Raw genomic sequence first — 72089 nt, 5'->3', positions numbered from 1 at the left:
TAAAATGTGAGAACTCTACTTGGATCAGAAATGGGAGGACCTCTAATCCACCTGTACGTAGGACTGCTTTAGGGGAGAAAACTCCTTGCTAAACAATGAAAGTACTTAAACCCATACTTATAATGAGGAAAAAAGTTCTTTAAGCCATGCCTATTTTTAGAATTTATACAATAGAATGCTAAGTACCTATAAAGGTCAGGCAACTTGTGAATTTACAATGAGCAAAGAGGTGAAAACTTATTCAGAAGTTTTTTCTGGTTCAAACTTACTAAAGGGATTAGTCGACTCAGCTGTGAATTCAGAATGGGCTGTGCTTTGGAAAATGTCTACTGTGATTGGTAGATGGAAGAACGTAGGGGAGGTGACATAGGAGAAAACCCCCTATATAAGAAAAAGGAATCTGTTAAGGAAGAAGGGCTCTTGAGAAAAGGTTCTTGAGAGACAGGCTCTAAGAAGGGTCTCTGGCTGGAATTCCCTTGAGGAGGACTCTGGCTGGGACAGTCTCTGGCTGAAGCTCCCTTGAGGAGGACTCTGGCTGAATCAGTTCTCTAAGGAGTCTCTTGGGAGAGGCTCTTGAGGACAGTCAGAAGAATCCCTCTCTGAAGAAAGATTGCTGACTGAACTGGTGTCTATATTCGTGCTTGGACAAACCTTGTGGTGAGTGATTAAGGACTGACTGATCTTTCTCTTAAGGGCTTAGGCCTGGGTTGGCCAGGGGTGCCCTGGCTGGCCTATCCTTTTCTCATTATTTCCCTTTTCTCTCTTTCTCTTTTTCTTTAATTCCTCATTGTATTATTAATTAAATTCTCCATAAAACCCAGTTGACTTGGGTATATTCATAATTGGGAATATTTCCCTGGTGACCACCTTATATTTGATTTTTTTAAATATATTTTATTTGATCATTTCCAAGCATTATTCGTTAAAGACATAGATCATTTTCTTTTCCTCCCCCCCCACCCCCCATAGCCGACGCGTAAGTCCACTGGGCATTAGATGTTTTCTTGATTTGAACCCATTGCTTTGTTGATAGTATTTGCATTAGAGTGTTCATTTAGAGTCTCTCCTCTGTCATGTCCCCTCAACCTCTGTATTCAGGCAGTTGCTTTTCCTCGGTGTTTCCAATCCAATAGTTTATCCTTTGCTTATGAATGGTGTTTTTTTTCTCCTGGATCCCTGCAAGTTGTTCAGGGACATTACACCGCCACTAATGGAGAAGTCCATTACGTTCGATTATACCACAGTGTATTAGTCTCTGTGTACAATGTTCTTCTGGTTCTGCTCCTCTCGCTCTGCATCACTTCCTGGAGGTTGTTCCAGTCTCCATGGAACTCCTCCACTTTATTATTCCTTTTAGCACAATAGTATTCCATCACCAACATATACCACAGTTTGTTCAGCCATTCCCCAATTGATGGCCATCCCCTCGTTTTCCAGTTTTTGGCCACCACAAAGAGCGCAGCTATGAATATTTTTGTACAAGTCTTTTTGTCCATTATCTCTTTGGGGTACAGACCCAGCAGTGCTATAGCTGGATCAAAGGGCAGACAATCTTTTATCACCCTTTGGGCATAGTTCCAAATTGCCCTCCAGAATGGTTGGATCAGTTCACAACTCCACCAGCAATGAATTAATGTACCTACTTTGCCACATCCCCTCCAGCATTCATTACTTTACTTTGCTGTTATGTTAGCCAATCTGCTAGGTGTGAGGTGATACCTCAGAGTTGTTTTGATTTGCATCTCTCTGATTATAAGAGATTTAGAACACTTCTTCATGTGCTTGTTAATAGTTTTGATTTCTTTATCTGAGAACTGCCTATCCATGTCCCTTGCCCATTTATCAATTGGAGAATGGTTTGATTTTTTGTACAATTGATTTAGCTCATTATAAATATGAGTAATTAAACCTTTGTCAGAGGTTTCTATGAAGATTTTTTCCCAATTTGTTGTTTCCCTTCTGATTTTAGTTACATTGGTTTTGTTTGTACAAAATCTTTTTAGTTTGATGTAGTCAAAATTATTTATTTTACATTTTGTGATTCTTTCTATATCTTGCTTGGTTTTAAAGCCTTTCCCCTTCCAAAGGTCTGACATGTATACTATTCTGTTTACCCAATTTACTTATGGTTTCCTTCTTTATGTTTAAGTCACTCACCCATTTTGAATTTATCTTGGTGTAGGGTGTGAGGTGTTGATCTATTCCTAGTCTCTCCCACACTGTCTTCCAATTTTCCCAACAGTTTTTATCGAATAGTGGATTTTTGTCCCAAAAGCTGGGATCTTTGGGTTTATCATATACTGTCTTGCTGAGGTCGCTTTCCCCCAGTCTATTCCACTGATCTTCCTTTCTGTTTCTTAGCCAGTACCAAATTGTTTTGATGACTGCTGCTTTGTAATATAGTTTTAGGTCAGGGACTGCAAGGCCCCCATTATATGTGTTTTTTTTTTTCATTATTTCCCTGGATATCCTTGATCTTTTGTTCTTCCAAATGAACTTTGTTATGGTTTTTTCTAAATCAGTGAAGAAGTATTTTGGTAGTTCAATGGGTATGGCACTAAATAGATAAATAAGTTTGGGTAGGATGGTCATTTTTATTATATTGGCTCGTCCTATCCATGAGCAGTTAATGTTTTTCTATTTGCTCAAGTCTAGTTTTAGTTGTGTGGCGAGTGTTTTGTAGTTGTGTTCATATAGTTCCTGTGTTTGTCTCGGGAGGTAGATTCCTAGGTATTTTATTTTGTCTAAGGTGATTTTGAATGGGATTTCTCTTTCTAGTTCTTGCTGCTGAGCTGTGTTGGAGATATATAGAAAAGCTGATGATTTATGTGGGTTTATTTTGTATCCTGCAACTTTGCTAAAGTTGTTGATTATTTCAATTAGCTTTTTGGTTGAATCTCTAGGATTCTTTAAGTAGACTATCATGTCATCCACAAAGAGTGATAACTTGGTCTCCGCCTTGCCTATTTTGATGCCTTCAATTCCTTTATCTTCTCTAATTGCTACTGCTAGTGTTTCTAGTACAATGTCAAATAGTAGAGGTGATAATTGGCATCCTTGTTTCACTCCTGATCTTATTGGGAATGCATCTAGTTTATCCCCATTGCAGATGATATTAGCTGTTGGTTTTAGATATATACTGTTTATTATTTTTAGGAATGACCCTTCTATTCCTATACTTTCTAGTGTTTTTAATAGGAATGGGTGTTGTATTTTATCAAAGGCTTTTTCTGCATCTATTGAGATAATCATGTGGTTCTTGCTATTTGCTTGTTGATGTGGTCAATTATGTGGATGGTTTTCCTAATGTTGAACCAGCCCTGCATCCCTGGTATGAATCCTACTTGATCATGGTGGATGATCCTTCTGATCACTTGCTGGAGTCTTTTTGCTAGTATCCTATTTAAGATTTTTGCATCTATATTCATTAGTGAGATTGGCCTATAGTTTTCTTTCTCTGTTTTTGACCTGCGTGGTTTTGGAATCAGTACCATGTTTGTGTCGTAAAAGGAGTTTGGTAGAACTCCCTCTTTGCTTATTATGTCAAATACTTTGTATAGTATTGGGATTAACTGTTCTCTGAATGTTTGATAGAATTCACAGGTGAATCCATCAGGCCCTGGGGATTTTTTCTTAGGAAGTTCTTTGATGGCTTGTTGGATTTCAATTTCTGATATGGGATTATTTATGAATTCTATTTCCTCTTCTGTTAGTCTAGGCAGTTTGTATTTTTTATATATTCATCCATTTCTCCTAAATTGGTGTATTTATTGCCATATAATTGGGCAAAGTAATTTCTAATTATTGCCTTAATTTCATCTTCATCGGAGGTGCTGTCCCCCTTTTCATCTTTAATGCTGTGAATTTGCTTTTCTTCCTTCCTTTTTTTAATTAGATTGACCAGTACTTTGTCTATTTTGTTTGTTTTTTCAAAGTACCAGCTTCTTGTCTTATTTATTAAATCAATAGTTCTATCACTTTCGATTTTATTAATTTCTCCCTTAATTTTTAGGATTTCTAGTTTGGTTTTCTGCTGGGGGGTTTTAATTTGATCGCTTTCGAATTTTTTCATTTGCATTTCCAATTGATTGATCTCTGCTCTCCCTTGTTTGTTAATATAAGCATTCAGGGATATGAATTTACCTCTGATTACCGCTTTGGCTGCATCCCAAAAGGTTTGAAAGGATGTTTCGCCATTGTCATTTTCCTCGAGGAAATTATTAATTGTTTCTATGATTTCTTCTTTAACTAAATGGTTTTGGAGTATCATATTGTTTAATTTCCAATTGGTTTTAGATTTGGTTTTCCATGTACCATTACTAATCATTATTTTTATTGCCTTGTGATCTGAGACGGCTGCATTCATTATTTCTGCTTTTCTGCATTTGTGTGCTATGTTTCTGTGACCTAATGTATGGTCAATTTTTGTGAATGTGCCATGTGGTGCTGAGAAGAAGGTGTATTCCTTTTTATCCCTATTTATTTTTCTCCATATGTCTATTAATTCTAATTTTTCTAAGATTTCATTCACTTCTTTTACCTCTTTCTTATTTATTTTTTGATTTGATTTATCTAAATTTGATAATGGTTGGTTTAAGTCTCCCACTAGTATGGTTTTATTGTCTATTTCTTCCTTCAATTCTCCTAGTTTCTCCATTAGAAATTTGGGTGCTATATTATTTGGTGCATACATGTTGATTAATGATATTTCCTCATTGTCTAGAGTCCCTTTTAACAAAATATAATTACCTTCCCTATCCCTGTTGATCAGGTCTATTTTTGCATTGGCTTTATCAGATATCATGATTACCACTCCTGCCTTCTTTCTATCAGTTGAGGCCCAGAAGGTCTTACTCCATCCTTTAATTCTGACCTTGTGGGTGTCAACCCGCCTCATGTGTGTTTCTTGAAGACAACATATGGTAGGGTTTTGGATTCTAATCCATTCTGCTATTCGTCTACGTTTATGGGTGAGTTCATCCCATTCACGTTCAAAGTTATGATTGTCATTTGTGGACTCCCTGGCATTTTGATAGCCTTCCCTAATTCTAAGCTTTTCTTCTTCGGCTCTACCTTTTAGTCCAGTGATTTACTTTGAATCAGTCCCTTTGTCCCCTCCCTTGATGTTTCCCTTTTTAGTCCCTCCCTTTTTGTTCCCTCCCCCTCCCCCCTCTCTTTCCCTCCCTTTTTGTTCTGCCTCTCCCCCTCCCCCCCTTGGTTTTCCCTTCTCCCTACCCTTGTTGGGTAAGATATAATTCAAGATCCCAATGGATCTGGATGTTTTTCCCTCTCAGAGTTGATTTCCCTGAGATTGAGGTTTAAGTAAAAAAAAAAACCCTCTCTTCCTCTCCTTCTTATAGGAGTTTTCTTCCCCTCCCCTTCCCATGTGAAACTTTGTGTGAGAGCAATTATTCTATTTGGTCTTTCTTTATCCCCTATTTATACATTACATTTCCCCCACATATTAGTATACATAGATTGATATAAATGTAGTCCTTATAGAAGAGAGTTTGAGTAAAAGAAGAAGATAACATTTTCCCCTTTCCTTAATATTTACCTTTTCAGGTATTCCTTGCTCTTTGATTTTCGGTATCAAACTTTCCACAGAGCTCTGGTCTTTTCTTTGCAAAAAGTTGGAAGTCTTCTATTTTGTTGAATGCCCATACTTTCCCATGGAAGTATATAGTCAGTTTTGCTGGGTAGCTGATTCTTGGTTGGAGACCCAGCTCTCTTGCCTTTCTGAAGATCATGTTCCATGCCTTACGATCATTCAGAGTAGAACTTGCAAGGTCTTGTGTGACCCTGATTGGCATTCCTTTATATCTAAATTGTCTTTTTCTGGCTTCCTGTAGGATTTTTTCTTTTGTTTGATAGCTTTGGAATTTGGCAATTACATTCCTGGGAGTTGTATTTTGGGGGTTTAGTGTAGAAGGTGTTCTGTGAGCTCTGCCAGTGGCTGTATTGCCCCCTTTTTCTAGAATCTCTGGGCAATTTTCTTTGATTATATCTTGTATCACCATGTCCAGTTTGGTGTTTATTTCTGGCTTTTCTGGGAGTCCAATTATTCTTAAATTATCTCTTCTCCCTCTATTTTCCAGATCTGTCATCTTGTCGGTGAGATATTTTATATTCTCTTCTAATTTCTTGGTATTTTGGCTTTGCTTTATTAATTCTTGCTCTTTTACACGATCGTTGTCTTCCAGCTGCCTGATTCTGGTCTTTAAAGCCTGGTTTTTCTTTTCAGTTTCATCATACTGGTTTTGTAGATGCGTGAATTTCTTTTGCATTATTTCCAACTTTTCCTCCCAGAAGGCTTCCATCTTTTTGGTCATTTCTGATTCAAACTCTTCATAGGTTTGTGTAGTTTCCATTTCATTTGGAAGGTTTTGGAGCATTTTCTTGTATATCATCTTCTATCTGCTCTGTATTTTGTATTTTGGCTCCATCGAATGTGTCCAAAGTCGCCTCTTTCTTCTTATTTTTCTTGGTATTTTGGGGCTTCTGTGCTTCTGTGGAGTTTGCCATCTCTGAATGTGGAGGATTAGCTTTTCTTATCTCTGTCTGGTGTTCAGAGGCTTTAGTCCTGGGCAGATTGTCGGTTCTATGAGCTTTCCCTGGGTTAAACTGAATATGCCTCACTGGAATTGGAATGGAAGGGTCGGACCACGAGGCCACACTCTCCCCTGGCTCTCTGGGTCGGGTTGCTTTCCGGAAGTTGCCTTTAGAATAGCTGGCCGTGAGGCTATTTTGTCGGCCTGTGGGGGGATGGGCTGCGGCTTCCTGGAGCTCTGAGGGCAGGGACTTTCACTGAGACTTGGATAGCAGGATCCAGCCCGTGAGGCCGTCTTGCCGCCCTGAGGGTTGCTGTTGTTTCGACCCTGCTGTCTGCGGGGGGGGGGGGGGGGGGGAGCTCCGAGGGCAGTGATTTTCACTGGGACTCGGATAGAAGGCCCTGAGGGTTGTTGTTCAGATGACCCTGCTCTCTGAGCCGGGCCGGGCTGCGGCTTCCTGGAGCCTTGGACTCTGCGCTCCTACCCCTTAGGTCCAAGTGATCTCGGGTTCTGGCTTTTGAGTGGGGGCATACCTTTTGATCTGGGTCCAGGTCCAGGAGGAGGGTTCCCAGGGTCTGTGCTGTTGATTGTTTTGAATTTCGGCGCCTTAGGAGCTTATAGTTTGAGATCGGTCAGGAAGGGTTTTCCGGAGATCTGAACTTTAGCTTTCTCTAAGCCGCCATCTTAACTGGAAGTCCTATATTTGATTTTAAACAAGACACTGTAGTGAAAACATATTTCCAGTGGTTACAATTTACTCACCCACTCTTATATCTACTACAATTTATATCTTCCACTATTTTTATCACTACAGTTTACAACCTCAACTATTTTTACTCTTACAGTTTATGGCATCCACTCTTTTAAATGCCACAGTACCCCACTTTGAAAAGGGGGTCTTCTCTCTTTCCCCCTCTTTATACTGAAAGACTGAGCCCCTTCAATATAAATTAACCTCCCCTTATAATACAGAGAACAGAAAATTTTGAGTAATAGGGAATTTATAGGATCATATACTGAGAGGTGGAAGGCACCTTAGAGGTGAGTGAAGGAAGGGATAGAGTGCCAGACCTGTATTCAAGAATCTTTATGAATTAAAATCTTATCTAAGAAACTTACTAGGTTTCTGACCCTGGGCAAGTCACTTAATTCTCATGGCTTCAGTTTCCTCATCTGCAAAATGAGCTGTATAAGGGAATGGCAAACTACTCCAGTATTTTTGCCAAGAAAGCCAAATGAGGTCATGAAAATCAGACATGACTTAAATGAATAAACAATAAAATTCAACTTCCTTATTTTGCAAATAACAAAATTGATTCCCAGAGAGGTTAGATGACAAGCTGGTAATTCTTAGCTTTTTAAAAATGTATTAGCATGTATTTCTGGGTAAACATGGCAGCATTTTAGAACCAGGACTCTTCTTCTCCTCACCACCTACCAATATAGACTACCTCAAAAAGGCAAACAAAACAAAACAAATTCTTATGAACAAATGGACTCTACAGTAGGATGCAGCATCGAAGGTATGTGGAATTGGGTATTTCCACACTATAAGGGGGGCAAAAAAGCTTCCACCAAAATGTAAGCTGATCCACCCTCCCCAACCCCACCTACTGAGCTAGAGTCTGAGCCAGCTTGTGCTGGAATCAGTGAGTGAGCGGCATGTTTAGAGTGGGTGAGGGACACCTTTAGGTCCCTGGCACCTGACTAAGACCAGCAAAGACCTACCCCAGAGAGCAGCTATACTTGAAACCCCAACAGGCTGAAGAGCATAGACCTTTGATGCTTGCCGGGAGATAGCATAGAGAAAGGCAGCAAACAGTAAAACCTGCAGAGACTCGAGAAGTGGCCTCAGGAAAAAAAATCTAACTACTTAGCTCAATACATAGAAAGCCTGCCCTCCTTACTCAGATTTCGGACTGGAAAGGGAAGGAAAAGCCATCATAGTGATGGCAAACAGTGCCTGGGTACAACTTACCAACACCAAGGAAAAAAAGAAGGGGTTCAACCTGGATAATTTTTAAGGAGGAAAATCCAGACTACTGAGTAAATAGCAGAAGAGGAAATACAAATAAATGCACCAAAATCTTCCAAAAACACGAAAATTGGCCACAAGTTCTTGAAGAAAATAAATTGGAGCTTGTCAAAATGATGGAAGTCTTCAGGCAATAAAAGTAGGAAATACTTCAAAAAGAAAACAGTTTAAATGACAAGAACTTTCAATTGGAGAAACAGCTGGAAGCCATGAAAAGCAGGATGGACCAAACCAAAAATGAAAAATCAAAAGATGAGAGCAGAAAACCAGTCCTTAAAGATCAGAATTAAGCAATTGAAAGGCAATGATCTTACAAAACAGTAAGAATTAATAAAGCAAAGCCAAAAGACTGACAAAATGGAAGGAAACATAAAATCTCACTGACAACATGACAGATCAGGAAAACAGATCACAAAGAAACAATTTGAGAATCATTGGTCTACCCAAAAACCGAGAAATTTTGACATCATACTACAAGAAATTATTCAAGAAAATTGCCCTGATGTTCTTGAACAAAGGGGCAGAATAGATATTGAAAGAGCTCATAAAACATCATCTACACTAAATCAGCAAAAGACTACCCCTAGGAATGCAATAGCCAAATTCAAGAGCTTCTAAAATAAGGAGACAATTTTACAAGAAGCAAAAAAGACAATTCAGATATCAAGGAGCATCAATCAGGATTACACAAGATCTGGCAGTGTACACACTAAAGGACCTCAAGGCTTGGAATATGATATTCAGAAAGGCAAGAGAATTGGGTCTTCAACCAAGGATCACCTATCCATCAAACTGATATATATTTCCAGGGGAAAATATGGGCATTTAACAAAATAGAAGATTTCCAAGTATTTGTAAAGAAAAGACCAGAACTCAGCAGAAAATTTGATATCTAAACACAAAAATCAAGAGAAACATGAGAGGGGAAAAGGAAAAAAATGTGTTTTTTTTAATTTAAAATTTCTTCTTTAAGGGTTTCCATAAGATCAAATTTTATATATTAATATATGGGGAAATGTTATTTGTAACTGTCAAAATTATATTCACTATTATAGTAATTATAAAAATCATTCATAGGAAGAGATTAGGGTAATAAGTGGTATAAAACAATATGCAAAAAGAAAAAGGGAGGGGGGAATTGAAGATGTCACCAAGAAAAACTTGAAGAACTAAGATAAATAGGATAATCTATATCATACAAAGAGGTATATAGGAAGGGGAGGGGAATAATATTATTATTAGAAGCAGAGGAAGAGAGTGCTAATAGGAAATACTTAAACCTTACTCTCAGTGAAAGCAATTCTGCGAGGGAAGAAAATATAGATCTATTGGAGAATTAGATTCTATCTTATTTTACAGGGAAAGTGAGAAGGGAAAACCAAAGGTGAGAGTAGGGCAAGGAGTATAAAAAAGGGACAGAAAGAGAGGGGGAGGGAATTTAACAAACATTAAAAAAAATAAGGGAACAAAAATGGGGATGGCAGAAAGGGAAGCATATTAAGGGTGTGGATTAGGGGGACTGATTAAAAGGAAATTACTGATTTAAATGGATATAGCAAATGAAGAAAGGACAGAACTAGGAGAGGATATCAAGATGTTGGGTAATATGCAATTGGCAATCATAACTTTGAAGGTGAATGGGATGAACTCACTCATAAAATGATAGCAAATAGAGTGGATTAGAAACCAAAATCCTACCATATGTTGTATATAAGAAATACACATGAGATGAGTAGATACTCATAAGGTTAGAATTAAAGGTTGAAGCAAAATCTATTGAGCCTCAACTGACAGAAAGAAGGCAGGAGTTGCAATCATGATATCTGACAAAGCTAAAGTAAAAATAGATCTGATTAAAAGAGGGAAGGTATTTATATCCTGATAAAAGGCAGTATAGACAATGAGGAAATATCAGTAATCAACATATATTCACCAAATGGTATAGCATCCAAATTTCTAAAGGAGAAACTAGTGGAGTTGTATTAGGATAAAGATAGTAAAACTATACTAGTGGGAAACCTGAACCTACCACTATCAAATTTAGATAAATAAAATAAAAAAGTAAATAAGAAAGAGGTAAAAGAGGTGAATGAAATCTTAGAAAAAACAGTTAATAGATATACGGAGAAAAATAAATAGGGACAAAAAGGAATACACCTTCTTTTCAGCAGCACATGGCACATTCACAAAGATTGACCAGGTACTAGGGTATAAAAACATGGCAAACAAATGCAAAAAAGGAGAAATAATAAATTCAAACTTTTCAGATCATAATGCAAAAAAATTAATAAGCATACATGGAGTGGCAAATATATATATATATATCAAATCTATCTATCTATCTATATATATATATATATATCTGGGTAGTAGAAATATTATTATTTTTAAGTATTTTACTGGAAATTAAATAATATTTTACCAAATCAGTTAATTAAAGAACAAATCATAGAAACAATTAATACTTTCACTGAAGAAAATGACAATGATGAAACATCCTTTCAAAATCTATGGGATGCAGTCAAAGCAGTACTCAAGGGGAAATTTATATCCTTGAGTTCAGATATTAACAAATTAGGGGAGGCAGAGGTCAATGAATTTCACATACAAATCATAAAACTTGAAAGCAAACAAATTAAAAATCCCCAGATGAAAACTAAATCATAGATCCTAAAAATTAAAGGAGAAATTGATAAAATCAAAAGTGAAAGAACTATTTAATTAATAAATAAGACTAGAAGCTGGTATTTTGAAAAAAAACAAGCAAAATGGACAAAGTACTAGTCAATCTAATAAAAACAAGTCAGAAAGAAGAAAATCAAATTAACAGTATAATTGATGAAATGGGAGATCTTACTCCTAATGAAGAAGAAATTAAGGCAATCATTAAAATTTTTTTCCCAATTATATGGCAACAGATATGTCAATCTAGGTTATATGGATGAATAGTTACACAAATACAAATTGCCTAGATAAACAGAAGAAAGAGAATTCTTAAATAATCCCAAATCAGAAAACGAAATTGAACAAGCCATCAAAGAACTCCCTAAGAAAAAATCCACAAGACCACATAGATTCAAAAGTGAATTCTATCAAATATTCAAAGAACAACTAATCCCAATACTATACAAAGTATTTGACAGAATAAGCAAAGAAAGAGTTCTACCATATTCCTTTTATGACACAAATATGGTACTGATTTAAAAACCAGGCAGGTCAAAAACAGAGAAAGAAAACTATAGACCAAACTCCTTAATATATAAATGCAAAAAATTTAAATAGAATACTAGCACAAAGACTCCAACAAGCGATCACGAGGGTCATTCATTATGATCGAGTGGGATTTATACCGGGAATGCAAAGATGGTTCAATATTAGAAAAACCATCCCCATCATTGACCACATCAACAAGCAAATCACATGATTATCTCAATAGGTACAGAAAAAGCCTTTGACAAAATACAACACTCATTCCTATTGAAAACACTAGAAAGTATAGGAACACAAGGGCCTTTCCTAAAATTAATAAACAGTATTTATCTAAAGCTATCCTCAAACATCATCTGCAATGGGATTAAACTAGATACATTCCCAATAAAAACAGCAATGAAACAAGGAGGCCCATTATCACTTTTATTATTTAACATTGTACTAGAAACACTAGCTGTAACAATTAAAGAAGAAAAAGAAATTGTAGGTATTAAAATAGGCAATGAAGAGACCAAGTTATCACTCTTTGCAGATGATATGATGGTCTACTTAAAGAATCCTAGAGAATCAACTAAAAAGCTAGTGGAAATAATCAACTACTTTAGCAAAGTTACAGGATACAAAATAAACCCACATAAGTCATCAGCATTTCTATATATCTCCAACACAGCTCAGCAGCAAGAATTAGAAAGAGAAATTCCATTCAAAATCCCCCTAGATAATATAAAATACTTAGGAATCTATCTGCCGAGACAAACACAGGAACTATATGAATACAACTACAAAACACTTTCCACACAATTAAAACTAGATCTATACAATTGGAAAAACATTAACTGTTCATGGGTAGGATGAGCTAACATAATAAAAATGACCATCCTACCCAAACTTATTTATTTATTTAGTGCCATACACATCAAACTCCCAAAAAACTTTTTTTACTGAATTAGAAAAAACATAACAAAGTTCATTTGGAAGAATAAAAGATAAAAGATATCCAGGGAAATATTGAAAAAAATGAAAAGGAAGGTGGCTTGGCAGTACTAGATTTCAAACTAAACTATAAAGCAGTGGTCAAGAAAACAATATGGTACTGACTAAGAGACAGATAGGAGGATCAGTGGTATAGACTTGGGGTAAGTGACATCAGCAAGATAGTGTATGATAAACCCAAAGATCTCAACTTTTGGGACAAAAATCCAGAATTTCACAAAAACTCCTGGGTAAATTGGAAAACAGTGTGGGAGAAATTAGGTTTAGATCAACATCTAATACCCCACACCAAGATAAACTCGGAATGGGTGAATGACCTGAATATAAAGAAGGAAAGTGTAAGTAAATTATGTGAACACAGAATAGTATACATGTCAGATCTTTAGGAAAGGAAAGATTTTAACACCAAGCACGAGTTTGATAAAATTACAAAATATAAAATAAATAATTTTGATTACATTAAATTAAAAAGGTTTTGTACAAGCAAAACTAATGCAGCCAAAATGAGAAAGGAAGCAACAAATTGGAAAAAAATCTTCATTACAATAAACTCTTATGAAATTCTAATTACTCAAATTTATAGAGATAAATCAATTTTACAAAACAATCTAGCCATTCCCCTATTAATAAATGGGCAAAGGACATAAATAGGCAATTTTCAGATAAATAAAAACCATCAATAAGTACATTAAAAAATGTCCTAGATCTCTTATAATCAGAGAAATGCAAATCAAAACAACTCTGAGGTATCACCTCACACCCAGCAGAGTTACTAACATGACAGCTATGGAAAATAATAAATGCTGGCGGGGATGTTGCAAAATTGGGTCATTAATGCCTTGCTGGTGGAGCTGTTGTGAATTGATCCAGTCATTCTGGAGGGCAATTTGGAAATATGTCCAAAGGGCACTAAAATTCTGTCTGCCCCTTGATCCAGCCATAACATTGCTGGGTTTAAACTGCAAAGAGATAATAAGGAAAAAAGACTTGTACAAGAATATTTATAGCTGAGCTCTTTGTGGTGGCAATAATTTGGAAAATGAGGGGATGTCTTCTGATTGAGGAAATGCTAAACAAATTTTGGTATATGTTGGTGATCGAATACTATTGTGCTCAAAGGAATAAAGAACTGGAGGAATTCCATATGAACTGGAACAACCTCCAGGAACTGATGCAGAGTGAAAATAGTATAACCAGGAGAATATTTTACACAGAGACTGATATACTGTGGTACAATCCAATGTAATGGACTTCTGTATTAGTAGCAATGCAGTGATCCAGAACAATTTGGAGGGACTTATGAGAAAGAAAGCTATCCACATTCAGAGGAAAACTGTGGTAACAGAAACACAGAAGAAAAACAATTGTTTAATCACATGGATTGATGGGGATATGATTGTGGGTATAGACTCTAAATGATCATCCGAGTGCAAAAATAACAATATGAAAGTAGGTTTTCATGAAGGATACATGTAAAACCCAGTGTAATTGTGTGTTAGCTACTGGAGGGGTGTTGGGGAGGGTAGGAAAAGAATACGACTCTTGTAAGCAAGGGAAAACATTCTAAATTGACTAAATAAAACTTAAAATAAAAAAATAATTTAAAATTTAAAAAATAAATAAAAATAAATAAAATGTATTAGCATGGTGGAGGGACCTGATGCTAAATCAGTGATGCAATTTAAAAATGTTATTGTCTTTAAAAGAGTATTTCACCATCAACAATTAGAAGGAGGGTGACAAATTGATTCACTCTCAGTGTCATTCATCCAGAAAATAAATATTGATTACAAAGTCTTACCTTGCATTGTTTTCTGCAAATGTGAGTTAGAACCACAGGAAAAGGAGAAAGGAAAGGCAGGAGTATTCCCCTTCTGCCCCCCATCTCTCTGTCATCACATCTAATGAATTGCACCAAGGAAAGTATAGAAGGAGAAATTTTAGGGAGTGCAATACTGCATAGTTCAATGTAATTGCTGTTTCTTCAAGTACCTTCCATATCCATTCAGTTATGCACATTCTCTACCAAAAGACCAACTGGGGACTGTGGTAGGAGCAATATCAGAATCTCTCTACCCATGAAAATTAAGTTATTTTTTCCCCCTGAATAGGATCAAAACATTCCTGAACACTTTGTTTTTTCAGGGAACTAAAGACTCAGATTGTTCCCATTTCTGACTCAGAAGGAGGCTGGGGGCATGGGAGAGTGGTATAAAGTAGCCACAGGGAGCTAAGAGAGGTAAAATAAGATTTGGGATTTTGAAAAGTAAGTGACAGGAGTTTTGAATCCCTTCAGGTTGGTAGGCTGCCTGAGATGGAACCTTGAGCTAAGATGTGGCTTAGGAATTTTGTGAGAAGAGTTGTCAAAATTCTGTTAAGATCAACTGTCAGTTTGTCTCTGGGGCTAAGTAATGTCTTGGAGGCTGCTTTGCTCTCTCTTTGTGGGTGTTTCCTGCCCAGAGACATGGCTAAAGTTTGGCTCATGGAAATTCCTTGAACCAGAGTAATAGTTGTAGAAAGAGGAGGAAGGTGGAAGTTTTGGGAAGAGCTATGAAAGGAAGATCTCCAGTTGAGAGAAGAAAATATTGACTTTTGCTCCTCTGTGGTTACAGAGTATAACAGGTTGGTCTCAGCCTTTTCAGGCCAGAAATGACTAGGCCAAAACTCAGACTGACTAGAAGGTGGGAACCTAACTGAACAACTACAAGGAGGTAGTACTGAATAATATATAATAATAACCAGAAACAGGCTTAGATAGCTAAAATTGGGGTAAGTTAATAATGAGATGGAGCAGGTCTGGTTTTTACTGGACAGAAGAAAATCCAGTGAGGGACCTTGAGTTTGGGTGGTTGGAGATAGTAACCCATTAGTTCTTTAGGAATCTTTCCTGCTTTTACCTTCCTGTTAAACCTTTTCATTCTATATCCTTAATAAATAGAGGATTTGTTTTTTAATTACTGTCTCCACAGTTATGTCAGTCAAAATCCCTCAAGAAGGATGACTGTTCTTCCCAGCCTATATCAATTTTATTACAAAGTTAAGACAACTGACCCTTCTTATTAACAATAGGTACAATCACAAAATATCCACAATAGAGCTGGAGAGGATCTCAAATACTTGGCTGGTGGACCATGAGTACTTTGATGAACCAAATAAACTAAAGGGTTTCCTTATGACCCTCCTTGTTGAATATGCTTCTGTTATGGTTAAATATTTTTATTAACTACAGAGCTATTAAAGTGCATCATTTAATTTGTTGAATGACTCACATATGTCTCAATTGTTTCAGCATCAAACACTAATGACCAACAATTGGCTCAAATCAGCACAGCCTGAATCTGAGCCGTACTAGAATAAGGACCTTAAAGCAAATAACACTACATTTAATTAGAACACAACTGCAAAGTATTTAGAAAGGAGAAAAAAGTAGCAGAATCACCTGCTGCTCCAAAACACAAAGTGGGATGGTCTCTGACAGACTTCTGCTCTACTCTGGTAGAGAAAGTAACACTGTCTATAGAACTGATGCTTCTGTTTAAAAAGGGTTGCCTTGCAGAATTTTTTTTTGTCATAGGGCTGGGTCTAACTTTTATCAACTGCCTGTGCCTCTATTTCTTAGCTCCTTTTAAAAAAGATTCTTCTGTATGATCCCCAAATTGACCTTGTCTCTGCTATACCATTCCTCCTTTTAGTACTCTTCAGCTGAAGATCACCCATCTATCTATGTCTCTTTAGCTCTGCACTTTGTCCTGTGTTGTTTTTCCACCTAACTGTTCCTGCTGGGTATCTGTGGCAACTTTCGTTTCATCTTGGGTTTCCTTTTTTCTATGGGAGTGTATCTCTTTTTCTTACACTACTTCTCTAAGGTCCTTTAAGTCAACAAAAATTCTCCAAATCTCAATACTTTCTTTGTGAAGGTTAGAAAAACTCCTTTAATCTGTTCTTGACCCATAATGAAGGACGTATTAAGACTGATGCTAAACAAATGGATCTCTTTTTATTTGCCATAACAATGATCCTGTCATAACCTACCCACACTCCCAAACTAGGTTTTTGTTGTCCAGTTGTTTTTTCAGTCTTATTCAATTCTTCATGACCTTATTTGAGGTTCTCTTAACAAAGATACTGGAATAGTTTGCTATTTCATTCTCTAGCTCACTTTAGAAATGACAAACTGAGCAAACATGGTTAAGTGACTGTAATGGATCACAAAGGTGGCAAATATATGAGGTTGGATTTGATATTACATAGATGAGTCTTCCTGACTTCAGGCCCAACACTGTTACCCTACCTAGCTGCCCTCAAACTTGGCTACAAATAAATATGCTAACTCTTGGAGAAAGGACAAAGGTGGTGAATTTTGGTCTTTATTCTTTCTTTCAAAATCACCCATGGACATACAAAATAATTAATTAAGACAATTAACCTAGTTAAATGTCCTGCCCCACTTCTATATAAACCCCTTAAGTCTACTTTTATTTTTTGTATTTTTCTCTTTTTTTCTGGGACTAAGTTTATGTGAGGTATTGTAATAGATGGTATTTTGAGGGTGTATATTGATTGATACTAGATAACTAATGGATCAAGTTTTGCCCACCCTTCTCCCTATACCTCCTGGTTTCCTCCCTCTTCAGAAGTCTTTCAGCTTCCCCTCCCCCCTTTCTTCAGTATCCCTCAAATAACTCAGAGTGAGCTATGAGATTTAAAAGGAATTAATTCTTAATCTTCTTTGTCAAACAAGGGGTTTATTTGGGGAAGACATGACAAGGATGGAGAATAAGGTAAGAGGAGTAGGATTTCCCTATTATCTACAATGAGGATATTGAGGGAAATGGCAATTCTGTCACAACATGAAATAGTCAGAGAGAGATATATAAGGACCACTGTCTTTTCTTCTTCTTCTGCCAATCAGCTAGGTCACCTACAACTTGATTGTCACAAGTCCTAGAGATGCCACCTAGCTTCTTTCTCCACATCAGCCAAAAGCCAAAAGCCTCTCAGCCCAGTCCAGCAGTTGGCTGGGCTCCAACTACTTTTCCCGGTGACATTCCAAGTGGAATTTTCATTTGACTGACAGATGATCCATCTCCAGCTTTTTGTCCTTTGCATGCATTGTAAATTCTCTCCTCCACACACCTCCCTTTTTGTCTTAAAAAAATTGCAACCAGCAATTTTTAATGATACTCACCTTTTAGATATCTAATTCTTAACCTTGTACTATCTTAAATATTCCTTTACCCTCCCAAAATAACAAATCCTAAACTTATCTTAGCTATTCTGTCTATCTAGTTCTATGCTAAATTTGGCTATAGGAAAATGATTTAGTAATAGGGATTGTACATGAACATGGTTTCAACATAACAACTCAAGTAACAATTTCAAACAATTCCAACAATTTCAATACCATTTTGAATAAGTAACTGTCTTCTTTCTTAATGTCTATAAATTCAACTAAGTAAAATTTTCTATCACTAACAATTGCTAACCTGAAATTATAATGCAATCTAACTTCTATACGTAAGCAGTCATGTGTGTCCCTACTTCCCTAAGACTTTGAATAATTTTTTCTAAACTATCTCTATAGTTTAATTATTAGAACATTAATCCATTATCCTAATATAGTTAGCTTGTTAGTACATTAGTGTACACAAGTTGTACCTATACATATTTACATATGTACATACATATACATTGTTCTAGATTTCTGTGCAAACTCATGCAGATAAGAAATATCTTTGTCTGTTTGAATTTTCCACAGAAATTTATATCAGTGTGACTTTTGTGTTTTGCCACAATGTTGTATACTTACCCATTCCATCAGATATCTTCTTATTTTGTATTTCTATGTAGCATGTGTATGCATATATGTGATATTAACATGTATGTTGCATTCTTACATATCCTCATGATCACAAGTCCAAACTTTCAAAGTTCTTCCATGTCTTTTTATGTTTATTGTATAAACTCTGTGTGTCCTTCTTCTCTTGTCATCTAGTCAGCATGCCACTCTTGTCTGCTGTCACTCTTGATTGTAGTCCTGGGTTCTTCAATCAGGAACAACTGGAACAACCAGAAACATGCATGCATGTAAGGTTTTTACATGTGCATGTATAGAAGATTGAAATTTTCATTGTGCATGGAATGTGTTCTTCATGAATGCTTGTCAGAATTCATCAGTTATTCTTCATGTGTGGAAGTAAGCATTACATGTGTTCATCTTCATTGGTGTGTGTAAGCATAATAGCATTGTGCATAAGTTCTTACAATTTAAGAATATTAATTTGGAGTTTCTCTTTTTGATGTTTGACTTTTTCACAAGGTGGTTTATTGTATGTTTACTTTAGTTATTTCTTGGAGATAGAATTTGGATATAATGTATTTCGTTTGGTCATGGAATTATGTATTCATTTGAGATAACATTGTTTCTTTCTTTTCTGTTACTATGGCAGGCAGAGAGAGTTTGTATAGCATATGTAGAGATTTTTCTTTGGCTGCTAATCTTTTAAATGCATATTTTTTCCCTTATACCATGTTTTACTGGCTTTTACAGTGCTTTCCTTTCGTCATTTTAACATGTGCAATGTTCTCTTGTCTATAATGTCTGTTGATACCATAGTCTCATGTGTGTTTTCCTTTGTTTTCCATAGGGACCATTATTTATTTTTTCTACGGCTACTCAACATTATGGGTGTGATGTAATTTTACATGTGAAGCATGGAACCATGGATCTCTTTGATCAATCTTTATAGATGTTGGCGTTGCCATTATGACTGATGTTGGTCCGATCCATCTTGGTTTTGTAGGAGATTCTCTATTAAAGTTTTTGACATTTACTATATATCCTGGTTTTATCTTATGCAATGAAAAATCTAGTGGTATTCTTTGCACAAGCAAACCCAGTTTCCTTAGCTCCTCTATTCTACATTGTGTCTTTTAAATATTCATGAAGAACACATTCCCCTTTCAACATGGACAAGTATGGTGGCTTTACTGTCCTACCATGCCAAAGTGGCTGGCCATATAACATTTCAAATAGCAATATATGCAAGTCAGTCCTAGGCCTAGTTGTTATGTTGAACAAAGCAAGAGGCATAATATCTGTCCATTTTAAATGTGTTTCTGAACAGAGTTTACCTATCTGTGTGAATTTGAAGTCAGGAGCAATAGATTCACATCTTGACTCGTTTGCATGTTGCACCTTAACCAAAGCATTTTTCTAAGATTTAGATTCCCCTTTAAAATGGGAATGCTGATAATAGTCAGCATAGTCAGAATAATCCATTTCATAGAAGAGTGGTGAGGAAATTTTTTTTTGAAAAATACATGGTTTTATTGAGTGTTATTTTATGAAATAGAGAAAATTATAATTAATATTAATTTAACAATTAAATTAATTTAACATAATAAAATGTTGGGGGAAGGAATCATAGATTAACATTATGTGATTTGTATTATATCCCATCACCCCTAAGAAAGGCTCTGAATACAGGTAATAACAAATACCTGCCCTTGATAGTAGCAAAGTTGTTTTGTATTGTGCAAACTACTATAATTATTTGGTTCCCATTCAATGAAAATAAACAAGTTCTGAAATTCTAGGGCCTCCTTCTGAGTTACCTATTCATATTTGCAGAGATTGAAACACAGGGTAATCCACCCCCTATTCTATCAGTCTATTCTTTTAAAAAAATGGTAGTTGGAGAAGTGACTTTACCTCCTCATGTGTTTTATTTAAAATAGTATTTCCTTAAAGTCCACCTCTTTTCTATATCAGACATTAATATGATCAAATCTCACCACAGTGACATTAGGAAGCAAGATAATGACTGTGAGGAATGATATATCTAGAAGTTCACATGAAGAAGAATATTTCTTCTTTCATCACCATATATGAGATTATTATGTCCAATTTCCTCTTTTAGCCATGGAATACTGTAGTTACACTTATACACTTAGAAGATATGTGGGCTTCTCTGCTCTTGAATTATTGTCTATAGGAAATAATCAAGTTAAGTCAAGTAAATCAGCATTAACTATGAACCAGGTATAGTGATAAGTGCTGGGAATAGAAAGAAATGGAAAACAATCTGTTTTTCTAGGTCACATTCTTTTTTTTTTTTAACCCTTACCTTCTGTCTTGGAGTCAATACTGTGTATTGGCTCCAAGGAAGAAGAGTGGTAAGGGCTAGGCAATGGGGGTCAAGTGACTTGCCCAGGGTCACACAGCTAGGAAGTGGCTGAGGCCAGATTTGAACCTAGGACCTCCCATCTCTAGGCCTGGCTCTAAATCCACTGAGCTACCCAGCTGCCCCCTAGGTCACATTCTAAAAAGAGAAAACATGATAATCACTAGATTCACAAAAGATATAAGCAGAGTTGTTATGGTTTGCCCTTTTTCAGGGGATCAGTGACATCATGGGGTGATGACTTGACTTGTAAGTAAAATGGATTTAAATGAGGCATACTTGTCCAATGTCATCACTCTCATTCTCTTTTTTCAGTCATCAAATCCACGTGCCAAGACAAAAATCAGGATGATAAGCTATGGCCCTAGGTGCAGTAGAAATCCTTGGCATAGTCAATGTCTGATCAAGCTCTTAGTGTCTCACACTGCCTTCTTTAGTAGTCTTCATTGCCATTGGAACACATCATTCTCATCTGTCTATTCATCTGGGGGAAGTCTTCACGTGTTTCACAAAAATCATTTTGGCAGCTAAATGGAGTATGTATTAGAGTAATAAGAGTCTTGAGATCAGGAAAACCATTTTATTATTATTGAAGTAGCCCAGGCAAGAAGAAATGAAGAAATGAGATTTAGGTGTTGACTTTGGCAATGGAGAGGAGGTATATATATATATATATATATATATATATATATATATATATATATATATATATATAAACACCTTTTACCCAGCCTTCTTTTGGGATTGGATATGATAGCATACACAAGAACATGATGGATATAATTACATGCCCTCATACTTCTTTATCAAGAAAGCGACCATGTTGATGGACTTACTTAGCAAGGACTAATACAAATTGTCTTCCCACAAAATTTAAAAGAGATTTAGATTATGTATTTGAAGTGGTAGCTATCTACCCTCCATCCACTAGGCTATTATGAATTTCCTTCTGTTACTACTTTTTAGGGTTAAGGGATTCCACTAAGGTCCAAACTCAGGGATAAAGCAAAAATTCCTTTCAAACTTCAGCTCAAATGTCCCCTCCAGTATGAAACTTCTCCTCTCCTACCCAAAATGGCTTCATAGATTTTTTTCTATTAAATAATTATGCATCTACATATCATCCCTAGTAGAATATCTTTTAGAGGTTAGGAATATTTCATTTTTTTTCTTTCTTATACCCAGTGTCTAACAACGTGCCTGGTACATAACAGTTGCTGGCTAGATTAATGATTATCATCTAAAATGACCTTCCTTAGAAAGGCAACAATTTGGTAGAAAGGCAGGGAACGTCCAGGTAAGCATGGTAGCAGTTTAGATGCGGGACACTTCCTCTTCCCAGCTCCCAATGAAATAGACTCCCTCAAAAGAACATTACAAAAAAAAAAAAGAAAACATTTTCAGAAAAATGGAGAGACTCAACTGTAGGGTGCATCATTGAAGGTATGTAGGGTTTGAGCATTTCCACATTATAAGAGGGTGAAAAAGCTCCCACTCAAACATGAGGCGATCTACTCTCCCCCACCCCACCTATGGAGCCAGAGTCAGAGCCAGCACATGCCAGAATCAGCGAGTGAGTGAGGGACACCTCTAGAGTGAGCAAGGGGCACCTCTAGGTTGTTGGGAGCTGACTAGGACCACCAGGGATATACCCCTGAGAGCAGTTACACTGGAAATCCCTGTGCACTGGGGAGAGCAGACCATGGGTGTTCTCGCAAACAGTGGAGGCTGCTGAGATTTGAAAGCTTGCCTCAGGCAAAAACCTTGCTCCTTAACTCCATAAACAGAGAAGCTGCCCATCTCACTCAGATTTCTGACTAAAAAAGGAAGGAAAAACCACCATAGGGTGGCTAATTGTGCCCAGGAACAACAAACCAAACACCCTCCAAAAAAAACAAGAAGAAGGCATTGACCCTGGAAAATTTTTATGGAGGGAAAGCCCAGGCTACAGAGGAAAAAGAGGAAGAAATTCAAACAAAATCAAAACTTTCCAAAAAAAGAAAGGAAATTGTCCACAAGCTCTGGAAGAATTCAAATTGGAGCTTATAAAAAAAAATGGAAGCCTTCTGGCAAGAAAAGTGGGAAATAATTCAAAGAGAAAACAAAAGTGTAATGGACAAGAACTCCCAATTGGAGAAACAGCTGGAAGCCACAAAAAGCAGGATAGTCCAAACTGAAAAGGAAAACCAATCTTTAAAGATCTGAATTAGGCAACTGGAAGACAATGATCTTGCAAAACAGAAGAATTAATAAAGCAAAGTCAAAAGACTGACAAATTAGAAGAAACCATAAAATATCTCACTGACAAGGTGACAAAAAAGGAAAACAGAGAAAGGAGAAATAATTTGAGAATCATTAATCTACCTGAAAAGCCAGAAATAAACAGAAATCTTGACATAATATAAGAAATCATCCAATAAAAATGCCCTGATGTTCTTGAACAAGGGGGCAAAATAGACATTGAAAGAGATCAAAGAACACACTCTACACTAAATCCCCAAAGCACCACTCCCAGTAATGTAATTACCAATTTCCAAAGCTTTCAAGCTAAGGAGAAAATCCTACAAAAAGCCCAAAAGAGGAAATTCAGATACCAAGGAGCACCAATCAGGATCACACATGACCTGGCAGCTTCTACACTAAAGGACCACAAGGCCTGGAACATGATATTAAGAAAGGCAAGAGAACTGGGTCTTCAACAAAGAATCACCTATCCATCAAAACTGACTATATATTTCCAGGGGAAAGTATGGATATTCAACAAAAGAGAAGATTTCCAAGTATTTGTAAAGAAAAGACTAGAATTAAGTGGAAAGTTTGATATCCAAACACAAAGATCAAGAGAAACATGAAAGGTAAATAAGAAAGAGAGGGAAAAGGAGAAAAAATGTGTTTTTTTTTAATTCAAACTCTCTTCTTTAAGGGCTACAATTATATCAAATTATATATATATATATATATATATTAATAATATGAGGAAATGTTATTTCTAACTCTCAAAAATTCAATTTATTATTATAATAATTACAAGAATCACTCATAGGAAAATATTGGTGCATTAAGGGCTATAAGATGATATGCAAAAAAAAAAGAAAAAGGTGAGGAGAATCAATGATTTTACCAAGAGATACTTGAAGAAATAAAATAAATTGAATGCTGTTTTTCACAGAAAGATACACATGGGAAGAATACTCTTATAAGAAGGATAGGAAGAGAGTGCTAATATGTAATACTTAAACCTCATTCTCAGTGAAATCAGCTCCAAGAAGGAAGAGCATCTAGATACATTGGGATCCTGAATTCTATCTTATCCTACAGGGAAAGTTAGAAAGAAAATTAAGGAGGTAGGGGGAGGGAGTACAAAAAGGGAGGAAAGGAGAGGGAGGGAAATTAACAGACCCTAAAAAAAAAAACCAAGAAGGGAACAAAAGGGAAGAGACCAGAAAGGGAAGCATATCAAGTGAGAACATTAAGGGGACTGATTAAAAGTAAACCACTGGTTTAAAAGGATAAAGCAAAAGAAGAAAGGACAGAACTAGGAGAGCATATCAAAATGCTAGCAAATTTACAAGTGACAATCATAATTTTGAACATGAATGGAATGAACTCATGCATAAAACATAGATATAAAGGAGAGTGGATTAGAATCCAAAATCCTACTATATGTTGTCTATGAGAAACACATCTAAGGCAGGTAGCTACTCAAAAGATCAGAAATAAAGGTTAGAGCAGGACCTATTGGGCCTCAACTGATAGAAGGAAGGCAGCAGTTGCAATCATGATATATGACAAAGCCAAGGTAAAAATACACCTGATTAAAAGGAATAGGGAAGGTAAATACATCCTGATAAAAGGGAGATATAGACAATGAGGAAATATCAGTAATCAACATGTATGCACCAAATGGTATAGCACCCAAATTTCTAATGTAGAAACTACAGTAGAATTGAAGGAGGTAATAGATAGTAAAACAATACTAGTGGGAGACCTGAACCTACCACTATCAAATTTAGATAAATTAAATAAAAAATAAATAAGAAAGAGGTAAGAGAAGTGAATGAAATCTTAGAAAAATGAGTTAATAGATATATGAAGAAAAATAAATAGGGACAAAATGGAATACACCTTTTCAGCAGCACATGGTACATTTACAAAGATTGACCATATACTAGGTCATAAAAACATGACATAAAATGCAGAAAAGCAGAAATAATAAATGCAACCTTTTCAGATCATAAGGCAATAAAATAGTGATCAGTTATGATATATTTAGAGCCAAATCAAAAATTAATTGGAAATTAAATAATGTGATTCTCCAAAATCGGTTAGAGAACAAATCATAGAAACAATTAATAATTTCATTGAAGAAAATGACAATGATGAGTCATCCTTTCAAATTTTATGGGATGCAGTCAAAGTAGTACTCAGGGGAAGATTTATATCATTGAGTCCATATATTAACAAATTAGAGAGGGAAGAGATCAATGAATTGGGCATGCAAATCAAAAAACTTGAAAGTGAACAAATTAAAAAGCCCCAGAAGAAAACCAAATTAGAGATCCTAAAAATTAAGGGAGAAAATTAATGGAATCAAAAGTGATAGAACTATTGAACTAATAAATAAGACTAGAAGCTGGTATTTAAAAAACAAACAAACAAATTAGACAAAGTACTGGCCAATCCAATTTAAAAAAGGAAAAAAGAAAACCAAATAAATAGTATCGTATATGAAAAGGGGGAACTCTTCTCCAATAAAGAGGAAATTAAGGCAATCATTAAAAACTATTTTGCCCAATTATGTGGCAATAAATATGTCAATCTAGGTGATATTGATGAATATTTGCAAAAATATAAATATAAATATATTAATAAGTATAATTTGCCTAGATTAACAGATGAAGAAATAGATTTCTTAAATAATCCCATATCAGAAAAAGAAATCAAACAGGCCATCAAAGAACTCCCTAAGAAAAAATCTCCAGGGCCTGATGGATTCACTAGTAAATTCTATCAAACATTCAAAGAACAGCTAACCCCAATACTATCCAAACTATTTGATATAATAAGAAAAGAGGGAGTTCTAACAAATTCCTTTTATGACACAACTATGGAGCTGATTCCAAAGCCAGGCAGGTCAAAAACAGAGAAAGAAAACTACAGACCCATCTCCTTAATAACATAGATGCAAAAAACATAGATGCAAAAATCTTAAGTAGGATATTAGCAAAAGGACTCCAGGAAATGATCAGGAGGGTTATTTACTATGATCAGGTAGGATTTATACCAGGAACACACAGATGGTTCAATATGAAGAAAACAGTTCACATAATTGACCATTAACAAGACAACCAACAAAAATCACATGATTATCTCAATAGACAGAAAAAGCTTCACAAAATACAACACTCATTCCTATTGAAAACACTAGAAAGTATAGGAATAAAAGGGTCTTTCCTAAAATTAATAAACAGTGTCTATCTAAAACCATCAGCCATGATCATCTACAATGGGGATAAACTAGACACATTCCCAATAAGATCAGGAGTGAAACAAATCACCTTTACTATTTAACATTTTACTAGATACACTAGCAATAGCAATTAGAGAAGAAAAAGAAATTGAAGTTATTAAAATGGGCAATGAGAAGACCAAGCTATCACTCTTTGCTGATGATTTGATGGTATACTTAAAGAATCCTAGAGAATCAACTAAAAAGTTAGTGGAAATAATCAACAACTTTAGCAAAGTTGCAGGATACAAAATAAATGCACATAAGTCATCAGCATTTCTATTTATCTCCAACACATCTCAGCAGCAGGAATTAGAAAGAGAAATTCCATCCAAAATCACCTTAGACAATCTAAAATACTTCAGAATATATCTGCAGAGACAAACACAGGAACTATATGAACACAACTACAAAATACTTTCCACGCAACTAAAACTAGATCGAAGCAATTGGAAAAACATTAACTACTCATGGGTAGGATAAGCTAACATAATAAAAATGACCATCCTATCCAAACTTCTTTTATTTATTTAGTGCCATACCCATTGAACTTTCAAAAAACTTTTTTACTGAATTAGAAAAAACCATAACAAAGTTCATTTGGAAGAACAAAAGATCAAGGATACCCAGGGAAATGATGAAAATAAAATACAAAGGAAGGTGGCCTTCTAGTATCAGAACTCAAACTATACTATAAAGCAGTGGTTATCAAAACAATTTGGTTCTGGCTAAGAGACAGAAAGGAGGATCAGTGGAAAAGACCTGGGGTAAGTCAACTCAGCAAAAGTCTATGACAATCCCAAAGATCCCAGCTTTTGGGACAAACATCCACTATTCAACAAAAACTGCTGGGAAAATTGGAAGACTGTGGGAGAGATTAGGCTTGGATCAACACCTCACACCCTACACCAAGATAAACTCTGATTGGGTGAATGACTTCAGCATAAAGAAGGAAACAATAAGTAAATTATGTAAACACGGAATAGTATACATGTCAGACCTTTGGTGAGGGAAAGATTTTTAAAACCAAGACTTAGAAAGAGTCACAAAATATAAAATAAATAATTTTGACTACATCAAATTAAAAAGATTTTATACAAACAAAACCAATGTAACCAAAATCAGAAGGGAAATAACAAACTGGGGAAAAATCTTAATAACAAAAACCTCTGACAAAGGTCTAATTACTCAAATTTACAAAGAGCTAAATCAATTGTACACAAAATCAGGCCATTCTCCCACTGTTAAATGGTCAAGGGACATGAATAGGCAATCTTCAATCAAAGAAATCAAAACCATTAATAAACATATGAAAAAGTGATCTAAAACTCTGATAATCTGAGAGATGCAAATTAAAACAACTCTGAGGTGTCACCTCACACACCTAGCAGATTGGCTAACATGACAGTGAAGGAAAGTAATGAATGCTGGATGGATGTGGCAAAGTTGGGACATTAATTCATTTCTGTTGGAGGTGGGAATTGATCCAACCATTCTGGAGGGCAATTTGGAACTATGCCCAAAGGGCGATAAAAGAATGTCTGCCCTTTGATCCAGCCATACCACTGCTGGGTTTGTACCCCAAAGAGATAATAAGGAAAAAAACTTGTACAAGAATATTCATAGCTGCACTCTTTGTGGTGGCAAAAAATTGGAAAATGAGGGGATGCCCTTCAATTGGGGAATGGCTGAACAAATTATGGTATATGTTGGTGATGGAATACTATTGTGCTCAAAGGAACAATAAAGTGGAGGAATTCCATGGAGACTGGAACAACCTCCAGGAAGTGATACATAGCAATAGGAGAAGAACCAGAGAATATTGTACACAGAGACTGATACACTGTGGTACAATCAAATATAATAAACTTCTCCATTACTGGTAATGCATTGATCCTGAACCACCTGGAGGGATATAGGAGAAAAAACACTACCCACATTCAGAGGAAAAACTGGAAGTAAAAACACCAAAGAAAAATAATTGCTTAATCATATGGGTCGAGGGGGTTTTGATTGGAGATGTAGACTCTAAATAAACATCCTAGTGCAAACATCAACAACATGGAAATAAATTCTGATCAAGGACACATGCAATACCCAGTGGAATTGCGGATTGGGTATGGGTGGGGCTGGGGAAGGGGAGGGAGGAATAGAAAATGATTTTTGTAACCAAGGAATAATATTCTAAATTGACCAATTAAAAAAAGAATGTAAAAAAAAGAAAGGCAACAATTTGAGGGATGGTCTTTTCTCCTTCATTTTTATTATCCTAGGCCTACTCTTTCTATTTAGGTTCTTAATAATAATGTCTGGTTAATTCAACTCAGCTATGCACAGGCATGGTAAAGAGCAAATGAAGGTTGGAGGAAACAAAAAAATTCATTCAAAGAGCAGAATTTAGGTCTTTCCTTTCCTCTGCCTCCCATCCTCTTCATGTAATAGCTAAAAAGTTAAGTATCTGCCTAACTCACAGGCTATACCTACCTAGAAAGAAGACATTCTGCTGTCCAATTAGATTTTCTGAAGATCCTGATGCTTGCAGGTCCTGAGAGTTTTTCACAATGTATACATATTTCTCTTGCCTCATGGCTCCTCACTTAATGGGTAATGCCATATTGCTTCAGGCTGAGATTCAGCGCCCTTCAAAGTGCTTCCACTGACCACTCCACACCTGACTCCTTCTCTTAGGTAGAATTATTACAAAAAGTGCCCGAGGCTGACCTAACAAGGAGAGAATTTTACACAGTTCCAATTCTCTTGATTCAGTATTACCTCCTCAGGGAAGACTCCAAGATGGGACTAGGACACTTTTCCTTCCCAGCTCCCCCTAGCTCTAGGCCAGAGGAAAGGAAGGGTACGTCTCTATGGCACCAGATAAACAACAACAACTACTTGAATTTGGTTGTCAGTGGGGTGTCTTCATTAAGCCGAATTCACTGCTTAATTTCAATTTCTGTTGCATATGCTTCTAACTGTTTGAATCTACTGTTCCATGATGATCTCATGGGAAGTATCACAGGCAAAAGGCCCTTCACTCTGAATCCTAGTATTATGTCTTTAAAAATCAAATTAATTTTAAATCTAAGTGTAAAGCTGACTCATTTGTAAGTCAAGAGATTTTTGGCTTTTGCTTGTGAAAAGTCTCTCAATATTGTTAAAAAAAAAACCTGGTAGACTCAGATAATTAGCAGTGCAATCAGCAGAAATAAATTAATCAGGGAATTTGGCTCAACTAAGTAATCCCTTGAAGAGAGACAGATAAATAGCATAAGGTTGGGCTGGGAAAAGGGTGAGAGATTTTTTGAATCACATGAGTGAGACTTCTAGGCCAAGTTTATAGCAAGTCTAAAACCTCCATTTAAAAAGTTTCTCCTTAGTCTATGGTAGGGATATTCATAACTTCCCCTCTAAAGGCTATACTCCAAAGCATCAATGAGTTTAAATGTAGGTCAGCATTCTTGGGAAGGGGTACATTAGACTACTTTCATCTCAACAACAGCAATTGTTCAGTGAAAATCTGCTTCCTATATTAATCATAAGTTCTATAGGATTAGCTCTGCAAACATAAATTGGACACTAATTTATCAACTGATCACTTGCCCCTGATCCAAAACAAATGTTACAAAAACAAAAACAAAAAAATCTTCCTTTATCCATTGAGCTCTGTTCTAGAATTTATCTAGTAAATGAATGATAAAAAGGACATTAAAAGCTTATTATCAATGAAAAGCATCATGGTAAATGCTGAGGATACATATAGGAAATGAAAGCAGTACCTTCTCTGAAGGAACACATATTCTAATGGAAGAGACCATATACAAAGGAGGTTTAAGCTGCATGTTGGTTCTTAGAGTGCAGTAGAAAAGCAAATGGCATTGGATATTCTTTAATGTAATTTTTATCAATAAACTCTATTGGTTTCTTTCTTAGCTGAGATTCAGGGAAGTCTGGAATACTACAGGGAAGTTGGACTCACTACTTTGAACTGTCTACTCTTGGAAACGGGCAAAAGATTAAGAAACAAGAAGATTGGATCGAGAACCCAAATCATAGTACTGGTATCACGGTCTGACATCAAGAAAATTGGAATATTGATGTGGCTGTTGAGATCATTAGTCACAACCCTGGAGGAAATTCATGCTTCTAAGGAGGAAACTAGCATGGCTGGGAGGGAGGGAATACCACAAAGAGAAAACATAGAACCGAACAGGATTGTTTTGCAAAGCAGGTTTTATTGAGGGGAGATACTGACACAATGGAGGGACTGTCAGAGAAGATGAATGCAGGGTAGTCTGAAAGGGTTGGGTTGGAATTATGTACCTGACACTGGTGAAGCTGGGTATTTACAGGGTTCTTACAAGGTTCGGGGTGTATGGGGTGCTCAGGGAGGGGTAATATCTCTGGTATGGAGGGCTTGTCATGCCCTACTAGGGCAGCTCTCCAGCCACTGACCCTCACCTGACACCCAGCTCTCACTTGTGGCTCCTAGTAGCTGCTAGCATGTGGCAGCGGCCACACCCTGGGCAACAGCTTCGACAGGCCGGCTAAACCTTGTGAGGGTAACCACTGGTGAACTAGGGCTTTGCTCACCCAGCATGTGAAGACTGCTTCGGCGGAACAAGTGGAAGAAACCAACAAGAAGGTTCAACGGCTGAGATGGCAATGCAGCAAGGCACTGTGGAGTGCTTAGGGCATGATGGAGCACAAAAGACAACACGGCCATCCAATGCAGCCGAGGAAGTCTCCAGGTGTAATGACTTTTCATGCCAATGGACCCAGGCTTCCAACGCCAAGAGAGTGGGACTGTCTCTGTGCATCGACTTTTCCACATAAATCTTCATGCACAGGTGTCTTGGAGCACAAAAACACACAAAGACAATCGTCATCCTCAGTTTGAAAGACAACCAACAACAACAAACAAGGTTCAAACATGATCAGGCATTGGAAGTCAATGAGAATTTGAAGCTGGTGCTGATATGTTGAGGGGAACACCTGGGTGATGGGCAGCTGGTTGATATTCAAAACACCTGGCCTATCAGAAAAAAATGAGGCAAGGGAAGGGACTTTGACTATCACTGCAAGTTTTACTTTGATAAGGTGACACAGGGGCTTCTGAATTACCAGAGGGTTTGTTCATTCTGTGGATTGGTGAAGAGTCTATATTCCTTAGTTTGTGATGCTGAAGCATTTGACAAATACTTGATGATGTGAGTTTTCTTTCCTGTCTTTAGTAGCTATATCTGCTGAGAATGGGGGAGCTATGGCATTTGTTAGGATAATCCACAGGTCACACATCCCCAAGAATTGTTCCCTTGGTGATGGCTGCAGGGGATTGCTGGTAGAAAGACTGATGGGCTGGGGTTCTTGAACTTAACTGCCATTTGATGGTAGTTAGTTTGTGGTCAGTGTTAGTGGAGATAGGGATGGAAAGAGTGACTCCCTATGAGTGAAGATTGTTTCCCATGATGATGGCTACAGAATAGGTATGGTCCAGAAGCAGAACTAGTAGTCAGGGAGAAGCTGCAATTTCTGGGGCTCTTAGGCTCCAGGTCCTTGCTTTTCTCCACTGGTGAATAGGATGTAGTTATGGTTGAGGTGGAATCAGTAGTTTGGCTTCCCGTTATCAGGATACTTTGCAGTTTTAGCTAGGATAATTTGTCTGTACTGTTGGAGTAAGTCAATATAATATGCTAGGAAGTAAATGATTAATGAGCTTTATTTTTAAAAACACAAATATAAAACTAGTGGGTAAACCAGTTTCTAATTAAATTAAGGAGTTTTTCTTTCTTTTTTTTAAAACAACCTGAAAACAAAGTGTCAAGTTAATCAATCAAGGAGACCTTGCCCCTTGGATGAAAGTAACTCAGGATAATTCTTGCCCTTAGTCACACTTAAAATACAATGTGTCTTTCTGTAGAGTCTGTCTTTTCTGGGAAAAGGGGTTGCTTCTTACCTTTTCCCTAGTGCTTCTCAGTGAGACCAGGAAGATGGAAAGGATATTTCCCTCTTTTCCTTACACCCCATCATCAACAATTGTGTCTTGAAGCAGATATAGCATCTGGCAGCATCTGGTAGAAAAGAATTCAGCTGTGAAGTTGAGGCAAGCTGTTGGCAAAAGAAGAAAGAGACTAGCACCTGGGGCTGGGAACAAGAGCCAAGACCCCAAGGGAGCAGAACCAAATAGCCTTCTGCTGCTTCCAGGATAAATGTTCCAGTCCTTTTGTAGAAAAAGGGCATATCTGTGCCCTATACTGTGATTTTAGGGAAGCTGGAAGCTGGTTGCTGTGGCATCTTCAGCCAAACAATGAAGCAGCATCCAAATTTGGTGGCAGCAGTGTGAAATACGAGTAGACCTGCAGTATCAGAGGTGAGTTGGCCCTCCTAATGTATGGCTTGAACACAGGTGCTTCCTACCCATGTATTTTCTATGTGTATGCCTTTCTCCTTCAAAACACTCTGTGTTTCCACTCTTCCCACTGATTGTGTACGGATTTGTGAGATAGTGTCTCAGCTTTTTAGAGATGCTTTGTTTCCATTAACCTTCCATTCCATTTCAATAAATACCTCAAATAATTTGTCTTCTGAATAAAAAGAATCAAGGTAAACACTCTTGTGGGAGTCCATGAACCATATTTTTAGTAATAGAGACCCAGAGAATATTTTGACCCTCAAATGGTTGTTTCCTAGGGATCCTAATGTGCAAAGGTGAATTGGGCTACTGTGGTATGGCATAGGGCAACTAAACAACTAATAGAATAAAATAGCTGAACGAGTTCCTCAAAAATAAAGGGAAATAATCTTTTCAAATTCCAAATACAGCTTAAAAGAATGAGAAAAAAATTGACTGTTTTGAGCATAAAACTACTCATTTCATTACAAACCTATTAATACTTTTTGACCTATGACATGAAAAGTCATGGAACCAGGAGACTTGAGTTCAAAAATAAGTTGCAATCTATTGTTGGTGTGACTCTTGGCAAATCAACTATCCTCTCTGGACTTCTGTTCCCTCTTCTACAAAATAGAAGTCTTTAGTAGACATCAAATATCCTTCATAACTCTAAATATATGATTCTGTATGCATTCATTTAGGCAATTTTTTATTACTCTTTTTGTATTATCTTTTCAATTCTTATTCATATGGTTATATAAGGACTTTATGAGTACTCCAAATTTACTGAGCAAAACCACTCTTTTCTCTTTTTGTATTACTTACTTTTAAGCTGATATAAGAATAATGAGGAATTAAGGTTGACTGTTTTTTGTTTGGTTGTTTTTCTTTTAAAATAAATCTTTGCTTTCATCATTAAAGTGATCTCCCAGAGGAACTTCCCAAGATGACAACCATCAGTGTAGTCTGAAATAGTTCTCTGACTTCTATGGACTTAGAGGGATAATTTAGACAATTCCTTGAGGCACCAAAAAGTTAAGCACCGTACTGAGGGCCACATGGTCAGTTTTAATTTTGAAGCTTAAGGTCAAGTCTTCCTGATTCTGATACATGTTCTACTACTGTGCCATCCAACCTCACAAATTATACTAAGTAACAAATATACGAGTACCTATTTCCCAAGCTAGTTTGTTACCTATTTCCTTGTTTCTGTAGTGAAGGCTAGGAAGGGAGGGCCATTCCAAATTTGATATCCCTTGAAGAGAAGGCCTTTGCTAGTTTAGCTTACTTTATACGCAACCTAGAATAGCATTGCACTAGGATAATGGTTGTAGTCCTTCCCTTAGTTCATGTCATGTCATGTGAGGATAAAACTGACATCAATTGTTCAAGTTCCCCAAATCAGGCCCTTTGGTTTTAAAATGGTCATTTTCTGCCAGCATATGATATTTCCTTTTATTATCCTGAAGTGCCAAAGAAAAGCATGTATGATATGGGCAGGAATCAATAATGAAACAAAATATTTGATTCCAAAATAGATATATTTAAATCCAAAATCCCCAATGGCTATCTACTGATTTGTTATCCTCCTGGCTTCCATGTATTCTTTTCACATAGCTTGGTTGTCTGTCTATTATTTTAAAGAATGTGAGAAGCAGTAGACAAATTATCCATCTTTATCAGTAGAATCAATAAATAGCTCCAAAGCCCATAAAGATATTATTTGAGAATGGTAGCAGTTTGTAGTCAGAAGTGTGTACATGAAATATGTCAGGAAGGACTCTACCATATTTTCATTTTGGGGGGAACTTCTGCCATGAATTGTTTTCTTTTTTAAATGATGTAAAATCGAGTCAAGCAAAGAAATCATTTTAAGTCCGTTTTAGCCGGACTTTTTTTTCTTCTTGGCATTAATGGGAAAGCATTGGCATCAGGAATGTTTCAAAAACAAACTTTATTTTTATAGAGAGTGATAAGAATAAGCATCAACACCAGTGATTGTGTCAGTAAAGAAGGAAGTGCCAGAGTCAATCTGTGAAAAAGAAACTTTGTAGTCTTATTCATTCCTTTTCAATAGAGCCCAATCAAAGCATGTCCTCTTTAACTCATAGCTCAGATCTAATTAGATAGAAAGCACCAGGAGATTTAATGCATTAGAAACAAAAGTTTTTCATGGAAAGAAAATATTTGCTTTTGAAAAAAAATGTTGAGCTTGAGAAATATTCCTTGGAAGAGTGATCACCAATTGCTAAGAAAACTAGTTATTGCTTTTTTGTTATCTGCCAAAGCAGGAGGGGAATAGTCTTATTCAATCCTCTGTCACAATGTACTGATTAAACAGATACATATAATTTTATCAAATTGGGAGGAATCAGTAGAGTTCCTTTTGATTACATTTAGGAAAAATGTCCTTGGCTATAATGTTACAAATGGCTATATGCACCTCATCAGGAAGAAATAGGCTAAGATATTCTTGAGGGAAAAAAAAAATCACTATTATTTCCTGAAGAACACATCCTTGTAATAATAAAAAAAGTACAGTTCAACAAAATAAATCAACACATTTTTCACAAGTGACTATTTGTACTTCATTCCCCATTTGATTCTACCATGACTCTGATTAGAGGCAGGATATGAGATTCTCCATCAGTTCTCTGAACTCATTCATCCTTTGTCTCTATAATCAAATGAGATAACAGAACTAGAGCAGGAAAGTTCTAAGGGCCATCCAGTCCAACATGCTTATTTTCAAGTTGAGGAAACTGAGGCCAAGAAAGATTGAGTGATCTGCTGAAAGTAACATACATAGTAAGAATCAGAGGATTAATTTGAACCCAAAATGTCTAAACTCAGAGCCACTGTTGTTTCTATTTTATGGGACTGCTTCCCAGTGATCAGAGTTCTGAAGTTATTCAGTATTGTATTCTTTTATATTACTGTGATCATCATTTAATTTGATCTCTTATTTGTGATTACTTCTCTCTGTATCATGTCTTATAAGTCTTTTCAAATATGTCTGAATTCTTCAAATTGATCCTTTTTTTATGGTGCAAGCGTTACACAGTCAGATATCCCAAGTTGTCTAATAATTCCATAATCAACAAGGGCTTTCTTTCTAATATTGTACTACTATTTAAAAAGTACTACTAAAAGTATTTTTGTGTAAATGAGACTTTCCCCTTTGGCTTTGCTTTTTTTTTTTTACAAAAAACTCAGCGTAGCATCACTGAATCAAAAGGTAAAAAATAGGTTAGCTAACACAATCTTTAAATGTTATGTTGTAGCAATAAAAATTTTGCAATGAAGACATTCTGAGGCACAAAGTTCTGAACATAGTCTATTTATTAGTAATGCTAACATTGCTATTAATAGAAGTTAATGACTTATCAGTATCCAGAGACACAGTTGACAGTCAGAGCATCATTTTTTTAAATACAGTTGAAAAGTTATGAAGTGCAAAAAATAGTTCTGGGATGAAAACTAAACTAAAACAATAATTAGTAACATAGCAGGGCCTGACTCATAGGAGGGGATTTCCTGGACCTTTGCAATGGGCAAAACCCAGAATTGGTCAACATTTTCTAGAAGGTCCTATGTTAGGCAATTATGTATACCAGAGTGGTATTAAGCTTATGACAAGGCAGTACATCTTATAATCATATTGACTTATCCTCTGTCCTCCCTTTAAGGGTAAAGTAGACTGAGTCTCAAGAAATGGGAAAGCTTAACTCTTATCCAGAAGTCAAACTATCTTAATAGACTCTAATGTTAAGAAGTCAAATTGGCTTTTTAAATCAAATTCATTCTTAAATATTGATTCCAGTGATTAGATGTAATTCTCAATCAAAAAAGAATTAAAAATAAAGAATAAAGTGGTGTATCAAATTTTAGTTTCACAATTTTGTTATAAGAATTTAAAAAATTATTCTCTTGAGGTTGTGGAAGGAAGGAATCTTTAATACAGTGGCCAATGGTATAACCAGTAAATTATGCACAATTTTCTATCTCTTCTTACTCCTCCGAAAAGAGCCATATTATTACGTGACTAGATCCTTACTGTTTAGTAAATGGCTTGTTACAGAACACTGTGGTTGTGAAGTTAACATCTGATTCATTCAGTCTTACCACTTTTACCCACAATAAGAACAGCTAAACTACCCCCAAAGGCATATAAACCCATTTTGATTTTGTGCACGTGAACAGCATTCCAGAAAATGTGGCAGATGTTTGATATATTTCTTCTGAAGGTATATATTCTTAAAAAGGGAAAATAGACGATTCTTTTTTTATTCTAAAAAAAATAAATCAAATTTACCTTTTAACATAAATTCTTTTCCACCACCCCTCTTGAGAACATTCCCTTTTATGTTTCCGGCCTCTTCTTCCTTTTAGGCTCTTGGAGATCACAGGTTTAAAGCAGGAAAGTGTCTTACAGTTGTAGTTCTAAAGAAGTTATGATTGGTCCAAGATCATATGCATGGTAAGTAGCAGAAGTAGCTGGTTTGGGATTTGAAGCCAGGTTATCTCTCTATGAATCCAGTTCCCTTTTTCCTATATCATATTGTTCCCTTCTCAATATTAACCTTTTTTTCTGAAAATAATAACAGTAAGAAAATTCAAATGTATCCCAAAGGAATAGAAAAATGATTTTGATTTTGTGCATTGGTACATAATGCATGAAAGGCTGATTTTCCATTTCCTCTATTTGTTATTTTCCTCACTACTCTCATCTCTTTCTTCAGGACACTGCTTAAGAATTACCCTCCATTGGAAATCTTTCTTGATCTCTTCAATTACAAGTGCCCTCTCTCCCCAAAGACTGAATTTTATCATCTTTTCATTATACACCTTTTCATTTATACTGAATTGATTTTGTATATCCTAAAAATATACATATTCTTCTCCCTGATAGAAAGGAAACTCTCTGAGAGTACCAAGAGATCATTTTACTTCTTGTCTTTATATCTCTACTCTTCTAGCAAAGTTATTGGCACAGAGTAGGTGCAATAAAATTTTGTCAGTTGTTTGCTCAATTGAAATGCTTCTATATACAAAACTGTTTGCTTAAGTATTATTAGCAAATTCTAAGAGATCAGGTGCTCTGATATTAAGTTATAATTTGGATAATTATGAATGAGTGGCATACATGAAGCCTTTTCCAATTCTATCTACTAAAACAGAGAATGGAAGTCTGGGAATTATTTCATGAACTGTTGAAATGAAACCATATCTGAATTTCAGGCTTGTAGGACTTTAGTACAGTTGAATCTCCCAAGGGATAGATAGTGGGAGGAAATGAAGAATATGATGTAGAATTTTAAAAAACCTTGAGGAGAGACAAGGGACACCTATTTAATTAAATCATAGTGGAAATGAGACACTGAAAAATGTGATTATCCATGGCTATATTCTTTCCTATATAGCTCATCTTGCAGAAGTCCTTTCTAAAAGAGTAGTTCCTATTGTAGTCAACTTCCAGTTACCCACATAATGGAGCTGAGAAGTGACTTAGGTAATCAGAAACAGTCATAGTAACTTATATTTTACATTCAGATAACTTATATATATTTAAAACCATTGCCCTCTCATTTAAAACTGATACTAAGTATTGTCTCCAAGGCAGAAGAACAGTAAAGCACCTGGGGTTAAGAAACCTTTCCAGGGTCACAAAGGTAGGAAGTGTCTGAGACTAGATTTAAACCCAGAACCTCCCATCTTCAGGCCTGGATCTCTCTACCAATGCATCACTTACTTGCCCCTAAATTTCTTATCTTCTTAATGCAAGAGTAACTGCAATGATCACAGTTATTTATACCTGTGACAGAGGCTGGTGCATAAGAAAAGTGCCAGGCTGAAGAGTGTGTGAATCTGATGACCTCAATAGAGGAGGGACCCTAGGAGGATGGAATCTTGAGGAGAAGCAAGAAGTTCCTTGGGAAGAATTGTTGGTCTCTCAGTCTTGAGGAGTCAAAGAGAGAAGGTTGAATAAGAATTTCTCCTGAGGTTTACCTACTTTTTCCTGCTTGTGACTGGAAATCCATCGCCCTAACATTTCCCAACTGAAAAGGACTATTGAAGAGAAAACTTGAGAAAGGCATTTTGAATCTCTATCAAACTTTACCTCAGCTCCTGTTGCTCTAGATCTGAACTGTGGTCAAGGGGCCAAACCCAGGGTCAGTCAACCTGATTGTCTCTCAAGGGGTTTAGGCTACCAAAGCCCAAGTTCCCCCAAACTCAAGGAGAGAGGAAAAAGGGTTTAGTTAGAGATAGGGACTCCCTTTTCCCCACTTTCCTTTCCCATTCTTTCCCTGCCAGTTATTTCTTTGTATTACCCTGATTGAGTTAATTGGCATTAAAGTAGCTATCTTTTCCCCAAGCTGTGAATCAAGTGTGAGTGAACAGATCAAGGGGAGAGACATCTTCCTAAGAAGAAACCCTTTGGTCTCTAGTAGTGGAAGGGGGGACAAGGGGGACAAGAGCAAATCTGGGAGATCAGCCATAGGTAAGGAGGGAAGGAAGAAGGGGGAAAATCTTCAAATCCCTTCTCCTCTCTCTGAATCAAACCCAAACTTCAGCTGTATTTCCTAGATTCTGTTCCCTTTACCATCCTGAACCTTTTCTCCATTACATCTACTATCTCTTCTGAACCCTTCTTTGAGAAGGTAGGTCTCCACTCTTTTTCTTTCTCTCTATACTGAAAAACATAACCCTTGATTACATACCAGATTTACCTTCTGTTAGTAACTGATCCAAAGCAAAATTTCTAAAGGCTCCATTTGAATACAGATGGTTTTAATGGATAAATTTCTTTGATTATTTTTTGCTCAGCTTAACTCATCAGTAACTTAATGGTTGTATTGTCATAAGATCCCTTTTAAAATGTTTAGAAAAAATGTCCCTGAAAGTATTTCATAATGTAAGTAGGACTCATCCTCCTGTTAATAAATTATGAATTTTTCTATACTCTTTAATTAATTATTGGTGTTACATACTGGTTGCCAACAAATGCTTTCCTCATGAAACTAGTGTAGTTTATAAGATGGGCTAGCCAATCAAAACTGACTCTTTTTAAATCCTTCACTCTCATCAATATATAGAAGGAACTGTGCTAAGTACAGTAGCTATAAATATAAAAACAAGAATTTCCATAAATTCAAGGAGCTTATATATTCTTCTTTTTCTTTTTAAGAAACTTATATTCTAATATAAATGTGTGTGAGAGGGGGCAAAGACCAAGGAAAACTGTTTTGATACATCACTGGATAATTGACCATAAAGGAGCTGACTATTAAGCCATTCTGAAAATTAATAGCAATATTTAATTGATTACTGTACTCTGGGCAAGAGGTGGAATGTAGGACCATTGTTGAGGAAAAGGGTTAGCAGAAAAGGAACATCTGTTTTGTATGTGAAGCACTGTCTGATCTGGAGCTGGCTGGATGAGTTTGCACTCCAGCATTTATCTGTCCAGATAGTTCAGCCCAAAGGCCAGAACACCATTGCTAAGTGTATTAGCTTATCCTAAGCCTGGAGATATTCAATTTATAATTTATGCATACTTTCTCCTCAACAACTAATGTTCATCCAGTTCTCTGTAGGTGGTCCAATCTAAGTACTGGTCTTTTAAAATTAAGAAGAGAGATTGGAGTTATTGTCCTTCTCACTTCATCACTTAATCCTCTTTTAATAATCTTGCTTAATTGGGTCCTAATTCAAGATTTCTACAATCTTTTCTCCTCTTTACTGCTTTTCACTGTTTTATTAAGTGAGTGTTCCCATAAAATTCCATAATTATCTTCCATTAAGATATTGAGAGTAAATTCTTGTTATTATTGGCTACCATGTCTCTCTCTGTTTGGAAGATCAAATGTTTGTTGGCTTGGCTAAGGTAATTTCTTAGTATTTTTGTTTGTTGGTTTGTTTTTACCCTCTTGTTATTGGTGGTTGTTTTCAATCAGTTAAATATTGAAAAATATGGCCTATGCATATAGATATACATATTATTTAGTCGTTTGGGGTTTTCTTGACAAAAGCACTGATGAGGAAACTGAGGCAAAGAGGGGTAAGTGACTTGCCCAGAGTCACACAGCTAGTAAATGTCTGAAGGCAGTATATATGGTCATATACATACTATATATACATATATACAAATGGCACCTGTATCATGGAAGATGCATACTAAGATGTACACATAAGATATTAAAATTTAGATGGCTGTAGAAAAAAATTTACCAACATATCTAAATATGGATTCAAAGATATAACAATAAATATCCAGATACTTCACTAAAGTTTTATGTTTCGTAAGTTATTTACATGATATGGGTTGACCAGGAAAAATTTCTGCCACAATTACTCGAAGTTCCATTTTTATTTCATAATGGGAAAATGAGTACTAGAGATATGCTGATGATAATATGTTTAAAATAATTGTTAAATCAAATGACTTGAATTAAAAATCAGCTCTGGATTTTAAGAACATTTTTCTATAAGGTAATCGAACACCACACCTTTCTCCCCAAATAGAGACTTGTGTTTAATAGCCAGACTACTTTAGTCACTGGAAGATGAATCTCTAGTACTTATCATTTTGAGGACTACAGTTGAAAGTTAATTGAGGTTAATGAATTATGAAAGTTATTATTTACCAAAGGAAATAAAACTTATGAAACATAATTATAAAACCTTTACACACTTGTCTGCATATACATTAGGATAGTGGGAAAAATAACATTCCTCATTATTAGGTCTAAGCTCATTTAATTTTGTTATCTTGCTAAAATATCACCAATGAAATCATTTTATAGCCTGCCTTTAATATTGCTAATTGATATTTGTATTCTATCCTTGTCATACTATATCTGAAGTACTGTGTTCAATTTTAGGTATCACATTCCTAGAAGAGTATTGATAGGATGGCGAGCAGCCAGAGGAGAGCAAAAGGGCCTCAATTTCATTCCATGTGAGAATCAGTCAGAGGAATTGGGCCTGTATAGACTAGAGAAGAGATGACATAAGCAAGGTAGAGAAGCTTGGTAGGCTTTAAAGTACTTTAGAGGCTGTCAGGAGGAAGAGAGAATGGATTGGCTCTTCTTGCCCAATGGGAGAGAACTATGAACATTCATTAAAAATTGACAAGAATCAAACTTTAAATTTGATAGAGGGGGAAAAATCCTTCTTAATATTTGGCCTAAAGTAGAACATGGAGAACCTTGAAAAGAAGCAAATATAAGTTAATCTGAGGAGGGAGTAACCGATTCCAACTAGAGATAGTACAGGTTGGTTAAGGCAGATAGATGTAAGCATCATAAAGGAGATGACTCTCGAGGTATATGCCTCCAAGGAATATAAAATTTTTTTCAAGGTGAAGTGGATGGAAGAATGAATTCCAGAATTGAGAGATCCATAATACAAATTTGCAGAAGCAGAAGATGGAATATTGAGTTTGAAAAGCAAATTTGTGAGGTACATATTTGTGTGTATAGAAGTGGGAAATGTGTAATAAACCTTGAATAGTATATTGAAGATAGACTAGAATGCTGAAGAAATTGTATTTTTTCCTAAAATTATAACTACTAAAGATGGCTGTCCTTAAAGTTAGTCTAATTGTCTGATTTTAAAATTAAATGGGTACTATAAAAATGATGATTAAGCTATAGAAAGGCTATCTATCTCCTGAAATTACTCTGTAAATATTCCCAACATTTTAACATCTCTAAAATATAATGATATCACTTATATAAACTTTTACCCAGTATTTTATGTATATTAACTCATTTGGTTTTCAAAACACAAGTATTATTCCCCTTTTACAGATGAAGAAACTAAGACCTTGAAGTTTCAGAACTAAAATCCAAGCCCAGTTCCCCTATTTCCAAACCTAGTGCTTTTGCCATTGTGGCTAGCATGCTTCCCTCAAACTAAAGAAATATATCCTTCCTGACAAATCCCACAGCATGTTTTTTTTTTAATCTCTGTGCTTTCACATTATACCTTTTATACCTTTATTTACATATATGGTTTAAGTCCCGTATCAAACTAGAGAGCAGAAATTCTTTCTTATTTTGCTTTGTATCCCTAAAAAACACCTAGCAAGACACTCCATAATGAGAGGGAAATCAGTAATTAAAAAAAAATGAAAAAAAAACCCTTTACCTACCATCTTAGAATCAGAATTGTGTATTGGTCCTAAGACAGAAAGAAAGCAATAAGGACTTGGTAATGGAGGTTCAGTGACTTGCCCAGGGTCACACAGTCAAGAAGTACCCAAGGTCAAATTTGAACCCAGGACATCTCCTGTCCAGACCTGCCTCTCTAACCACTGAGATAACTAACTAACTCTTAAATCAATAATTTGAAAAATAATAAATAAATTGAATGAATGACAATGAATTGTGAAGAAACTATTGTTATAATGAATGCCCTTTATGTCTCTAATTTCTTCCCCCTCATCTCTGCCTCTTGGAATCCCTTGTTTCCTTCAAGATTCAATAGTAAGCCTTTCCTGATATGCTAAGCTTCTCTTGCTTAATCCTCCATCCACAATAGCTTTAATCTACTCTGTAGGTTATATATACATATATATGTATATTCATATACATGTACACATATACATACACATAAGTACCAGTTAGCTTTTTGGGAAAATGAATTATTTATTTTAATATCTACAATATTTAGCACATATAGCATTTAGTACTTAATAAATACTTACAGAAGTATTTATTGATTAACCTTCTTTGATTCTAAAGATTAAGAAAAAACAACTTCAAGCTAGTAACTCCATAAACCTGGAGTATGGTGCTTGTAATTTAGCAGATGTGGCAAGGCAGGGTTCAATGTCTAATTCAACAAATATTTATTTGTTCCTGAGTACCAACACACTGAGTGTTGTTTTCTATTTTCTCTTGGTAACTCCTTTCCAAGAATTCTGAGCCCAAAGCCAAAAAAAAAAATGTTTTTAAGTCATTTCTAACTATTTTTGCTACAAAGCTGTACTAGAATCAAAAAATCACGCCAGGTTCTCATCTGCTTCTTTTATCCTTCCAAGCATTCTGCCTTCAAGAGGGTACCTTCATTACTCCTCATGCAGAAGGGAATGTGGTCATTTAAAGCTTTTCACGAGCTGGTAAAATGGTAGGCACTGGGAGAGGGGGCACATAGGATTCCGGTAGAGCAGATGTGTTGGGCAAAGAACACACTGTTTTTATGGGCTTTAAACTTTCTGTTAAAAATAAATAAAGTCATTTAAAGTCCTCCAGTCGTGGCTGGAGAAACACTGTGCGAATGTATTTTAGCAATTACACGTCCTGTTTGTAAAACTTGAGATTGCAAAAATGATTGGTGCAATGGGTTTTAACCATCCAATGTAAAATGTCTGAAGAAGATAATAATTGTAGTCATAAGAATGATAACACATTTATATAGTGAATTAATTTAAAAAATACTTTCCCCTCTGTAGTGCTCAGAAGTAGATAGAAGCTCTACCTAAGATTCACAACAATTTATAGCAAAGAATACAAAAGCTGGTCTTTGAGTGAGGATTAGAAAGGGGGGAAATATATGTATCTAAAAATAAATAATATTTATTTATAAAAATAAAGCACATAAATAAAATATATACTATAAATACACATATGTATAAAATAAATTTTATACACTCACACCTATATAAAACTCTGTTTTATTACCAGCTGAGCTCATTCTTCAACTCTGTCTTTAATTTGTTTGCTTGCTTTATCCCTGAGGGAGTTTAGTTCTCTTTACCCTTGTAGTTGGCTAAAGTGAGAAAATCTCTGCTGGTTTCCATCTTGAAAGAGAAAAAACAGATCTGTGTTGTCTGAGGTAGGCTGGGCCTGGGGTTAAATCTTGAGGTGACTTTGCCACCTGGAGATGTAGCAACCTTGGCCTGCATGCTACTACTAGAGTTTTTGATTGAATGTGTGCTGGAGGTCACAGAGAAGGTGAGAATACAGTCTACAAAAAAGATTTGTATGACTTTACTGAATTCTAGAAACTACAATTACTACTATAAGAACATTGTTTAGAACTGTAGTAACACTTCTCATTCATTGATTTGTATGTAGTTATTAAAATAAATACTTTTCACTGTCGGTTCATTGGTTTGTTATCTTACATACTCCTGAGGCCCTAGAAACATAAGGAGGAAAAGACTTCTCAGGACCTATTCATTGTTAGTATTTGTATCCCAAGACTGGTACATTGTTATTATTCAGTTATTTTAAGTCACGGCCTGCTCTTCATAACCCAAGATGGGGTTTTCTTGGCAAAGATTTTGAAGGAGTTTGCCAATTCCTTCTACGGTTCATTTTACAAATGAATAAATGGAGGCAAACAGACACCTATGACTTGTGCAGGGTCACACATCTAGTAAATGTCTGAGGCCAGATTTTTAAATGAGAAACTTGAGTCTCCTGACTCCAGGGCCAGTACTCTATTTACTGTACCACCTAGCTGACTATTATACCTGGTGTATAAAAGATATTTAAACATTTGATTTTTTTTAGAGGTTGATTCTCATTCACATTTCAGTTGTTTAACTTGTCTGATAAATTAAAGTAATTTTTATAAAGAGGCTGATACTTTTCCCACGATTTGGGGTAGGATGTCTTTTCTTCCCTTCTTGCCAACCACATCTAGCCAGAACCATATGGACATACATAATCGATGTGTGCTAAAACAAAACACCTCCTCTCCAACAAACCTAGGTTAGAGTAATATATTGTACTTAACCAATAAAATCATACAACAAAACATCATGAATTCCAATCATGAAAATGACACCAATGGCTTTTTTCATCATCAGCCTATAGCAATTAATCATGCATATAGTTGCAAACAAGTTCTAAAAAATATCCATAACAGTATATTCAACAATTGCATAATAATAAGATGAAGCCAAACCAGTTTGGATAAGATTGTTGTAGATTTAATAAACAAATAAAAGTTTTCAAAATCACATTAAACTATTTCAGCATACAACCAGAGAGAACCAAAATTATTTGCTACTCTAAAAACAAACCCAACCCCCAACTTTTCCCTATTAATAAAAAAGAGAGAAATAATAACACAAATATTTTTCAGAATAGGAAGATAAAAAGGGTATTTTTTTAGTAAGAATTGATCATAGCAAAAAAGAAAATAAAAGTCCAAAGTCCATAAAAGTCCAAAAGCTTTTTGAGTCATTTCCCAGCCAGTCAGATTGCTGATCTCAGGCATCACTCATTCAAATGCAAAGATAAGATAAGAAATGAAGGCAAAGAAGATGAAAGATTCAAAAGTACACATAAAGAAATAAGTATGGGTGTGGATAAATTCTTCCCAAGTTGTTCACAAAAACAAAATAAAATCCCTCTAAAACCAAAGTTTAAACCAGGTAGTTTTTAGAAAATAATTTCTATCTAACTTTTTCCAGACTAGCAAAAGTATACAGAAACCTAATAAACACCATGGTCCTTTAGAGGTGAATGCTGGAGTTTTTAGTGATTAAAAGGTATATTCAAGAAATCCCATTCAGAAAAAGTCCGTTTCTCTTCAGGCTGTAAGGAGAAGAAAATGTTGGTTTTGTTTTTGTTTTTGTTTTTTTTTATAAAAGATTGGACTGAATTATTTTAAAAAAGAGTTTTCAGGTATTTTATGAAATTCCAAAAAGATTTATTTACAAAATATAGAAAGAGTGAAAGTAAGAAAATGAGAGAGAGGATATTATAAGATATCTGGCCTAAGTACTAAGTATTTTGCTCCAACCCCTGACTCAGAAACCGGCAGGGGCGTTTAGTCTTTAGTTAGAGAGGCCTCAGCTTTGAGCCAAGGACTTGGGGTTGCAGGAAGCCTCTCTCTTGAGGCTAGTCCCTTCAGAAAATCCAGGAAAGGAGTCAGCTCTTTTCACTAACCATGTATCAGTACAAAGGGAGAGATTTAAGAACAGTCTCACCAGAAAAGGTTTCAGGTTCAGTCAGCAGATTCTTTACTAGCCTCCAACTCAAACTCAGAACTCCATAAGAAGATAAACTCCTCCCAGGAAGTTGTAACTCCCTTTTAAAGACACTTTCTTTGGTGTCACTTCCTGTGCCTATGTCACTTTTATGTCTACTAATTACAGTTGAAGCTTTGCTTAGGACTGCCCAGGGGTCAGTCAGTTTGATTCTGATTCATCACCCACTATTATACATATGGGTCACAGACCTCCCTCTACTCAGTGATTAAGTGGGATGTTTACACTTTTGGTGATTAAATCTAAAAATGGGCAGGGGGGTTAATTTAATCTTCACAAGCCAAAATATGTAGAATCATAGGACACACACACAATTTGCAAGGCCATTGGAAGAAAATGACCCCTTCCATACAAATTCTTGCAAAAATAAATAACTACATTTACCTTCCTTTGGGGGAAGGCCTCACATGTAGCACTATATGTGGATTGTGTGGATACTGCTTTGTATTTGCCAATATCCACATGGTTTTGCCTCAAGGTGCTTCTCAAGAAGGCAAGAATAGATCTATCCAACATCTCCTCCTCCCACTCTTCTCCAAAGAAGGTGTTGGTTCTTTCTAAGAGAGGAAACAAGAAGTTTGAGAACAGATGCTACTCACTCTGCTTTACCTATAGGGGATGGGCATAGGGATAGAATTACATCTGTCTGCACTCTAAAATATTATTAGTCTAGAAGAAGTAACTTTCAGGTTCCAGTTAAATATGTGATCATTATTCATTTCTGGGAAAAGGGAATCTCTAAGTTCTATACACAATGTTTTTTTTCCCTTTCCCACCGAATGTCTGTTCCACAATGAACACACATAACAACTAGCAAAGAATATCCATTTAATCTTTACAAAAGTTGATAGCAAAACAGAAATTTTTTAAAAAGTATACATGGGAAAATATAGATCAGTCACTAGAGAATAAATGAAAACTTATATTAGGAGTAAGATAACATAGCTCACCCCAGAGCGAATGATAGATATTACCCAAGAAGCAATTTCTTTAAGTTTCTAATGCACCATTCTAGAATAGGGACATGATTGAAATTCTACATATCCACTTTCCCCAGGTTCTTTCTTCCTCCCTGGAGCTGAAGAACAATTGCTATTGTACATCTTCTCTCTCCTAATGGGAAACCAGAAGAACTAGAATATCTACTCTTTTCTTCCACCTTCTCATGCAGATACAGGTCATGGAGTAATCAATCTCCATCAATGAAGGGAGAATCCAATCCAATTAATTCTTTGAGGTAAAAGTTACACTAGTATTGCCCTTAACTCAAAAGGGGTCATTGATAAAAGTATTTAAAAATATGCTCTGAAATTTTTTAGATGGTATGTGTGTGCACAAATATATGCATACTCAGGTGGGGATTATTACATCCCATGATTTTAATTATATAAGAAATTTCATGGTGAGCAAAATCCCTTTACCAACTCAACTTAGAAGCTTTTCTTTCCCCTATTCAAACCAGAGTCTCAATTATTTATTTAGACTCTGAATTTGAGAGACTGTGCTCATTAAACAACTTTTGTTTCTCCTGTTGTAGGGTTTGAATCTGGCTCCTCCCCACTTGATTCAGCTTTCCAGTCCAGCAAGCCATCCTGGTCATCAGCAAGAGCCTCCTAGAAGTTTTCCCATTTCTTCTGATGCAGACTTTGGGGTACCAAGATTGCTATCAGGAGAAGCCAAGGGACCAGTTGTTGCTGAGGCGGGCTTTAGAAGAGATCCTGAGTCTGGGGCTGACACTGAAGCAGTGGAGGAAACAGGGTTTCCCCCTTGGCCTCAATCAAACCATAGACCTCTTATGGGTGAATGAACAGGACATTGAATTCTGGCCTCTGGCTCAGGCTCACTAGTGCAGTCCTAGAGGGTAGCCATAGAAGAACAGTATTGAAGGGAACCCACAGCCTTGTTGACCCAGGTAACAACAGGGAGAACCAGCCTTCTTTCACCCTGGCATTCAAAGCTATGCACTTCCCTTCCTGCTGCAAGAAGTATGCATTGATCCTGGATTTTAGAGCTCCTAAAGTCCCTGGCCTTAGGGAGGCCACAGCTTGTTTCATTGTCTTACCTCTTCTCTACCTGCTTTGCCCCATCCTATACAGCCAGCTATGGATTTAGAACATTTACTAGGAAGGGGTCTCTAATTTTTTATTCTGATCATACATCACTCTCAATTTTAAAGAAAGACTTGAGATATCTAAATATGAAGTAATATTTGATTCTATGTTCAAAAAAGCAAGCCACTGGATTTTATTTGAGTGATGGTCAGATTTTAATTTTAGGAAAATTCCTTTTATGAATATGTGAAACAAAGATGGGATTAAGGAGAGACTTTGAGATGTAGAGACCAAGTCATAGATTATAATAGTCTAGGTGAGAGATAGATAAGTGTGTGAAATAGGGGCATAGAATATGAATAGAGATATGAGATTGATGATGGGATATGGAGGTAGAAATTTTAAGATTTTTCAGCTAAGTAGACATGTGAAATGAGGAAGAGTAATGAATTAAAATTACTCTAAGTGGGGTAGCTAGGTGAACAGTGGATGGAGAGCCTGGGCTAGAAATTAGAAGTCTTAAGAACAAATGTGACCTCAAACACTTGTTAGCTGTGTGACCCTGGACAAGTCACTTAACCTCCATTGCCTAGTCCTTATTGATCTTCTGCCTTGGAATCAATACAAAGTACTGATTTTAAGCAGAAGGTAAGGATTTGAATAAAAAATGACATTGAACTTGTGAAGCTGAGTGATTAGATGGTTGTAGTCACAGGGGATTCAGGCAGAGAGGTGGGTTTTAGGATGAAATAATGTAATGAGATCTGCAATGTGTCACCATGCATGCCTACTTGTCTTGTGTGACTCACTCAGCTCCACAGTAAATGAAAAAAGGTAGGAGCCTGGGCTATTACTCACTAATTACTCCCACAGTGCAGAGCCAATCTTTCAAGAGGCATCTGCCAGTGCCACTAGGGATCTAGAGGAAAGGTTGTGGGCATACTAGGGGTTCAGTGTGAAATGATAGAATATTTCCAGAGTTGTTTACATGGCTCCTGATAATGAAGGAAGAGTCGCTATTAAGTTCTAATTCCCTTGAGAGTTCTACACCTGTCTTAGAGGAGGGAAGACTGATAATTTGAACATCAGAGTATAAGGCCAGTTGGGGGATTGTGAGATCATTAGATGAAGTGTGGTTGTGTTGTAAACAACCCCCAGAAATGATTTTCTTAAGAAGGGTGATTCCATGCTTGATTGATCAAACACCCATTTTGGTTCAGTCCATTCCCCACTCCCTCCATTCAGGGGCTCCTATTGTGAAGACCAATGACTAAGAACACTGAGGTTAATTGATTTTCCAAGAGAAATATGGACTATGTCAGAAGCAAAACTCGAGTAAGACCTGGTCTTAATTCTGAGGACAGTTATTTATCTACTATGTCAAAGGAATGTTTTTGTTAGTTGAAGTATCATGAATATTCTATCAGATATATAGCCATTCTAGTTATTACTCATATTTTCTAAGCAGTTTTACAACTTATAAAAGCTTTTTTCTTCTCAAACAACTTCATATAGTGAACTTTAGATTACTCCACCCTACTTAGTCTAACAAAAACAGGAGTGTCTACATCCAAACTTAAGGAAAAAGTATTTAGGAGGATGGCCTATGACAGACATGTGCTATCAAATGACAAATCAGAAACAACTGACAGACCCTGGGCTGTCCTAGGTCAGGCTTAAGCTACCATTGCTACATGTGAGATGCAGGAAAGTGATGTAAACGTCTATATATTTCACATCACTTTCTCTCTCCAGTCTCTTTGGCGGCAGAGAGGTAGCTGGCGGCTGCATGCTGAGTGTTTCAGCATCTTGGCATGGCAGCTGCTATTGCCTAGGTATAGCAGTGAGTTTTCCTTGATTTCATACTGGAGGAAGCTGAGTAGCCTAGTTCAGGTGAGGCATCTTTCCTGAGCTCTCTCGGAGTTTAGGCTGATTCTTTCTCCTTTACCTTCCCAAAACTATCCTCTTAGAAAGCCACTAATCTTCTTCAGAGACTTTGAGGTGGAGGATTTTGAACTTACCCTGGCACAGGCCAGGCAGGAGAAATCCTATACTTTCCCCCCTCTCTCTTCTCCTTAATTACTTCTCTCTATATTTATTAAACCACCCAAATCTCCAAACTGACTTGGGTATTTTATTTGGGATATTCCCTGGTGACCAAAATTAATTTAGATTAGGTGACAATCCTAAAATTATCCTTACATAGTGTGTTGTGCAAGCATTGTTATCTCTGTTTTACATATGAGAAAAATAAGACATCCAGAGGTTAAATGACTTTCTTGCCCAGAGTCACACAACTGAGACATGTCAGAGTCAACTCTCCAACCTACGTTTTTGGAAAATCACATTACCACCTTAAATCATAGACATGAAGCACAATCAAATGCCCTTAATTAAAAAGAAACACCAAAAACTGTTTTGGCTTTTGTTTCTATTTAGTATAAACTTCTAGTTAGTATGTTACCCATCCTTTCTGGAAAGCAAGATGGTGTCAAATGTTAGTATTTAAATCTTGTCAGAATCAGTATGCATTTTTCAGAGCTTATGCTGAATCACATAATGAACTCTATTTAACATTCATTAATTTTCAGCCTTATTGCAGCCATTAGTTTCTGTCAATTCACAATGGCAATAAATGATTCTCAGATATTTGATTTTTTCAGGATCTACATTTGTCCTAGAAAATGTAATGCTTTATCATTGCACATGGCATTTTGTTGGCTTGTCCAACAACCAACATTTGGCAGTAGTCATCTGTGTAATATGTCTTCTTTTTCAAAACAGACTGTTCTGTCTCCTGATCTTTTCATTGTGATCCTTCTACCCTGTGGGAACTCAATAAGTACTTGTTGACTGACATGTTGATTAACATGGCTTAATTCTTGAAACATAATTGATTTCATCACTCACTGCTTTTTTTATTTCTTCATGGAAGACAGAAAAATCTCACCTTCACTTTGTTGTCGAAACATTTTACTTCTCTGGTACTCAGATATCCGTGAAGACAGTTCCAGGTTTAAGTCAGTCTGCATGAATGACTCTGCATTTCAATTCAAGAGGCAAATAGTAATAGCCTCTGATGGATAAAACACTGGCCTAGGTACTAAAAATAAAGATAAAATTGGAAATATTTCCTGATCTTAGTGAGATTATGTTCTACTAGATAGGGAGAGGATCAATACACACAGAAGGGAGAAAATTCAATGAATATACAAAGTGATTAAAAAGAATTTCAAGTGTAGAATAGTGCATACCATATATCTCATCTACCTTTCTGTAAGGATATGATCAACTTCTCAGAATTCCAACCAACCAAGACTAGAGTTTGCAAATCAGGTGTAAAATAGCTATGGAAAGTAGGGAGAATTTCATCATTGGGAATTCTCCATATGAATGAAATTGTAGGTCAAGTTAAAAAACAACTTCCCATATTTGTAAAGAGTATCATATACAAGTGGATAAAGAGTACTCTAGAAAAAAGAATGTGGGTCTGGATGCTGGACACTGTGATTTGAGTCTTTGCTTTGTTCCATACTAATCATTTAGGCAAGCTACATAATTTATATTTGACTCAGTTTCTTCTGGCCAATTAGAAGTAATGAAAGTAAAATAAAATGAGAAAATACATTTGAAAACCATTTGGAGTAAAACCATTAAAAGTATAGTACAAATGTAAGGTTTATTAGCAACAAAGAAACTAACAGCAGGCTAGGAGAATCACAGCTGAATTTAATCGGAGGCTAACAGAACTCCATGAGGAGGAGAGAAAATTCTATCTGAATTCTGTGAAACACCTTTTCATTTCCCCTAAAACTCTTTTATATTGCTGAGTATTACCCGAGCATTCCAGTGGGAGACTACATTTGGCAAATGAAACTCCTAGTTAAAAGGAGTTCTCTGTGAGAACAAACTCTCATTACCCACTAATACCCTGAGAGCGGGCCCCTGTTTCTAAGTCTCACTAAGTACTACTGCCTTTTCCCAATTACCATTTTTATGGTTTTTACCTACACAGCAGAAGGCTTCAGGTAATGTAATTCTGTTCGGTCCACATGACTCAGAACCATAATTGCAAATAATCCAGAAATGTCTATTAAGTAGCATGGTACTACTCTGCCTTCCTAGCTCTGAGGGATAGCTAAATGGAAATATTTATACATATTAAGAACTCTATCATCAAATCTGGGAATCAAGTAGAAGATTCATTGAAAAAAATGAGTTGGTTAAAAAAAAAAAGTCCAGTTTCTAATACAGACTATTGTGTCTTTCTTTTTTGTTGGTTTCTTTTGTTTTCTAACTTTTTAATTTTTAAAATTAGATCTAGAAACAATTTTTTTGACAATTGTTATCTACAATCTTTTGACTCAGATTCTTTCCCTTTCTGTCCCTCCTCCTCCTCACAGTATTTATTATTGTCTGATATAGGTTATGCTAGTGCTGTCATTCAATACATATTTCCACATTCCTCATGCCATGGAAGACATATATCACATATAAAAAACTCATGAAGGAAATAAAGTGAAAATGATATGCTTTCATTTGTAATCAGACTCCAACATTTTCTTCTTTCACTATGGATAGTGTTTTTCATCATGATGTACTACTGTTGCTACTAGGATAACTGGTTAAGAAGAGGAGGGAAAAGAAGGAACTAAAGAAACCAGCAAAAGTCAACATTTCAATTCAATTCAATTTAGTTCCAAAGATATTTATAAAGCACTTATTATATATAATATGTTGTATATATACAATAAATGTATAAACCTATACTATATGGAGTCTATATATGTGTGCTTGTGTTTGTGTTTGTATATACTAGATGATAGAACTAAAGAAGTATAAAACTTGATCCTTCCTTAAAAGGAGACATAAGACATATATGAACTAATTAAGGAAAGATACAAGGCAAAAACTTTATTATACACCCTTCATTTCAGAGAAGACCAATAATATCATGAAGGTGATGTCTTGACTAGCTCTTGAAATGGGACTTGAGTGAAGCAGAGTTGCCCAAATTCGTTGGCCTCACTCTCTTTCCGAGTCATCAAAACTTGGGGTAACACAAAAGTTGGGATGATTGATGGTCACACAGGATGCAATGGATGATCTTGACATCTATGTCTGACTAAGCTGTAAGGACTCCATAGTGCTTGATTCAGTTGTTTTCATGGCTTGTGGAATAAATGCTTTTCATAAATCCATTCTTCCAGGGGAAGTCTTCACATGCTTAGGGTAGACTTCTTCATAAGTCACTAAGAGTTTTGAGACTTGTCAGTTAGCCTCAACCTGAATTAACCTATCTACTGCAAAAATAAGACCATTCTGGGTAAATATCTGACTTTATTGTGGCAGAGAAATCACATGGGTAGAGTCTGAAGATTTCCTTCCTGTTCAAAACCTGATATCCTGTCTTGTAAAATACTCCCTGCTTTTATAGTTTCCTATTTTTACCCCATCTTCAGTCTCCTCCACTGCAGGAAATCCATTATCTATGGATGGAGGATTTCCAGAGTGGCATCCAGAGCTAGTTTCTGAAGTGACATTTGGAGTTAAGGGTCCCAGGATAAGATTTATGGAGTGACATCCAGAGTTCTGTGACCTTTGAGTGACTCTTTGCTTCCTGTGTGAGCTTATCTTCTCTAGAGAAAATTATGAATGGAGAAATCCCACTGTATAATCAACATAGTAGTTCACTTATGATTAATATGATAACACACATGATTAATCTAGCAAGTTATAACTCAGATATTTTCCTAGGATGACATTCTTAACTTGGTTAAGTACATAGACCTATGCCAGGGACAAAATTTTTATTATGAAATCCCACTGTTATATTTTTAAATCACACTCTAAGCATTGGTTAAGCTATTATTCGTTGATTTTCTAGATACACTGCTGATATGATTTTACAAGAATTGCCTTCTGTGAATGCTTTAACAGACAGAAACCAAGGAAGGATGATCAGGACTGAAAAGAGGTAGTCAGTCAAACCTTCTCACCAGAGATGGTAGTCCTCCTAGACCACCATATAAACCCCAAAGAATCATATAATAAAAACAAAAATCAGTAATATAATGGAATACACTGTGATATCTCAGAGAAATATGTGAAAGCATGTCAAACTCATAATGAACTCTTGCAAAAGCTCCAAAAAGAATCAAAAGAGAAATAGTGAGACTTAGAAGAAATATTAGGAATTAATATAACAGAAAAAACAATAACTTAGAAGAAAAATCTGATTGAAGAAAATAGTCATTTAGATAAGAAATGTAATACATCAAACAGGGAAATAACTCCCTAAGAAAGGAAATACAAAACCTCAAAGAAGAAAGTGACTCCAAAAAATAGAATTGGACATATGGAAGCTAACAAAGTTATGTATGGGCATACAACAAAATAGAAGACTTCCAAGCATTTGCTAAGAAAAGACCAGAACTTAGTGGAAAATTTGATATCCAAGCACAGAAAGCAAGAGAAACATGAAAAGGTAAATATGAAAGAAAGGGAAAAGGAGATGAATTTTATCTTTTTCTTTAAGTCAAACTCTCTTCTATAAGGACTACATTTACATCAAATTATATATATTAATATGTGGGGAAATTTTATGTGTAACTCTCAAAAATTGTATGCATCATAAGAGTAGTTAGAAGAAACATGCATAGGGAAAGATTGGGGCATTAAGAAGATTTGAGGAAAGTGGGGGCAAAGAAAGGAAAAGGGAGGGGGGTAACTGTCGATAACACTAAGATTTACTTCAAGAAATAGGGGGGACTTAATAGAATAATCTTCCCCATATAAAGATACACATGGGAAGGGGAGGGGAAGAAATTTCATATTGGAAGGAGAGGAAGAGAGCATGAAGTAGAATTACTTAAATCTTACTCTCAGTGAAATCAAATCTGAGAGGGAAGAACATCTAGATCTAGTGGGATCCTGAATTCTATCTTATCCATTAGGGCAAGAAAGAAAGGAAAATTAAGGAGGGGAAGGGGAAGGGAGTATAAAAAGGGAGGGAATGAGAGGGGAGAGGGGAAGGGAGCATAAAAAGGGAGGGGCTAGAAAGGGAAGCATCTCAAGGGAGGGGACTAGGGGGACTGACCTAAAGTAAACCACTGGTTCAAAAGGAGAAAGCTAAAAAAGAAAGGTCAGAACTAGGTGAAGATATCAAAATGCCAGCAAATCCACAAATGACATTCATAACTTTGAACATGAATGGGATGAACCCACCCATAAAACGTAGACAAATGGCAGATTGGATTAGAACCCAAAACCCTACCATTTGTTATCTTCAAGAAACACATATGAGGTGGGTTGACACTAAGAAGTTTAGAATCAAAGGTGGGAGTAAGATCTTTTGGGCCTCAACTGATAGAAAGAAGACAGGAGTTGCAATCATGATATCAGACAAAGCCAAAGTAAAAATAGACCTGATCAAAAGGGATAGGGAAGGTAAATATATTCTGTTAAAAGGAAGTATAGACAATGAGGAAATATCACTAATCAACATGAATGCACCAAATGGTATAGCATCCAAATTTTTAATAGAGAAACTAGGAGAATTGAAGGAGGAAATAGACAGTAAAACCATATTAGTGGGAGACTTGAACCAACCACTATCAAATTTAGATGAATCAAACCAAAAAATAAACAAGAAAGAGGTAAAAGAGGTGAATGAAATTAGAAAAATTAGAGTTAATAGACATATGGAGAAAAATAAATAGGGACAAAAAAGAATACACATTCTTTTTAGCACCACATGGCACATTCACAAAAATAGATCATACACTAGGTCGCAGAAACATGGCACTCAAATGCAGAAAAGCAGAAATAATAAATGCAGCCTTTTCAGATCACAAGGCAATAAAAATATTGATCGGTAAGGGGACATGGAGACCCAAATCAAAAATTAATTGGAAATTAAATAATATGATACTCTAAAATCGAATAGTTGGAGAAAAAATCATAGAAACAATTAATAATTTCGTTGAGGAAAATGACAACGGCAAAACATCCTTTCAAACCTTATGGGATGCCGCCAAGGCAGTACTTAGAGGAAAATTCATATCCTTGAGTGCATATATTAACAAATTAGGGAGGACAGAGATCAAGGAATTAGAGATGCACATCAAAAAACTTGAGAACAAACAAATTAAAACCCCCCATAAGAAAACCAAACTAGAGATCCTAAAAATTAAGGGAGAAATTAATAAAATCAAAAGTGACAGAACTATTGAGCTAATAAATAAGACTAGAAGCTGGTACTTTGAAAAAAAACCAGACAAAATAGACAAAGTACTGGTCAATCTAATTTAAAAAAGGAAAGAAGAAAGGGAAATTAACAACATCAAGGATGAAAAGGGGGTTCTCACCTCCTTATGAAGAGGAAATTAAGGCAATCTTTAAAAACTACTTTGCCCAACTATATAGCAATAAATATACCAACCTAGGTGATATGGATGAATATTTACACAAATATAAATTGCCTAGATTAACAGAAGGAGAAATAGATTTCTTAAATAATCCCATAACAGAAAAAGAAATCCAACAGGCCATCAAAGAACTTCCTAAGAAAAAATCCCCAGGGCCTGACGGATTAACCAGTGAATTCTATCAAACATACAAAGAAAAGCTAACTCCAATACTATACAAACTATTTGACATAATAAGCAAAGAGGGAGTTCTACCAAACTGCTTTTATGACACAAACATGGTACTAATTCCAAAGCCAGCAGGCCAAAAACAGAGAAAGAAAATTATAGACCAATCTCCCTAATGAATAAAGATGCAAAAATATTAAATAGGATACTAGCAAAAAGACTCCAGCAAGTGATCAGAAGGGTCATCCGCCATGATCAAGTAGGATTTATACCAGGGATGCAGGGCTGGTTCAATATTAGGAAAACCATCCACATAATTGACCACATCAACAAGCAAACCAACAAGAACCACATGATTATCTCAATAGATGCAGAAAATTCCTTTGATAAAATACAACACCCATTCCTACTAAAAACACCAGAAAGCATAGGAATAGAAGGGTCGTTCCTAAAAATAATAAACAGTATATATATATCTAAAACCATCAGCTAATATCATCTGCAATGGGGATAAACTAGATGCATTCCCAATAAGATCAGGAGTGAAACAAGGATGCCCATTATCACCTCTACTATTTGACATTGTACTAGAAACACTAGCAGTAGCAATTAGAGAAGAAAAAGAAATTGAAGGCATCAAAATAGGCAAGGAGGAGAGCAAATTATCGCTTTTTGCAGATGACATGATGGTCTACTTAAAGAATCCTAGAGATTCAACCAAAAAGCTAATCAAAATAATCAACAACTTTAGCAAAGTTGCAGGATACAAAATAAACCCACATAAGTCATCAGCATTTCTATATAATTCCAACACAGCTCAGCAGCAAAAGCTAGAAAGAGAAATCCTATTCAAAATTACGTTAGACAAAATAAAATACTTAGGAATCTATCTCCCGAGACAAACACAGGATCTATATGAACACAACTACAAAACACTTTCCACACAAATAAAACTAGACTTGAACAACCGGAAGAACATTAACTCCTCATGGGTAGGACAAGCCAATATAATAAAAATGACCATCCTACCCAAACTTATTCATCTATTTAGTGCCATACCCATGGAACTTCCAAAAATTTTTTTTACTGATTTAGAAAAGACCATAACAAAGTTCATTTGGAAGAACAAAAGGTCAAGGATATACAGGGAAATAATGAAAATAATACAAAGGAAGGGGGCCTTGCAGTCCCAGATCTCATACTATATTATAAAGCAGAGGTCATCAAAACAATTTGGTACTGGCTAAGAGACAGAAAGGAGGATCTGTGGAATACACTGGGGGCAAGCGACCTCAGCAAGACAGTATATGACAAATCCAAAGATCCCAGCTTTTGGGACAAAAATCCACTGTTTCATAAAAACTGCTGGGAAAATTGGAGGATAGTGTGGGAAAGATTAGGTTTAGATCAACACCTCACACCCTACACCAAGATAAATTTAAAATGGGTGAATGACTTGAACATAAACAAGGAAACTATAAGAAAATTAGGCGAACACAGAATAGCATGCATTTCAGACCTTTGTTAAGGGAAAGACTTCAAAACCAAGCAAGAATTAGAAAGAGTTACAAAATGCAAAATAAATAATCTGGAATACATCAAATTAAAATGTTTCTGTACAAACAAAACCAATGTAACCAAAATCAGAAGGATAGCAACAAATTGGGAAACAATCTTCATAAAAACCTCTGACAAAGGTTTAATTACTCAAATTTAACAAGAACTAAATCAATTGTACAAAAAATTAAGCCATTCTCCAATTGACAAATGGGCAAGGGACATGAACAGGCATTTCTCAGGCAAAGAAATCAAAACTATTAATAAGCACATGAAAAAGTGCTCTACATCTCTTATAATCAGAGAGATGCAAATCAAAACAACTCTGAGGTATCACCTCACACCTAGCAGATTGGCTAACATGACAGCTATGGAAAGTAATGAATGCTGGAGAGGACGTGGCAAAGTGGGGACACTATTTCATTGCTGGTGGAGTTGTGAATTGATACAGCCATTCTGGAGGGCAATTTGGAACTATATGCAAAGGGAACTAAAAGACTGTCTGCCCTTTGATCCAGCTGTAGCATTGCTGGGTTTGTACCCCAAATAGATAATAAGGAAAAAGACTTGTATGAGAATATTCATAGCTGCACTCTTTGTGATGGCCAAAAATTGGAAAACAAGGGGAAGCCCATCAATTGGGGAATAGCTGAATAACTTGTGGTATTTGTTGGTGATGGAATACTATTGTACTAAAAGGAATAATAAAGTAGAGGAATTCCAGGGGGACTGGAACAACCTCCATGAAGTGATGCAGAGCGAGAGGAGCAGAACCAGGAAAACGTTGTACACAGAGACTGATACATTGTCATACAATCGAAGGTGATGGACTTCCCCATTAGTTGTAATGCAACCTGAACAATCTGCAGAGATCTAAAAAATGCTATTCACAAGCAGAGGATAAACTGTGGGAGTAAAAACACTGATGAAAAGCAACTGCTTGACTACAGGGGCTGAGGGGAAATGACTGAGGAGAGACTCTAAATGAACACTCTAATGCAGATACCAAAAACAGGGAAATGGGTTCGAATCAAGAACACATGTGATAACCCGTGGAATCATGCGTCGGCTATGGGAGAGGGAAAGGTGGTGGGAGGGGGGGGGCGGGAAGGAAAAGACAATGATCTTTGTTTCCAGTGAATTATGTTTGGAAATGACCAAATTAAATAATGTTTAAAATTAATAAAATAAAGAAAAATGAAAGTTGCACAATATAATATTCCACAAATGTTAAGATCTAGACCTACAACAACAAAAAATCCTTTACCCTGTAAAAAGGAGCATAATACTATAGGGGGAAAATAGATATTTAATAAAATAGAGGACTTCTGGACATTCCTGACTAAAGATCAGAGTGAAAAAGAAAATTTGAAGAGCAAATTTGACACTCAAGAGAAGCACAAAAAGGTAAACAGAAATAACTCAAGGGAATCAACATGGTTAAACTAATCCCATCCCTATATGGAAAAGTGATAACTATGATCTTAAGATTTATTTGGTGCAAGAGATACCTAAAGTACTTAATAAACCTCAGGTAATCCAGGGAAATGAGGTTAAAAATAATTACAATACTAGTAAGAAGATGATAACTAAGATTCTTAAAATATTCATTATACTCAAATTACCTAAGGTAAATAATATACATAATATATTTAAAGAACTGAAGATACTTAAGAATTTTATCACTATTAGGGCAATGAATAAGAACATGGATAGAGAAAGGGAGAGAATAAGCTGAGTATGATGGGGTGATTAAAAAAAATCAAAGAACAAGGAAGAAAACTGGAAAAGAAAAAAAAGATAGTTGGGACTAAATTAACTCACATGAAAAGGCCTCCAGGAATCAAAACAGTGGAAGAAATGTATCAGTGTATTTGGGGCATACGGGTAACAGGCAAGGCTTAAACCATACTCTCATTGGAATTGGAACAAAGAAAGTGGAAATAATATCCATACTCATTTCAGTATAGAAACCTTTCTCATCCAATAAGGAAATAAGGAGAGGGAGGACAAAAATGGGGGGGGGGGGGCGGGATAAAAATAAAGAAAGGGAAACTCAGGGGGTAGGTAGGTGGAAACAAAAATATTTGTGAATGGAAAAGGCTAAAAAGAGAAAGAGAAGGATAAATAAGGTGAAAATAAGTGGAAGGAAATAACCTTAAACCTTGGAAAGAGGAGATTCAAATGAGATCAAGTCAGCTAAGATAAAATGACCTGTATTGGAAATACAAGAGAAAGTTAAGAATAAAAGGAAAAATTAAAAACTTCACTTTTGTAAATGTTTTTCCCAGCCTTTCTTTAAGTGCCATTCTAAAGCTCTTTTGATTTACCTCTTCAAGACAATTGTGTAGTTGTCTGAAATCATAGATGATCACAGTTATCTAAAAGTATGCAATATTGCCTGTAAAAGCAAGTTATCTTAAAAGTTCCTTTCTACCACTTTCTCTCTTTGGTTCCTGAGCTATTCCTTTTGTAATTTAAGATCTACGTTAACAGACCACTTGAAGGAACACTTTGATGGCACTTAACTAGTCATCTCTTTATGCTCATGATGATTTCAAACATTAGGAATGGGATACAGGACATTAAAGGAGGATTAGTACCTGTGATATGAAGGCTTACCCAGCTCTTTTCAGGGGTTGCTTATCCACCTTTAATGTCCACCTGTCACCCAGCTTTCACCTTTCTCCAAGAAATTGTAACATCTGCAGCAGCTACAGCCTGGAAAACCATGTTGGCATATGGGTTAAATCAGGTTGAATGCCACTGATAGGACTCAAAATCATTAGTGAGTTAGGGGGGTGTTTACCTCAAGCACATGAAGACTTCCACTAGTGGAATGGACAGAGGAGAACAATTTGTTCCAACGACCACAAAGTCTACTGAAGCAAACTTTATGAAATACTTAAACCTTAGAATGACACAGAAGACACAAAGTTCATCCACTGGATCCTGGATAACTAGTCATTCTGACTTTTGTCTTGACCCTGGACTTAGATGACTGGTAGAGAGTGAAGCTAACAACTTTATGCAACTTAATGCAACTCACTTAAATTCAATTCACAAGCAAGTTAAGACCACCTCTTGATATTATCTGTTTTCTATGAAAGGAAGAACGAACAAGAAGGAATTAGGAATGCACTATCAGTGGAGGCACGGTGAAGATACTGGTTGGAAAGAGACAAAACTAAGACCTCAGAGTTGGAAAGAGATGTAGGAATCATCTAGTCCAAGCTCATACCTAATGTAAAAAGCATATCTACAGCATTTGTCAAAGCTGATAATCAAACCAATTAGGTGTTTATAAAGCACCTAATTTGTGAAGGGAGTTGATAAGAGTGTTGAGAAAAGATTAATTCTTAGGTGATAATGTTTTATGTCAGGTTTTTGCACATTTATTTGTCCATTTGATCATTCACAAACTTTGTGAAGGGACTTTATCTTGTCCAATATGTATATATGGCCATCCAACCTCCTTTCCAGGTTCAGTTCACTTCCAGAGAAAATTCATTACACTTTTATATAGCTTTAATTTTTAGGAAGATTTTTTAAAATTGTGTGGCCTAAACTGGCTTCTTTGCAACTTCTACCCATTGTATTTTCACCTTAAATACCATGTGTCCTAGGAACCAGAATTTTTAGTGATATTGTAACAGAACCTATAAATGTATAAAGGCTTTGAGAATGACTCCTTTATCATTGGAAAATAAGCCCAGCCAAATTTGGAGAAGCTCAACACCAGTCAATTATAAGCTTACCATTTGATTTTTTAAAAGTGTTGGCTGAAGGTATAAACACAAATGATAAAACCATGGAAATTTTGAAGTACTGAATAATCTATTGATTAGTAAAATAACAAATTTTATAAATTACCTTTTCTAGTACTCACATCTAGAAAGGCTGCTTAAATTTTTCCTTTTTAAACAGATCAAAACAACAGTTTTATATAGTTAATCAATTCGTTCCAGTAATGGAATCTTCCAAGTTATTAATTACTGTGTGTTCCACAAAATATGCTTTATCACCTTTTTAACATAATGCCAGTGCAATTATCACAAGACAGAGAAATCAAACTCAGTTTGTTCATGTAATTAGAAAGTACCTAAGAAGTTCCAATCAATCAAATCATTTGATTGCCTGAATTTCGACAAGGGGAAAAAAGAGATGTAGCTTCATGAACCAATGATAATGGGTTGTTCCACTGTTGTGGTTAATGGAGGAGTTTCTTTTCCTACATTTTAATTTAAAGTTTTTTGAATTAAACAGATTAAAAGATTAGTGAGAGCTTAATAATGTATTCGTGTGCATAACCAATTATGGCCTATTTTTTTCCTGAGTTTCAATAGAATTTGGGTGAGAACTCCTTGGCTATAATTCAAAAATATACTCCTTATTCACATGACTCTTGAAAATATATTATTAGGTCTTGAGAGAAAAGGCATAATGCTCTTTCTTGAAACACTTTATCATCTGATACCTCCCATGACTTTGCATAGGCTGTTTTTTTCTACCTGTTCTACTCTCTCTCCATCTCTGACTCTTGGAATTCCTGTTTGCCTTCAGTCTCAGATTAAATATCACTGTCTAGAAAGACTTTTTCCTGACTTCTTCTGTACTTTTCTCAAATTAGGTGTCACCTCCCATTTAGATTTTCCCTTTTTTTTTTTTAAATTTTATTTAATTAGATGATTTAGAATATTTTTCCATGGTTACAAGACTCATGCTCTTTCCCTACCCTACCCTCAACCCCCTCCCATATATGATGCTCAATTACACTGGGTTTAACACATGTCATTGATCAAGATCTATTTCCATATTATTAATATTTTCACCAGGGTGATCATTTAGAGAGTACTTCCCCAGTCATATCCCCATCATTTCATGTGATCAAGCAGTTGTTTTTCTTTTTCCCACACTTCTTCCTCTGGACGTGGATAGCTTTCTCATTTGTCCTTCCAAATAATTCTGGATCATTGCATTGTGACTAGTAGAGAAGTCCATTACATTCAATTTTACCCCAGTATATCAGTCTCTGTGTACAATGTTCTCCTGGTTCTCCTCCTCACACTCTGCATCAATGCCTGGAGGTCGTTCAAGTTCACATGGAATTCCTCCAGTTCATTATTCCCTTGAGCACAATAATATCCCATCACCAGCATATACCACAATTTGTTCAACCATTCCCCAATTGGAGGGCATTCCCTCATTTTCCAATTTTTTGCCACTACAAACAGTGCGGTTATGAATATTCTTTCTTTTTGAATAAATAAAATTTTTATTTTGTCAATTTCAAACATTATTTCTTGAATACAAAAATAAATTTCTATTCCTCCCTCCCCTCCCACCACCTGTCCCATAGCTGGCACGCAATTCCACTGGGTATTACATGTGTCCTTGATATGAACCCATTTCCATGTTGTTGGTATTTGCACTAGGATGTTCATTTAGAGTCTACATCCCCAATCATATTCCCTCGATCCCTGTAGTCAAGCAGTTGTGTTTCTTTGGTGTTTTTACTCCCATAGTTTTTCCACTGCATGGGGATAGTGTTTATCCTCACAGATCTCTCCAGTTTGTTCAGGGACACTACATTGCCACTAATGAAGAAGTCCATTACATTCGATTATACTACAGCATATCAGTCTCTGTGTACAATGTTCTCCTGGTTCTTTTCCTTTTGCTCTGCATCAGTTCCTGGAGGTTGTCCCAGTTCCCATGGAATTCCTCCACTTCATTATTACTTTGAGCACAATAATATTCCATCACCAACACATATCACAATTTGTTCAGCCATTCCCCAATTGAAGGACATCCCCTCATTTGCCAATTTTCTGCCACCACAAAGAGTGCAGCTATGAATATTTTTGTACATGTCTTTTTCCTAATTATCTTTTTGGGCTACAAACCCAGCAGTGCTATGGCTGGAACAAAGGACAGATAGTCTTTTAGCACCCTTGGGCATAGTTCCAAATTGCCCTCCAGAATGGTTGGATCAATCCAAAACTCCACCAGCAATGCAGTAATATCCCGACATTGCCGCATCCTCTCCAGCATTCATTACATTCCGTTGCTGTCATGTTAGCCAATCTGCTAGGTATGAAGTGGTACCTCAGGGTTGTTTTGATTTGCATCTCTCTGATTATAAGGAATTTAAAACATTTTTTCATGTGCTTATTAATGGTTTTGATTTCCTTAAATGAAAATAGCTTATACATGCCCCTTTCCAATTTATCAATTGGAGAATGGCTTGATTTTTTGTACAATTGATTTAGCTCTTGTTAAATTTGAGTAATTAGATCTTTGTCAGAGTTTTTTGTTATGAAGATTGTTTCTCAGTTTGTTATTTCCATACTGCTTTTGGTTACATTTGTTTTGTTTGTACAAAAACTTTTAAATTTGATGTAGTCAAAATTATTTATTTTGCATTTTGTGGCTCTTTCTAAGTCTTGCTTGGTTTTAAAATTTTTCCTTTCCCAAAGGTCTAATATGTATACTATTCTGTGTTCACATAATTTACTTATTGTTTCCTCTTTTACATTCAAGTCATTCACCCATTCTGAGTTTACCTTGGTGAAGGGTGTGAGGTGTAGATACAAACCTAATCTCTCCCATTCTGTCTTCCAATTTTCCCAGCAGTTTTTATCAAATAGTGTGTTTTGGTCCCCAAAGCTGGGATCTTTGGGTTTATCATAGACTGTCTTACTAAGGTCACTTACCCCAAATCTATTCCACTGATCCTTCTTTCTGTCTCTTAGCCAGTACCAAATTGTTTTGATGATCACTGCTTTATAGTAGAGTTTGAGATCTGGTACTGCAAGGCAACCTTCCTTTGCATTTTTTTAATTATTTCCCTGGATATCCTCGATCTTTTGTTCTTCCAAATGAACTTTGTCATGGTTTTTTCTAATTCAGTAAAAAAGTTTTTTGGAAGTTCAATGGCACTAAATAGATAAGTTTGGGTAGGATGGTCATTTTTATTATGTTAGCTAATCCTACCCAGTTAATGTTTTTCCAATTGCTCAAATCTAGTTTTAGTTGTGTGGAAAGAGTTTTGTAGTTGTGTACATATAGTTTGTATGTTTTTCTTGGCAGATAGATTCCTAAGTATTTGATATTGTCTAAAGTGATTTTGAATGGAATTTCTCTTTCTAATTCCTGCTACTGAGATGTGTTGGAGATATATAGAAAAGCTGATGACTTATGTGGGTTTATTTTGTATCCTGCAACTTTGCTAAAGTTGTTGATTATTTCCACTAGTTTTTTAGTTGATTCTCTAGGATTCCTTAAGTAGACCTTCATATTATCTGCAAAGAGTGATAGCTTAGTCTCCTCATTGCCTATTTTAATACCTTAAATTTCTTTTTCTTCTCTACTTGCAACTGTTGGTGTTTCTAGCACAATGTTAAATAATAGAGGTGATAATGGGCTTCCTTGTTTCACTCGTGAACTTATTGGGAATGTATCTAGTTTATCCCCATTGCAGATGATCATGGCTGATGGTTTTAGATATATACTGTTTATTAATTTTAGGAAAGACCCTTCTATTCCTATATTTTCTAGTGTTTTCAATAGGAATGAGTGTTGTATTTTGTCAAAAGCCTTTTCTGTGTCTATTGAGATAATCATGTTATTTTTGTTGGTTTGCTTGTTGATATGGTCATTTATTTGGATGGTTTTTCTGATATTGAACAATCCTTTCATTCCTGATATAAATCCTACCTGATAATAGTGTGAATAACCCTTCTATTCACTTGCTGGAGTCTTGTTGCTAGTATCCTATTTAAGATTTTTGTATCTATGTTCTTTAAGAAGATTGGTCTTTAGTTTTCTTTCTCTGTTTTTGACCTGCCTGGCTTTGGAATCAATACCATATTTGTGTCGTGAAAGGAATTTAGTAGAACTCCCTGTTTGCTTATTATGTAAAATAGTTTGTATAGTATTGGGATTAATTGTTCTTTGATTGTTTGATAGCATTCACATGTGAATCCATCAAGCCCTGGTGATTTTTTCTTAGGGAGTTCTTTGATGACCTGTTCGATTTCTTTTTCTGATATGGGATTATTTAAGAATTCTATTTCTTCATCTGTTAATCTAGGAAATTTATATTTTTGTAGATATTCATCCATAACACCTAGATTGGCATATTTATTGACATATTATTGGGCATATATTTTTAATAATTCCCTTAATTTCCTCTTCACTGGAGGTGAGTTCTCCCTTTTGATCTCATATAGTATTAATTTTGTTTTCTTCTTTCCTCTTTTTTATTAGATTGACCAATAATTTGTCTATTTTGTTTGTTTTTTCAAAATACAAGCTTCTAGTCTTATTTATTAGTTCAATAGTTCTATCACATTTGATTTTATTAATTTCTCCCTTAATTTTTAGGACCTCTAATTTGGTTTTCTTCTGGAGTTTTTTTATTTGTTCACTTTCAAGTTTTTTTTGATTTGCATGTCCAATTCATTGATTTCTTCATTAAATTGAATAATGTAAAAACATTATTCAATTTATTTTATTTCTTCAAGAAATTCTTGGTACCATCATTGATTACCCCGACCTCTTTTGTTTATTCTGCATATCATTTTATAGCCTTTAATGCCCCAATCTTTTCCTATGAGTGATTCTTCTAATTACTCTAATAATGCATACAATTTTGAGTTACAGAAAACATTTTCCCCATATATTAATACATATAATTTGATCTAATTGTAGCCCTTAAATAATAGAGTTTGAATAAAGAAAACTTTTTTTCTCCTTTTCCCTCTCTTTCTCATTCAACTTTTCATGTTTCTCTTGATCTTTGTGTTTGGATATCAAACTTTCCTTTTAGTTCTGGTCTTTTCTTTACAAATACTTGGAAATCTTCTATTTTTTTTTTTGAATGCCCATACTTTCCCTTGGAAGTATATACTCAATTTTTATGGATATATTATGCTTGGTTGAAGACCCAGTTCTCTTACATTTCTCAATATCATGTTCCAGGCCTTTTGGTCCTTCAGTGTGCAAGCTGCCAAGTCGTGTGTCATCCTGATTGGTGCTCCTTGGTATCTGAATTTCCTCTTTTTGGCTTCTTGCAGATTTTTCTCCTTAGTTTGAAAGGTATGGAATTTGGCAATTACATTCCTAGGAGTTGGTTTTTTTGTGATTTAGTGTAGAGGTGTTCTATGAACTCTTTCAATGTCCATTTTGCCCACTTGTTCATGAACATCAGGGCAGTTTTCTTGGATAATTTCTTTTAGTATGGTGTCAAAATTTCTGTTTATTTCTGGCTTTTCAGGTAGACCAATTATTCTCAAATTGTCTCTCCTTCCTCTGCTTTCCTGATCTGTCACCTTGTCAGTGAGATATTTTATGTTTTCTTTTATTTTGTCAGTCTTTTGACTTAGCTTTATTAATTCGTCCTCTTTTGCAAGATCATTGGTTTCCAGTTACTCAATTCTGGTCCTTAATGTTTGGTTTTTTGTTATAATCATTTGGTTTTCTGTTTTAATCTTTTGGTATTCAACTATGATTTCTTGGTGGCAGGGGGGTTGTGCCATTTCCCACTCATATTGCCAGAAGTCTTCTATCTTTTTGATAAGCTCCGATTTAAATCCTGCCAGAGCTTGTGGACAATTTCATTTTTTTAAAAGAAGGTTTTGCCTTTGCTTAAATTTCCTCCTGCATTCCCTACTACATGGTCAATCTTTGTGAATTTACAATGTGCTGCTGAAAAGAAGTTGTAATTTTGTACCTATTTATTTTTCTCTATATATTAACTCTAATTTTTCCAAGATTTCATTCCCATCTTTTACCTCTTTCTTATTTATTTTTTGTTTGATTTATCTAAATTTGATAGAGGAAAGTTCAGGTCTCCCACTAGTATACTTTTACTCTCTATTTCCTCCTTCAACTCCTCTAACTTCTCCTTTAGAAATTTGGATCCTATACCATTTAGCGCATATGTTTTTAGTACTGATATTTCCTCATTGTCTATACTGACTTTTGTCGAGATGTAATTCCCTTCCCTATCCCTTTTAATCAGATCTCTTTTTCTTTGGCTTTGTCAGATATAATTGCAACTCCTGTCTAATTTTTCTCAGTTGAGGACCAATCAATTTTCCTCTAGTCTTTTATTGTTAAACTGTGTGCCTCTACTTGTGTCATGTGTGTTTCTTGTAAACAACACATGGCAGGATTTTGATTTCTAATTCACTCTGCTATTTGATTCTACTTTATGGTTGAGTTCATCTCATTCACATTCAAAGTTATGATTTCTACCTGTGTATTCCCCAACATTTTGATTTTCTTTCCTTTTCCTGCCCTTTCCTCTTTCATTATTTCCTTCTACACAAGTGTTATATTTTTAATCAGTCCCCCTAATCCCCACCCTTATTTTACTTTCCTTTCTTCCCTCTCCCTTCTTATTCCTCTCTCATTTTTCTTTTGTTGTCTTTTTAAGCTACCCCACACACCCTCCCTAGTATTGCTTTGCACCCCACTCTCCCTTCCCCCCCTCCCTTTTTATTCCTCTTTTATTTTTTAGGATCTATTAAATTCCCTTCTCCTTCTATTTTCCTACCCTCTTTTTTTAACTTCCCACCCCACCCCACACCCTTATTTTTCCCCTTCCAAATTCCCTATAGTATAAGATAGAATTCAATACCCCCAAATGGATCTAAATTTCTGATCTTCCCTCTCAGAATTGATTCCACTGAGAGTAAGGTTCGAGTATTACCTTTTAGGACTCTCTTCTCCTTCTTAAAATTGTATTCTTCCCCTTCCCCTCCCATTTGTCTTTTTGTCTAGTATAGATTATCCTAATTTTCTTATTCCCTCAAGGTTTTCTTGGTGCCATCTTCTCCCCCTACTTTCTTCTTCTTTTTTAATATATGATTTTAAACCACTTAGTACCCCAATCTCTACCTATGGATAAGTCTTCTAACTACTAAAATAGTGAATACAATTTTTGACAGTTATAAATAATATTTTTCACATAGAAGTATAAACAATTTGACCTTATTGAGTCCCTTAAAGAAAAAAAAATAAGACACCCTCTCTTTTTTATTTATCTTTTCATGTTTCTCTTGTTTTTTTTTTTGTTTGTTTGTTTTTGTTTTTTGTATTTTGATATCAAATTTTCTTTTTAGTTCTGGACTTTCTTTATAAATATTTGGAAGTCTTCTATTTTTTTTGAATGCCCATACTTTCCTTTGGAAATATATAGTCAGTTTTGATGGGTAGGTGATGATGCTTCATTGTAGACCCATTTCTCTTGCCTTTCTGAATGTTGTATTGCTAGGCTTAAGGTCTTTTAATGTGGAGGCTTCCAGATCCTGCATAATCCTGATTGATGCTCCTTGACATCTGAATTGTCTCTTTCTGGCTTATAATATTTTCTCCTTAGCTTGGTAGCACTTGAATTTGGCAATTATATTCCTGTTGGTTGTCTTTTGAGGAGGTGGCAGGTGATCTATGGACTCTTTCAATGTCTATTTGCCCTCTTGTTCAAGAACATCAGGGCAGTTTTCTTGAATAATTTCTTATAGTATGATGTCAATGTTTCTGTTTGTTTCCAGGTTTTTAGGTAGGCCTATGATTCTCTAATTGTCTCCCTGAGATCTATTTTCAAGGTCAACCACCCTCTCCATGAAGTATTTTGTGTTGCCTTCTAATCTGTCATTCTTTTTACTTTGCTTTATTAATTCTCACTGTCTTGTAGGATCACTGGCTTCTTCTTGCCCAGTTCTAGTTTTTAATGACTGGTTTTCAGATAAGATCTTTTTATTTCCCTTTTCGGTTTGATCTATTCTGCTTTTCATGGATTCTGGTATGTCATTTCTGGTCTTCAATTTGCTTATTAGTTAATTTGATTTCTGGACTTCAATTTCCAAGTGGGAGATTCTGTCTTTTAAAATTTTATTTTCTTTTTGAACTATTTCCCAGTTTTCTTGTCACATTTCTTTTATTTTTCTCACAATCTCACAATTAAAGTTTTCAAAAACTTGTGACCAACTTCCATTTTTTCGCAATGTTTGGGTGTGTTTAGTTGTTTGTCATCTTCTACTGTCTCTTCTTTAGACTGATTTTTTTCTTCATGAAATTATCAAGGGTTAAAGTTTTCTTCTTGTTTTTGTTTGTTTTGTTTTGGGGTTTTTTGGGTCTGTGTGTTTGTGGATTTTAGTTCCTGGGATTTGGTGGCCATTGCCTTGTTCCTTCCTGGTAAGATGTCTAAGTGAGGAATGTGGGTGATCTTTGTTTTGGGTTCTGTAGACATTTTTGCCCTGAGGATATTTTTCCCAGTACTCAGCAGTGTCCAGCTGTTCTTAGTGTTAAGTTCAGTCCCCAAGAACTCAAAGATTGCCCTGCAGACATCTGGGTGTGGAGTGTAGGCAAATCTCTGTATTGAGCACTGGAGAGGTTTTTAACCTCAGGCTATTTTTGGTTAACTGTGGTATTTTGCTTTGATCCACTTCTCTCTGCCCAAGCTCTGTGCCCTATCTCCATGTTTCCTGATCCTCCTGGGTTACCTAGTCTTTCTGTTCTTATGGCAGGTCCAGTCCCTGAGAATTTAAAGACTGCCTGGAAGAGGACTGGGTGTGGAATGTAGTTAAGACTCTATTGAGTGCTAGAGAGGTTTTTGCCTGAAGGCTCTTTTAAGTTCTCTGTGGAATTTTGCTGTGAGCCACACCCTCTGAACAAGCTCTGCGCTCTATCTCAATGTTTCCTCAGCCTCCCAGTGTTCAGAATCTAGTTTCTCTTAGGGGTAAGTCTGTGTTGACCTCAGCCAGCCTCCCTGCTAAAACTCAGAAGTTTGTCCTGTACTTGCTTGGACTCTGGAAAGGTAGGTGAAGTGGGAGAGGGGTGATGAGCTCTCCCCTTGGTGGGGGAAATTTTGCCCTCTTTTAGAGTGCAAATGCCTTAACTTTGCCTACCTTCTGTGCTGTGCCATACCATGGAACTCCTCTCATTTGATTTTGGTTTTATCATTTTGAGGCACTCTGTCTCCATCA

General features: G+C 35.9%; 1 long non-coding RNA gene across 1 annotated transcript; it reads left to right on the top strand.

The window, feature by feature from the left end:
- The first annotated feature begins 28674 nt into the window (after positions 1-28674).
- Positions 28675-54382, top strand: LOC103105549 (uncharacterized). The gene is made up of 3 exons (XR_008911184.1): positions 28675-32851; positions 47947-48126; positions 48427-54382. It is a non-coding gene; the product is annotated as an uncharacterized LOC103105549 (long non-coding RNA).
- The last annotated feature ends 17707 nt before the right edge of the window (positions 54383-72089 follow it).

The sequence above is a fragment of the Monodelphis domestica genome, chromosome 4 (assembly GCF_027887165.1).
Source record: "Monodelphis domestica isolate mMonDom1 chromosome 4, mMonDom1.pri, whole genome shotgun sequence".
Lineage (NCBI taxonomy): Eukaryota > Metazoa > Chordata > Mammalia > Didelphimorphia > Didelphidae > Monodelphis > Monodelphis domestica.
The sequence above is the reverse complement of the archived record's forward strand: the minus strand, read 5'-3'. Positions and strand labels throughout refer to the sequence as shown.